The 64,092-nt window shown below is 43.9% G+C and overlaps 1 protein-coding gene across 1 annotated transcript; it reads left to right on the forward strand.

Annotated features, from left to right (window-relative positions):
- The first annotated feature begins 1,575 nt into the window (after nucleotides 1-1,575).
- On the forward strand, nucleotides 1,576-52,899 carry pals2b (protein associated with LIN7 2, MAGUK p55 family member b). Its single transcript, XM_079522245.1, has 13 exons — nucleotides 1,576-1,723; nucleotides 18,650-18,716; nucleotides 31,031-31,131; nucleotides 32,833-32,985; nucleotides 38,136-38,291; nucleotides 38,925-39,152; nucleotides 44,061-44,192; nucleotides 45,023-45,119; nucleotides 46,309-46,377; nucleotides 47,056-47,217; nucleotides 47,602-47,804; nucleotides 49,146-49,274; nucleotides 49,909-52,899. Exons 3-13 carry the CDS (start codon nucleotides 31,033-31,035, stop codon nucleotides 50,083-50,085), a joined length of 1,605 nt encoding a protein of 534 aa, XP_079378371.1. The 5' UTR covers nucleotides 1,576-1,723; nucleotides 18,650-18,716; nucleotides 31,031-31,032; the 3' UTR covers nucleotides 50,086-52,899.
- Nucleotides 52,900-64,092: the final 11,193 nt, after the last annotated feature.

The following is a 64,092-nucleotide window of genomic DNA, read 5'->3' on the forward strand; positions in this document are numbered from 1 at the left end:
ACTTTATTCCATAAGGGGTGAGCTCTAAAAGTGGCATTTGGCATGCCAATTTTAGAGCTCGCCCCTTACAATTCTATCAGTCGAACGGCCACGTTTTACAATTCTATCACATGTTTTACAATTCTATAAATCGAACGTTTTACAATTCCATCAATCGAACGGCCGCGTTTTACAATTCTATCAGTCGAACGGCCTAGTTTTACAATTCTATCAGTCGAACGGCCGCGTTTTACAATTCTATCAGTCGAACGGCCTAGTTTTACAATTCTATCAGTCGAACGGACGCGTTTTACAATTCTATCAGTCGAACGGCCTAGTTTTACAATTCTATCAGTCGAACGGACGCGTTTTACAATTCTATCAGTCGAACGGCCACAATTGTGATGTCAAGATGGTCTGCAAAAGGTCAATGGAAGAGCAGACACCCTCCAACCACTGCAGATAGTACATAGTATAGCCTGTAGGGCTGCACGATTATGAAATTATGAACGATATCCAATCTCCGATTATTTACAGGGTCATACTGTATCTGCCGATACCGATTCTGACCAATTCCGAATGTTTTCAAACATTAGAAAACAAAAGCGACAGAGCCATTGACAGTCACATTATTATTGCATCATCAATATCTGTGAAAATAATCTGGATTATTTTGAGACTGATCCGATATGGCATTTTTATGGCCGATATGGCCGATTTCGATATGCTACCGATTATATTGTGCGTCACTAATAGCCTGCTATATACCATTTGATTGATTGATAGAATACTTTGTTAACAGTTTGCAGAAAAAAGCACAGGAAAGTACAGTTAAATACAAGGTCTGCTAAAGAGGACTGAAAACCCAAGAAAGCCTATGGCTTGTTTCCATTGGGGTCCTTCATGCTTCATACTCAATTCATCTGAGATTGGTTAAAATTGCATTTTATTCAATTTTAGTGATTGCAGCATTAAATGTGAAACATTGAGTTGCAACTGCATTAACAAAAACGTGTGCACCCTCGATGGAGGAGGCTGTAGTGTACATTTCAAATATGCATCATCTTTTTACAAGGAACAGCAATGTCCTAACCTACCTATGTGACTATGTCCTAACCTATGTTTAGAGTACCAGTAGGGGCAAAAGTGGCGCTGTTGTGCCAGAAACAGAGAGATAGTGTTGCACTGTTGCCTGCTAATTACAGAGAGAGAGAGAGAGAGAGAGAGAGAGAGAGAGCCAGAGAGAGAGGCAGGGAGAGAGGGGAGTTGCACCACTCAGTTCACACGGGTGTGATTTTTTTTAATGGCTAGGCTATATACTGTACATGTGGTGTAGTATTATAATGTATCCACTACTAACACACACACACACACACACACACACACACACACACACACACACACACACACACACACGGGGGGGGGGGGGGGGGGGGGGGGATGGAGGACCTCGTCACTGCCATAAGTGCCATTGGTCTTTGGTGCCTGACGTCACGGAGCAGAGGCGGGGCATGCCGCATTGATTGGCACCGTGTTATATGCCGTGGTAGTTGTCCCACCGAGGCGACATACATACAGCTGAGAGAGGTGAGCGAGTGAAGTGAGAGAGGGCTGAGGAGGGGGCTTTGATTCCACATTTCGAATATTCAACCCGGGACAGTCTAGACTCTAGAGACAGTCAGTGTGGAGGAGTGGACCCACCGGGAAGAACTCAACGGACGCAGCACGGTAAACGTTTAACGGGGTAAGTAAGTCTGTCCATGTTTTTTTTTTTATTATAAATAAATACAATTACAAGGGCTCTCTCTCTCTCTCTCTCTCTCTCTGATCTCTACCACTCGCATTAGCTTGAGAGATTCAATTAGACAGACACTGCAACAGGAGATGCAGGGAGGGGAGCCCCGTTATTCCTCAATAATCGGGGGGGGAAATTAAATAAACAGCCGTAGATCAGCTCACAACCAACGCTGTGAGCTTGTAGATCGGCTATTTTCGGCGAGCGACGAACACATCGTGGTTTTACCACCAGCTTTATTTGTTTGAGAGCTACTTTTAGCGCAGCAGTCAGCCAGTCAGACACCAACCTGAACCAACTGGACGGACGGTGCTTCCCTCTTCCTTTTCCTGCTTTGTGGAGGAGGAGGAGGAGGGTACCGGTTTCTTTTTAATTTGGGTTTGTTGTAGCTACGCACGCACGCCCCCCCCCCCCCCCCCCCACACACACACACACACATACACACAATGGATGTGAATAATATGTAACAAAAATGGCCGCACGTGTGTGGTGAGATCTATATTGTGTTTAATTTATACAATTGCCTGGACTGGACAAATCGCCAGTTCTCTGACATAATATTATGCTCTACAATATATCTACCCGGGGAGGGGGAGGAGGAGGAGGAGGAGGATGAGCTTTGGTGGTGGACTTGGCTTTCCGCCGCTGCCAGGACGGTTCGGGACGGGACGGAGTGACAGCAGGGACAGCGCAGACTGTCCCAAAAATAAATGAATGCGACACGCCATGCAGGGACCAGGGTATAGACTTAAAAATATATATCTAGGATATGAAATTATTGATAGGCTACCTCCTCCTTTACATAGTAGGCCTACTACTATGGGGGAGGGAATTTGGGGGTTCTATCATATGTGTTTGTTTTCAGGCAGCAGCATGCACTAGCAGCAGCAGCAACAACAACAATAACAGCAAAGCATTGTTTGTAATATTGAACTGATGGAGAAGGGATCGGATAACCAGTTGCCTGGCACAGTCTGCCTTGACCAATGACCAGAGATGGGCTCTGCCAGACTATGATATTGATTTTGGCCCCCTTCCACACACTGCTTTTCACAACCCCCCCCCCCCCCCCCCCACACACACACACACACACACACACGCACGCGCGCGCGCGCGCCGCGCGCGTGCACGAGATGCATGAGTGCCCCGTGAAATGACAATGCACTTACACAATAGCAAAACCAATTTATAAAAGTACCCTAATCAGACTACACTTAGCGCAATAGACCGTCCAAGACCTTTTGGCCATTGATGGAACGCCTGTGGACTTGAATCAAGTTGAACGCATATAGAATGAAAGGTGCTTTTAGTGAGAAAGTACTTCAAACTGCTCCAGGTGATGGGAGGGGGGGGGAGCCCGTGCACTTACGTAACATCCTTGGGGGATCCTTTGAAAGGAGGGGGTAGCCTACGTTTCATAGGAGAGGCCACTATCCTGTTACCTGAGAAGGCTGTCCTAGATCCGTTCGCGATTAAACTGACGTTTATCGGTCTTCGTTTTACCATGATAATCGGATGCAATTAGAATTGAACAAACTAATGGGAGGAAGAAAATGAGACAGAGGCCATTACAGCAAACCAGCGGTTCTCGGACGGGAATATTGGTCAAGGTGCTGGCGTCACTCAGACGTGACAGACGCTAGCCCTCCTAATTATACACATGTTTAATGTTTGTCTTGACTCTTTAGTTCAAAGTTTAAAAAAAAATGTACGTCATAATGTGTCGTTTACGTCATATTGTCTCTTTATTGTTAATGGCGCTTAATGTTTGTGTTGGCACCGTTTGTTTTACATCACCATTACATCACCTAATCAACATGAGTTAGACTTTCATATATTAGCGCCCCTCACTTCACACGGGTGTGATTCTTTATGGAGGGATAGACAGTAGGCTGACAGGAAATGGGGAGAGAGATGGGGGGGGGGGTGACATGCAGTAAGGGCCGTCGGGATCGGGAGTCGAACCCGCGGTACACTGCCAGACTGGATTACCAGCCATGGTGCCTGGACCACTGAGCCACGGCCCAGGCCAGACGTGACTTCTATAGTGACCTTTGTTATTGTGCTTGTGTCGGTGGAATATTAGGTTCGAGGTCAGGTTACAGTGTGGCAAAAAAAAAGGTTGTATATGCGACGAAAAAGGTTCGCTTCAAATGTGTATCCTAAAGCTGATATCTGCAGTATATGCTGATATACTGCAGACATTATACTGCATGACATTCCTCAGGGGTCATAATATAGAATTGTTTATCTTATGGATAGGCAAGTGTTTTAAGGGTCATGCCATAATATGGTGTGAACCTTGTGAGTTGAGTTGAGTTGGACAGAGAGCCTTTTACAATAAGAGTGTTTCCACCCTCATGTGTGTGTAAGGTACTAAAGTACATAGGTGGGAGGAAATTAAAACTTGAACTACTAGTTTAGAAGGAGCTTACTCGTTGCTTCCACCCAGTATGGAACATTAGACATTAGAATGTCGTCTATTGTTCCAATGCGGTCAGACAGTGAGTCACTTCAGTGCAGGCCTAACGTGAAATGTCCTACAACGTGCATGTTCCTCCATTTTTAATAATGCGCACTACGCAGCTAGAATAATATTATGCGGATCGAATGATGACTCGATGGCAGGATGATAGAGAGAGAGAGACAGAGAGTGAGGGAATGAGAGAGAAGCCACACACATACGCAGAAAGACAATAAATACACACACGGTCTTGTGTGTGTGTGTGTGTGTGTGTCACACACACACACACACACACACACACACACTGGAGTGACTCAAAACATCCCGGTGATGAGCAGGAGACGTGTCATAGGGCAATGGTCATGTCTGCTGTTAACCACACACACACACACACACACACACACACACACACACACACACACACACACACACACACACACACACACACACACACACACACACACACACACACACACACCATAATCAACTCTCCACTCAGTCCCAACTAAGTCTGTTCCTTCGAGGGTTCTTGTTATGAAGAGTTAATGGTGCATTTAGTGTTAGTGTTGTTTTTGTCGACTAAAACTAAGACTAAAAATGTTTCGTCGACTTTTTTCACTGACGAAAACTAAATGGAAACTAACTGAAAACTAACTGAAAACTAAGCTATGATGACTAAAACTAAGACTAAAATAAAAACTAGACTAAAATGTTAGGATGGGACTAGTGGACAAGAGATCCAGTGGAAGTAATTTTACACTTGGTTGTATGCTGAAAATAGCCGATCTACAAGCTCACAACGTGTCGCAGCGCGTCGCGTTGTGAGCTTGTAGATCTGCTAATTTCAGCAAGTGTAAAAACAGTCATTACGGCGGCATCAAGGCCCGCCAAAATGCACGTTAGTCTACTAAATCAACTTTAGTCGACTAAAATCTTATGACATTTAGTCGACTAAAACTAGACTAACACTAAAATGTTCCAGGTAACTAAAATGTGACTTAAACTATTCAAGAGACTATGACTAAAACTAAAATCTAAATTTGCTGCCAAAAACAACACTGCTCATCGGGACCAGTGAGTTAGGGGTTCAGTGTCTTGCTCAAGGACACTTTGGCAGGAACTCAGCGGGAGCCTGGGATTGAACCTTGCGACTCCCAAGCGGCCGCTCTTCCTCCTGAGCCACTGCCTCCTGAGCCCATACCCTTGCTGTGCGGCCAGGAGAATGCACCAATGATTGATTCAGACCAGTGGTTCCCAAAGTGGGGTCCGGGGACCCCCAGGGGTACCTGAGGGAGTTCCAGGGGGTCCCCAGCTAAATGATAGTTTGGAACCAAATGGACCATTATGGGTCTTTAACTCAGAGTGTACACAAATGGAACCAAATGGACCCTAACGGGTCCATTTGGTTCCATTTGTACACTCTCAGAGTTAAAACAACATTGATTTTACAATAGAAATTGGGGTCCCAGAGATAGAAATGCCATTAAATGGGGGTTCGTAGACTAATGCATGTCAAGCTGGGGGTCCTTGAAATTAAACTGGTTGAGAATCACTGCAAGAGCCGTCCGCGGGGCTAATTAGTGTACATTTGGGGGTCCTTGACATGAAAACTGGGAACCACTGATTCAGACCATTCAGTATTCAAATGAGTGGTGTCATTATTATTCATAGCTTGTCAAGATCAATAATGTTTCTTATGCTATATTATTATTTGGCAGTTTGTTTTTGCCCCAGTCAGACCAGAGCTGATGTGTCATATTGTGTCTATCGCTGGGCAATTAAGTCCATAACCCATTTTGACCCGAGGCCGATTCTAAAACAAATGGCTTCTAAAATCAGTTTTCTGAAAAACCTGTTTCTATGTCAGTGGTGCTCAACCTTTTTCACGTCAGAAAATATGTAGTTCCAGGGACCCCCTCAGAAGCAAAGATTTGAGCTAAAATCGTTTGCTCTGAAAGAATATAAACTGTATATTCAAAGATATTTCATGATTTTTCAAAAATAACAGATCTGCAACAGATCTGCTATTTTTCAATAGCTAAAGTATAACATAATGCTTAAAACACCAAAAGGGGTTCCTGTCCTTAAATGAGACTGGATATAGGCAATACCGACGTGTGTTTACTATATACACAAGTTGTGTCTATAGTTGTGTCTATAGTTATTTGTCAATATGTGTTGTGTCACACAACACATATTGACAAATAACCTGAGCAGCTGCTTGACAGCAGCTCACAGAAACAAAAATGGCGTGTAGCTGGATTCTATGTGAGTATAGAGAAAATGCCCTATAACTGGAGGACATGGGTAATAGTCATATGACCATGTTGCTCGCTGAAAATGACTGGTTTGTGTGAACTAGGCCAGTGGTTCCCAAAGTGGGGTCCGGGGACCCCCAGGGGTCCTTGAGGGAGTTCCAGGGGGTCCTCAGCTAAATGATAGTTGGGAACCTTATGGGTCTGTAACTCTGAGAGTGTACACATGGAACCAAATTGGACCCTTATGGGTCTGTAACTCTGAGAGTGTACAAATGGAACCAAATTGGACCCTTATGGGTCTGTAACTCTGAGAGTGTACAAATGGAACCATGGTTCCATTTGTACACTCTCAGAGTTAAATTAACATTGATTTTACAATATAAATTGCGGTCCCAGAGATAGAAATGCCATTAAATGGGGGTCCGTAGAGTAATGCATGTCAAACTGCATGGGGCATCGTTGAAATTAAACGGGTTGAGAATCTCGGCTAGAGCAGTACAAATCTTCTCTTATGGGGTTCGCTGGCATTATCTTTTCAAATGGGGGGTCCACGGGCTAATTAGTGTCAATTTGGGGGTCCTCGACATGAAAAAGTTTGGGAACCACTGAACTAGGCCGTGCTGAAGTGTCCTCCATCTTGGCAGCAAAGAGGCATGCGAGAAGGTCTTGGAACATTTTGGTAATGATGCCCATGGCTTGCACTGGCTGCTGCTGACTGGCCTGGTTTCACCCTTCTGTTTCTTATGTAACACAGCAGGGGCTGTCTGTCTGTCTGGAGGACAGATAGATCTGCCTTTCACTTTCACTTCATTCACCCCTGGCCGTCCCCTCCAGCAGCATACTAATTTTTCATGTCCTTTTCACATTTTGTTAATATATATTTGTATAATCCTGCCTGTGTGTGTGTGTGTGTGTGTGTGTGTGTGTGTGTGTGTGTGTGTGTGTGTGTGTGTGTGTGTGTGTGTGTGTGTGTGTGTGTGTGTGTGTGTGTGTGTGTGTGTGTGTGTGTGTGTGTGTGTGTGTGTGTGTGTGTGTGTGTGTGTGTGTGTGTGTGTGTGTGTGTGTGTGTGTGTGTGGGGGGTGTGTTGGTGGGGGGTGTGTTTGGGTTGAAAAGTTCAAAAGTCACCGTCAAGGTCAAAATAGAGAACAGATGGGCTTTTTGATTAAAGCATAATTGATTAATTATGGCACTGATCAGTATACTATAGAAAAAAAGGTCAAGGTCACCATCAAGGTCACAAGAACGGAGAGATGTGGGAAAAGAGAGTTAGGACACCGTTATTATATATTTTAATATTAATAATAATTCATATTAAATTAATATAGTTAACTTAGGTTTGATCTTTTTTTCCCGATCTATGTGTTTGAGTTCTGCTATGTGCTCTGCTATTCTTGCTAGGTTATGTTAGCTTACATTATTTTACTGTTCCATTTAGTCATCCATAACAACAACTACTTCCCCTTGGATTCTATCTCCTGTCCTACCTCTATCTGTATGTCTTCATTAACACAGTGAGCAGTAACCGGGTCAGGGAGAAGCACGCGTACTGATGTGATGTAATGAGGTGTGTCTTCACATGCTCATTAGGATCGCTGTTCGTTAGGCGGCAGGCCTGCAGCTGATGGGCTGAGGACAGGCTTAGAATGCTGTCTTCCACAGCAGCTCACAGCATTACTGTACAAGAAATAGTATTGAGGCTGACTGGTGTTGACATAAGACCAATGGCACAATAGTTCACGACAGTGTGCCGCACCGAGAATAGGCAATTTGAAAGCTACGACGACGTGTGGGCAGCTTGTGGATCGGCCACTTTCGGCACCGCCATACAACAGAGTATAATGGCATGTAATATATATGGTAACCGTCGCCCATAATCCATCTTGCCGACCTCACACCGGCCCCTCGCTGTGGCGGTTCTTGTATTCTTTATTTTGTTTTTTACTGAGAATAAGGTTAGAAATAAGTTTAGGGTTAGGCGTAGTTTTACTGGGGTTAAGTTTAGGAATAGGGTTAGGTTTTGGCACAGTTTTACTGAGGTTAAGGTTAGGAATAAGGTTAGGTTTAACCGTTTAAGCATAATTTACTCAAGTTACTTAAGAGTAACTACCGGTAGTTTATACTTCAGGAATACCAGGCTGAACAGTTCCGCCGGCTGTACGCCCGGTACGAGTTGGTAAAAGGGCGACTCTGTTGGTATTCAAATATATGAATGATCAGATTAACATTGGTTAGAGACATGTGTGCTGCTAACTCTTGTTACAATGTATCTTATTATAATGGGTGGATTATATTATTGGGATATTTCAAACTAGTGTTCACAAAAGCCTGAGTAGACATTAAAAACGAACTCGCCGCCATCTTTTGACGTCTTTTTTCCAATGGCACTCAGCGCCAAGATCGTCTTTTGATGTGTTATTGATTCAGAATGGTCTCGCTGATATCCACTGTCTAGCAGCGTCCCATCGCTATAGGCAATGCCTGGCTGGGCTAGGTGCCTCGACCAAGATGGCCGCCGCCATAGACTCCTGTAATGACCGCCATCTTAAAACGATTTTTTTTCCTGAATCCTGAATCTTTCTGTTCATTTTGGGGTGATCTTTGGGGTCTTCAAAATGTAAGACTATCTGGCGGCAGATGAGTTGCAGCGCCGGAGTTAAAGATGTGGTGAAATGATTCATTTAGGCATTTTATTTTGAAGTTTCAGCCTCAAACGGCAGAATCTTAGTTTTTTAACCAATCAGAGCATCGCATCCCTAGAGGCTATGGGACGGAGTAGTTTGTAATCAAAAGCACCTGTGTTTGGCGGACGATGCAGCAATGGGAATCAAAACGGGTGACCCTTATTTTGATTGGCTTTTATTGATGTGTAGCTCTACACGCAGCACGTTTTTGTTTGAAGGAAGTAATTCACATTTTATTTTTGATATAAAAATACACAAAAGCTTTCCCATTGTTTTGGCATCCATTGTTAGGTATGCCCATATGATGACCACGGATGTGGTCTAAAAGTGTGAAAAATTATATATTTTTCATTTCACTACACATTTAATGGTGGCGGTCAATGAGTTTAAAATTAAATATCCCTTTAACTACCAGGTTACAGGCAAACAAATGCAATGATGACAGCATTAGCAAATTTATGATTATTACTAGTGTTGTTGTTCTTCTGCTAAGATGTCTATCTTGGCATTCAATCTCCCCATGCTACATAAAGAATGACCTGAATTCAGTGTGGTATGTCTAGAGGCAGCTAGGGGCTGATGGGTAGTTATCCACTCTACTTTAGACATATGTTCACATGTGCGTGCGTGCACACACACACACACACACACACACACACACACACACACACACACACACACACACACACACACACACACACACACACACACACACACACACACACACACACACACACACACACACACACAGCCTCCAGCAAGGGGTCACCACCAACAACGCGTCCTAATTGCCCTTCACTACCCCTGCAGGAGCCAGAGGACATCTTGGCAGCATGGCGGCTTTACAAGCCTCCATTGTGAATGATTTTAAAGTCATTGAGAGAAAGTCAGAGTGACGGCTATTACTCCGTGCTCGTGCACTTTTGATCCACGGGGGGGGGGGGGGGGGGGGGGGGAAGAGAGAGAGAGAGAGAGATGGGTCAAATGGAGAGACATAGAACAGGGTGACCGTCTCTCATTTTCCTGCTGTTGATGTTGTCCTTTGACTTTGCTTACATACGTGTAAATGGTTTTCGTTTCTACGAATGCCCTACATTTAAATACTATTTAATGTATATGTTACATTCGCCCACCAATAGCGGAGGCAACTATGCAAGGCACCACTCTGCTCATCGGGAGCAGTTAGGGGTTCAGTGTTGTGCTCAAGCACACTTTGACGCGAAGCCAGGAGAGGCCAGGGATCGAATGGGCCATAGATATTAAAAAATATATAGATGCCTCATTGGTCGCTGCACTTTCGTTGGAGAGACCCGTCTCCAACGGAAGCGGAATCTCGGAAGACGGAAGTGCTGCTGGGAAAGAGGGAGTCGCGCCTCTGATTGGCCTACCGAACGCCCCCTTCCGTTCTTCCGTTTTGCTTCCGCTATGCTTCGCAAGGATTCTCCGGAAAGCTTGCCAATGCAATCCGATCACGCATCGCCATCGTCTCCTGTTGCCTCCATGTTGCCTCCATGTTGCCTTCCATTGAGATACAGACGTCCCAGAGCCGGACGAGGCGTCTACCTTTATATGTCTATGCAATGGGCTCTATGCACACAAGAATAACTCTTCCTACTTCCTGGTCGAGGCGTCTACCTTTATATGTCTATGCAATGGGCTCTATGCACACAAGAATAACTCTTCCTACTTCCTGGCCACTTAAGGCTTAAGGCTCTGTTACGTTTAGTGTGCAGTTGTAGTCAAACTTTTTTTAATTTCAAGGACCTCCATAACTCTGAGAGTTTACAAATGGATCCAGGTCCATTTGTACACTCTCAGACTCGGAGTTACACACTCTCAGAGTTACAACACCAGTTGGAACCCTTTCAAGGACACTTTTAGAGTTAGACAGGTGTAGCAGAGTGTTTCCAGCGAGCCAACACGCACAATAGCAGCACCCTGACTCTGTTTGACCAGAATGGAACAACAGAGCCTTCATTAGTAGCATCAGTAACACCTGTGAAGGAAGTAGGGAAGTGGCCCAAGTTCTTTCCAAAATGGTACAAGTACATCCCATTGGTTCCAAGACAGCCACTCTACCTCCTGGGCCACTGTATGCATGCAATTCATTATGTGTCCCATGCATGTAATCCTGTTTCATGCCCCCCCTCCCCTAAGGGGATACAACAACGTGCCATTGCCACTATTCAACCATGGCTCTTTAGAGCTAAGAGCTCACAAAGGCTCCATCTTCTGATGGGTATAGCTGGAGAACATACAACATCATAATGTTGTATAAGCAGTGTTGATTTTGACTAATATGACAAAAAAATGTCACTGACAAACTGAATGGAAGCTAAATGAAAAACTAAGCTATGATGACTAAAACTAAATGTATTGACAATTTCGTCAAATAAAAACTAGACTAAAATGTGAAGGGACTAGTGGACAAGTGGATAAGTCAGTATAAGTCATTTTACACTTGGTTGCATGTTGAAAATAGCAGATCTACAAGCTCACAAGTGTAAAATCAGTCATTAAGACGGCATCAAGGCCCGCCAAAATACATTTTAGTCGACTAACTCAACTGTAGATTTAGTCGACTAATATGTTATGATAATTAGTCGACTACAACTAGACTAACACTAAAACATTCCAGGTGACTAAAATGTGACTAAAACTAAATAAACTATTCAAGAGACTATGACTAAAACTAAACAGAATTTGCTGTCAAAATCAACACTGGTTGTAAGTACAATTTACATGTCGCATGTACGCACGCAGTTTCTTTCCACACACACACACACACACACACACACACACACACACACACACACACACACACACACACACACACACACACACACACACACACACACACACACACACACACACACACACACACACACACACACACACACACCGGAAACACCCATTAACCGGGTGAAAACTGTGATCTGTTGCTACGTTTTACACAAAAACAGAGCCTCTGATCCGCTGTAATCCCTCTTTCATGAGCTGTCCGTCATGTGGCTGCCTGGCAACCGGAGGGGTAGTGGGAGGGCTTTGGTTGGTCCTGCTGACTGGCCAATGGCAGCCACGAGCAACCATTATCTGGTAATGGTCTTTGTGTGCCTGACGGTGGGGACAGATACAGTAGGTCAGTGGTTCCCAAACTTTTTCATGTCAGGGACCCCCGAATTGACACTAGTTAGCGGCGGACCCCTTTTTGAAAATATATGCCAGGGAAGATTTTTACGGCTCTAGCAGTGATTCTCAACCCGTTTAATTTCAAGGACCCCCAGTTTGACATAAATTAGTCTACGGACCCCCATTTAATGTAATTTCTATCTCTGGGACCCCCAATTTACATTGTAAACTCAATGTTAACTGTACAAATGGACCCCGTTAGGGTCCATTTGGTTCCATTTGTACACACTCTGAGTTACAGACCCATTAGAGTCCATTTGGTTACAAACTATCATTTAGCTGGGGACCCCCTGGAACTCCCTCAAGGACCCCTGGGGGTCCCCGGACCCCACTTTGGGAACCACTGCTGTAGGTACAACTACAAAGGGAGATGTCGAAAAATGTTCGTCGACTACCTTTTTTTCACTGAGGAAAACGAAATGGAAACTAAATTAAAACTAAGCTATGTTGACTAAAACTAAGACTAAATATATTGACAATTTCGTCAACAAATAAAAACCAGACTAAAATGTTAGGAAGGGACTAGTGGACAAGAGATCCAGTATAAGTAAAAGACACAAGTCATTTTACACTTGGTTGCATGCTGAAAATAGCCGATCTACAAGCTCGCAACGAGCTTGTGAGCTGAGCTTGTAGAACGGCTATCAGCAAGTGTAAATCAGCCATTACGACGGCATCAAGGCCCGGCAAAAATACATGATTTTTAATGATATTTAGTTGACTAAAACTAGACTAACACTAAAACATTCCAGGTGACTAAATTGTGACTAAAACTAAATGAAAACTATATTCAAGAGACTATGACTAAAACTAAAATCTGCTAAATTTGCTGTCAAAATCAACACTGGACTGTCACACTGATTACTACACATGCTCAGAGGCGTGTTGTACTATCCACATAATATGACTGACCATGACAATCTGTGGTGTAAAGTAACTAAGTACATTTACTTAAGTACTGTACTTAAGTACAATTTTGAGGTAGTTGTAGGCCTACTTTACTTGAGTATTTCCAATTTCCCAATACTTTTACTTCTACTCCACTACATCTCGAAAGGCAAATATTGTTCTTTCACTCCACTACATTTATTTGAAAACTTTAGTTACTAGTTACCTTGTAGATTTGAATTACTTTAACAAAACATTGACTACATTTCAACTTTTCAAATCTTTTTTCAAAGCTTATAGATCTGCTATTTTCAAAAGCTTGTTACATACATTTGAAAAGTTGAAATGGGACATTCTGCATAGTGACTACTTTCTACTTTTGGTACTTTAAGTACATTTTGATACAAACACTTTTGTACTTTTACTCAAGTAAAAATTTAATTCCGGACTTTTACTCGTAAAAGAGTATTTCTATATTGCAGTATTGATAGGCCTACTTGTACTTAAGTAAAATATTTGAGTAATATTTCCACCACTGCATTGAAAATATTCATTGTGGATGTGCACTCAGTTCCCAGATTTCTCTGTCCTTGAGATAACATTTCCTTGTGCGTGCGTGCGTGCGTGCGTGCGTGCGTGCGTGCATGCGTGTATACATGCACACACGGTGCATTGGGTTCATGACCACACAAGCAAGCAATGCATCCGTGCCGTTGTCCAACTGTCCACATTTGCTGTTCAAGGCTACATCACAGAAAGCATTCATCCCGAGCAGCAGAACAGACCTAGCCTAAGACGATCACTGCAGCAATTACAATGTCCTTGTACTGTAGTTCTGAAATGCACAACTTAGTGAGAAAGTTGTTCGCATTCAGGCGGCTGCTCTCACCCTTATCGGATATCTCTCAAGATGCACTCACCTATTCCCTTCCTTGCGGCTTTTCGTCATCCCATCCTTTCTATTTGAAGACGTTCCTTAACTAGAGTACTTTCCTTAACTGCTTCTGTTCTCTCTGTCTCCCCACGTGATTCCTAATGTGTAGTGTATCCTTCCCAAGTGTATCCTTGACCCTCTTTTTGGGAGACGTGGTGTTCAATAACACATTCTGGGCGAGAACCCCTTTTGTTGTTTTAAACATTGTTTATATACTTTAGCTATTGAAAAAGTAGCAGATCTACAAGCTCATACGAGCTTGTAGATCTGCTATTTATTTGAAAGAAATCGAGAAAATGTGGCACACATCTTTTAATATATATATGCTTTCAGGGTGAACATTTTTAACTAAAATCTTTGCTTCTGGGGGGTCCCTGGAACAACATATTTTCAGATGGGGGTCCGTGACCAAATACAGATAATTCTGGGGGTCCTTGACATGAAAAGGTTTGAGCACCACTGACATAAAAACATGAGTTTTTCAGAGAACTGGACAGAATTGTTCTCCGTCTAAATGAGTTAATACCACTTCAACGCATCCAATAAAATGTGCTCACTCTCTCTGTCAATGTCCCGTATACTCCTCCAGACTTATCCTGTTTTAATAGCCTCTATCTCCATCTCTCTTCTCCACTTCATTTCCACTCCAGTGTTGATTTTGACACCAAATTTAGATTTTAGTCTTAGTCATAGTCTCTTGAATAGTTTTCATTTAGTTTTAGTTCCATTTTAGTCACCTGGAATGTTTTAGTGTTAGTCTAGTTTTAGTCGACTCGACTTGACTAAATCTACAGTTGATTTAGGCGACTAAAATGTATTTGATGCCGTCGTAATGACTTTATGATTTTACACTACAACTTAATGATTTTACACTTGCCAATATAGTATTAGTCGACGAAATCAACCCAGCTCTACTCGTACCATGGCCCAGCTTGGCCCTGTGCTCTGTCGTGCAGATGATTCGATGAGGAGCGTAGTCGTCCTTTTTCCCCAGTTGCTTTTTTCCTCCATTAACATTCTTTGAGGGGATATCTATCACCTCCAATGAGTCTGCCCGATGCTGATTGTAATCTGTGTTGTGTAATGACCACAGCAATTCAAACCTAGTTTTTCCTCTTTCGCCTCAGTAATGAATCAATTAGCGCTAGCTACTAGCGTGTGCAGGTCAGCCAGCCTAGTGAGAGGAAGGAAGGGTCCGGTTAGTAGATGAGGAGGAGTATGAAAGCAACATGCGGTAGTGCCATAAGGTCAGGCTAACTTTTCACTCCAGCTCTCATTAGACCTCTTTGCTCTGATTGCACAGAACATTGCACATTTGTACTTTACTTCAGTATGTGTACAATCTTCTGTACTTTCACTACTACTCCACTACAAATGTTGTACTTTTACTCCACTACAATTATTTGACAACTTTAATTACTAGTTACTTTTTAGATTACTTTGTCATGCATTAACCACTTCAGCTCTATATGCACATTTCGGCCATTTGAAAATGGCTATGCGACGTAATTTGTGAGCTTGTAAATCTGCTATTTTCAAAAGATTAAAAAAATGGGACATTCTGCATAACGAGCACTTTCCACTTTTAGTATTTTGAGTACATTTTAAATGCCAATGCTTTTGTACTTTTACTTGAGTTAATTTTGAATGCGGGACTTCGGCCTCACTCACACCTTTCGATCTAGCATACAACATTGATGCATGCTAGATGTAAGCAAGATGTAAGTGTCATGGCCGCCCCAATGCATTTCCAATGGAAGTCACATGGTTTGATACAACATTTTGGACTACAAGCTGTTGTATGGCTTTCGGCTGTGTTTCGACTGCCCCCCTCCCCCTCATACAACACAAATGTTGTGTCAAACCATGTGACTCCCATTGGAAATGCATTGCGAGCTTGCATCAGCTATACATCTCATACAACAAGCATACATCAATCTGTTGCGACCATGTGAGTCGCCCCTTCTACTTCCACATTGCAGTATTGATACTTTTACCTAAGTACAACATTTGAGTACTTTTTCCACTGATAGCTCTAAATGTGACTCTTTTTGATACAGAGACAGTCATGACAGCAAGACTAAGGGGCGACTCACACGGTCGCAACAGATTGATGTATGCTTGTTGTATGAGATGTATAGCTGATGCAAGCTCGCAATGCATTTCCAATGGGAGTCACATGGTTTGACACAACATTTGTGTTGTATGAGGGGGAGGGGGGCAGTCGAAACACAGCCGAAAGCCATACAACAGCTTGTAGTCCAAAATGTTGTATCAAACCATGTGACTTCCATTGGAAATGCATTGGGGCGGCCATGACACTTACATCTTGCTTACATCTAGCATGCATCAATGTTGTATGCTAGATCGAAAGGTGTGAGTGAGGCCTAACTGTTCAGGAGAGGAGAAAAACTGATGTTTTTAATTTGTTTTTTTATCCAAAATGAGTTAATATCACAGGCAGACTCTTCACGTAGTAGAGCATGTCTGAAATAAATGTCAGAGCTGAAATCGACATGTAAATATAAAATAAATGCTTAAACATGTAGCTAGGTGTAATGTTAGAGACCACTAGAAGTGAACCTTTCAAGCCTGTTTTCTCAACTCACTGTTTCTCTGCAAGATATTACTCTATAAGTCATATCTCCAAACTGAACAACCAATATGTCAATTTGAAGCTATGATTCCCTGCTTTGTGCTTGACATGAAAAAAACGAAGATTATAACAATTTCAATGTCTTAGCCTCGGTCAGAAGCGGACACATTGCTTCATCATGGTATCGTCCACAGTAACAGTTTTTGTATTGACTCATGCTTTCGTTAGAAATGTACCCATTCTGCATACTGTGAAATAAAAAAGTTCAATCACTCAATCAATGTGACGTCTCAAGAGTAGCAGGAATCCGTGCAGAGCATGATGCATGCAGCGGGGGATCTGCTGTTCATGGGCCATCACGTTATTTGGTGGTGATAATCATGTACAGTCATTTCACTTTTTGCTGTCTTGCATTTTCTAATGTTCCATCTCCTAATGGCTTTTCAGAGGAGCACATGGGCAGAGCCAGACACTGCCAGAACTATGCAGCCTCATTAGAATAATTATGTTTCAAAACTATTTATTATCCGTACAGTATACCGCTGGGACGGAGGGGGTATATGGAAGCCCATTTTCGCCACTGAACACAAAAATCTGCAAAATTGTGAGCGGGTGTTTCTCTCTCGTACAATTGTGACTTCAAAATGTTTCAATTATGAAAGAAAATCTGATTTCTGAGATATTATTTGAGACATAATCTCGAAACTTTCAGGCTCATTTTTGTTTCATCCAGGGGTGTAAATTGGCTTCTACAGACAGGGGAGGGACACATGAGTGATGGAAAGAGGAAGGGGTGTGGAAGGGGTGTAACAGTGGAAACAAGCTAGAAAACATAACAAGTGTGTGCGCACGTTTGTGTGCGCACGTGCGTGTGTGTGTGCGTGCGTGTGTGCGTGCGTGCGTGCGTGCAATTGAGGTATATATAAGTTGTGGTTGTTGCCTACAGTTCATGTGCATGAGGCAGCAACCTGGAAAGCAGTCGAGGCTGCACAGTGAGTTCATTTAACTTTAAGAGGGTAAGATAACATTGACGCGTCTAATGAATGCAGTAGTAAGTAAACTGCTGTGTCATTGACCGTTTCAGTGGCCTGGTGCCAACTGATGATGCAAGCATCCTTGAAAAGCGGAGGACACAATGAATGCTCCTCCTCCGTCTCTCTGTGTGAAGCAACAACAGACTCTTTGACTGAGACCCCTAAGCGCTCCTAAAGCCTGGGGGACTAACGCACAGTGACTGTGAGGGATGACGTGTGTAACGGAATGTGTCAAGATGAGTCATTTATACTGTATATTTTCATTAGTCTCCTTGTTGTCTGCGCCAGGCTGAAGGCGTGGCAGAGACTAATGTGTTTCCAGCCAAACTGGATGCCAGAGCAGAACATCTGGCCCGAATTTGACCTGTGCTCCGACGAGGAGCACCTTTTTGCTATAGTTAATCGCTGTCATGCGAAGGTGGTGTCACTCGCCGACTAGCCTGGAACTCACCTATGCTTTTTTATGGCATAGGCAGCTCCCGGCAGGATCCGCCGGGAGAAACTATGCGCAGCTGCTAGACATGAGACTAATTAATTAGAGCGACAGAGAGAGAGAAGTGTGTGTGTGTATGTGTGCGTGTGTGTCAATTTAACAAAGGTGCAGACGATCAGAAATCAGCAGAGAGTGAGTGATGTTTGCGCTACTCTATGCCGAATTGAAGTGGACTCGGACCCAGACTTTTTTTTCCTCCCTGGAAATAAAAATGTCTGGGTTTCCGAGGCTACTCGCCGACTATTATAGCACATGTACATGCTATTTTCAAACAATTGAGTGTAAAGTAAATCAACCTAAAGTGATAAATCGTCTCTCTCTCTCTCTCTCTCTCCAGGCTTGACAGATGAGTCAGTAAGAGTACTCCAGTACGTGCGAGGGTTGGGCTACACCGACTGGCACAGGTGAGCATTTCTCCTCCTCTCTCTATAAGAACCCAGTCAGGACTCCATGACGATGCATTTCTCCTCCTCTCTCTATAAGAACCCAGTCAGGACTCCATGACGATGCATTTCTCCTCCTCTCTCTATAAGAACCCAGTCAGGACTCTATGACGATGCATTTCTCCTCCTCTCTCTATAAGAACCCAGTCAGGACTCCATGACGATGCATTTCTCCTCCTCTCTCTATAAGAACCCAGTCAGGACTCCATGACGATGCATTTCTCCTCCTCTCTCTATAAGAACCCAGTCAGGACTCCATGACGATGCATTTCTCCTCCTCTCTCTATAAGAACCCAGTCAGGACTCCATGACGATGCATTTCTCCTCCTCTCTCTATAAGAACCCAGTCAGGACTCCATGACGATGCATTTCTCCTCCTCTCTCTATAAGAACCCAGTCAGGACTCCATGACGATGCATTTCTCCTCCTCTCTCTATAAGAACCCAGTCAGGACTCCATGACGATGCATTTCTCCTCCTCTCTCTATAAGAACCCAGTCAGGACTCCATGACGATGCATTTCTCCTCCTCTCTCTCTATAAGAACCCAGTCAGGACTCCATGACGATGCATTTCTCCTCCTCTCTCTATAAGAACCCAGTCAGGACTCCATGACGATGCATTTCTCCTCCTCTCTCTCTATAATAAGAACCCAGTCAGGACTCCATGACGATGCATTTCTCCTCCTCTCTCTATAAGAACCCAGTCAGGACTCCATGACGATGCATTTCTCCTCCTCTCTCTATAAGAACCCAGTCAGGACTCCATGACGATGCATTTCTCCTCCTCTCTCTATAAGAACCCAGTCAGGACTCCATGACGATGCATTTCTCCTCCTCTCTCTATAAGAACCCAGTCAGGACTCCATGACGATGCATTTCTCCTCCTCTCTCTCTATAAGAACCCAGTCAGGACTCCATGACGATGCCACCCTACAAACCTCCACGCCTTGGATGTTGTACATGTTCTATATGCTATATTCATCCTTTAGTCCCTTTTTGACCTGAGAAACATGAATGGTCTCAGAAATGTCATAAAAGCAACCTTAATGCCTCAAATATTTGTCTTTCAGCTGAAGTGGGCCCTAAAACATCCTCATTACATTTTCAGTCTTGATATTTTATTTTTGCTTTATTATTCCATGGTTACTGAATGACACTTACAGTAGGCTATACGTCCACTCGACAGTGAGCTGTCAGTCGGTATGAGCATGATTTATCTTCGCTTTATTGTACCTGTAAGCTTCATTCACTGAAGCTTACATACTGTATTATGGTCACAAACTACAGTTCTATGGTCAATGACCTGATGTAGTCTATACCAGTGAGTGGTTCCCAAAGTGGGGTCCGGGGACTCCGAGGAGTCCTTGAGGGAGTTCCAGGGGGTCCCCAGCTAAATGACAGTTTGGAACCAAATGGACCCTTATGGATCTGTAACTCTGAGAGTGTACAAATGGACCCTAGCCTAGGCAGCATTCCATTTCGTTTTTATGATCCGGTCGGGAGCGGATGATATCGCTATCCTTCCTCCGAGGTGGAAAGCCTGGTGACGCGAGGAACCAAATGGACCCTAACGGGTCCATTTTGAATCACTGCTAGAGCCGTAAACATCTTCTCTTATGGTAGTCTCTGGCATATCTCTTCAAATGGGGGTCCGCAGGCTAGTTAGTGTCAATTTGGGGGTCCTTGACATGAAAAGGTTTGGGAACCCCTGGTCTATAGTAAAGGGTCAGCTAATACGCACAATGTAGGGTTTATGAGTGTGCAGTTGAATGGAGAACATGATTTTAACCCATTCAGGATGGGAACCCCTGTTATGTTGTACTTTATCTGTTGAAAAACAGCAGATCTACAAGCTCATAGCGCGGCACTGAGTGCCGCGCTCTCAGGTCTAAATGGGTTCAAATAGAACCTGCACACCAAATTAAACTTCCGTATTCATCTAACAACATTTCCATTCATGATGAGAGAGAGAGAGAGAGATTTCGTAATCCCGTGTTTTTCTGTCTGGATTAAAATCCCAACTATGGGTATGGGGGAGGGATGGTTTGCCTGTGGTGAGCGAGGGAGGGAGAGGTAGGGGTGGGGCGGGGCGGGGCGGGGAGGATTACACCCCTAGAGATCAGCTCACAACGCAGTCATGTCACCGTGGGAGGGGTTTATGTCACTGTGGGCGGGGCTTGACAGACCCAGAGAAAAAGGGTGGAGTCAGCGGCAGAGGGCTGTGATGGTCATGACTCCACTTATTTTGCATTGCCTATAGCCCTATGCAGGGGTTCTCAATGCTTTTGGCTGCAGGGGACCCCCCGGAAATGCTTTGGCCATGTCTCGCCTTAGTCTTAGTTTTAGTCATCATAGCTTAGTTTTAATTTGGTTTTCCATTTGGTTTTCGTCAGTGAAAAAAGGTAGTCGACGAACATTTTTCGTCATAGTGTTAGTCGACGAAATCAACACTGGAAGGACCAACCAAGTACAGAGCTCTGGTGGACTCCGGTCAACACAGTATACCGTTTAGGGTTTAGGTGGTTCATAATCTGAGTGCGGGAGTGTGCTTTTTTTGGGCACATGCTTCCTGCACCCCAAACATAAACAGTCCTGCTGGTACAGCAGGTGAGAATTGGAAAGAGAGAGAGGGGGGGGGGGGGGGGCTCAAAGTAAAGCAAAACAGGCCTCTATTAAACGGACACATGCCGGTCGGGGACTTGGCTGAGCTCTCTGGGGAGGAATTGAATCAAAACACCATCGGCACACGCTGGGATACTTTGTGCACTGTGCACTGGGCACAGCAGGGTGCCAGCTAGTAGGATAGTTAATTCCTCCACTGGGCACAGGGTGCCAGCTAGTAGGCCACTACATATCTGGCCGAGTGGCGGAGTAGTGTCGTGACTCGTCAGTGACCTCCCACTCTGTTCTCTAAAGAGGACAGCCGGGGGGAATGGAGCCGACGGAGCGGCGAGAGAGGAGGAGAGCTGGAAACGGGGTGTTTAAAAAGGAGTTTGTTTGAAGGGGAAGGGGGGTCTAGGGTCACAACGCTTCAGTAAGACTTACGTAAGATTACTTATGTAATGACAGTGACAGAGCAAACCGCTGTGTGTGTGTGTGTCCATCTGTCTAAACCAGTGGTTCTCAAACATGTTAGGTCAAAACCTAAAAGAGAAATTTGCTGTCTTCCCCGGGAACCAAACTAGTGAAAATATAGCTAATAGATCATTTGTAGTTTAGAAGAAGAAAAAAAATGTTGAAAACACACATTTTATAATTTTATATAATTTTTAATATATTTTTAATCTTTGAAATGGTCGTGACCCATGTTTGGGGAAACAGGAGTCTGTAGACAACATGGACGTGACTTTGGGTGGAGTGAGGGAGTCAAGAGCAGTGAAGTACATCAAAGCAGGAGCGTTGGTTCAAGCACTCGCTCGCCCAACAGGAGGAGATTGGGGGATTAGTGTGTGTGGCAGAGAGAGAGAGAGGGGGAGAGAGAGGGGGGGGAGAGAGAGGGGGTCGAGGGGTTGAGGGGGTATTAAAGCTAGCGTTGAGAGAGGGTCGGCGTGTCCACATCTGTGGATGCAACCAGTTATTTCTCCGTCTCTCTCTCTCTCTCTGCTGGTCTTTTTAAACTTTTTTTTATTGTATTACTTTTTTAACTCTCTAGTGGCTTGTGTCTTCTCTCTCTCTCTCTCTCTCTCTCTCTCTCTCTCTCTCTCTCTCTCTCTCTCTCTCTCTCTCTCTCTCTCTACAGTATCTCGTAATATCCCCCTGCTCGTAATCCCCTCTTCATTGTCACTCGCTTTGTGTGCTGCCTCTCTTGTTCTTGCAGCCCCCTGCCCTTATCCCCCTCTCTTATCCCCCTCTCGCGCGTGCGCCACCCCCCTCTCCCTCAGTGTATCTCTGGGTGGTTAGTGGGTTAGCGGTGGTGCCAGAGGACCCCTGATACAGAGCAGAGAGGAGCACAACATACAGACTTCATTTTCGGTCAGCAGCAGCAGCAGGAGGTTAACCGGCTATAGCGGGTTTTAGCGTGAGTTGTATATATATATATATATATATAGGAAGGGAGAAGCGGTGCTTTCTGTGATGATGGTGCTTGCCATGGAGGACGCCTGTACCAATGGGGTCGGGGGGGTCGGGGCGCATGAGCCGGACATGGAGCCCCTCACCGATGTGGCCGCCGCCGAGGCAGCGGAGGGACAGCCGGCGGCCGCCGGGCACATGAGGCCCCCCGGCGGAGGAGACGACCTGCCGCCCGGAGGAGGAGGTGAGAGAAGCGTAGCCGACCTTAGTTTGTTGTTTCTGAGAAGGAAGAGCGTGGGAGGAGAGGAGAGCCGAGAGGGAGGGATGGGGCATCGTTCATCGGACAGAGAGCAGGGTTGCCGTGTCCGCTTATTATAAGCACACTTCGGGGCTTGTGTTTATGTAAAGTTGCTTGTAAATATTTGTAGTTGCGTTTTGCGTTTTTTGGGGGGGGGGTTTCCAAATAAACCAGTGACACACATTTCCATGTCAAGGACCTCCAGATTAATGTATTTCATCTAAGGACCCTACATCTAAGAATATTTTGTGCCAGGAACCCCCCATACAAGATTTGTGTTGTTGTTCAAAGAATATTCCACATTGTCACATTTTTTTCAGCACGATTGTTTTGAAAATATCCGATCTATAGCCTATACTCGGGCTTCTTTTGGGCTTGTTTTCATGGACTTGGTTGCTTGTTTCTCTCACACAATCTGGCAACACTGACAGTACTGTAGTGTAGTGTAGAGGCGGGATTCATTAGTAGACCGGCTGGTCCTACTAGAATGGGCAGATTGATGTAAGATGTTTTCAAAAACATTGGAATGGGTAAATAGTTTGTAGGGAGATATATTTTATGAAAGGATTGAGTGCTTGATGGAATGTAAAAAAAACAAAAAAAGATGTACAATTCACATGCTGTGACTGGGAGGGTGTCTGTCTTGGTTAGATAATTGCCCTCTCCAGCCCATGTGAAAGCAGTTTTGATAAGTGCAGGAAAAAAGATTAAGTGGGAGTGGGAAGACTTAAATTCCTGAGGAGCATTGTGGTTGCCAGATTTATCTTACGTCTGTCATCTGGAGAGAAATATATTTGGTGGGGGGTTGATTGTGTGAGAGCATAGTGTGACCCTTAAAACGGCAGCAACGATAAAATGTAATTCTCTCTAAATCTAAATCTAAATCACGTCTGCCACAAAAATATGAACCGCCGGTCCTACTGCATGGCGATCCATTCTTGGGTACGGTCACACATCTGCGTCAGAAGTGTTGCAGCAGACGCATCAAGATGCCAGCAGGCAGCCAGCCGTCGAAGAAAACTCATTTCGGCCGCTTGTATTCGCGACAATCGACATTATCGTTTCGGTCATGACCCACACTTCATGACCATATACCTGTAGGTGAGAGTAGGAACAAAGATTGCTCGGTAGACAGAGAGCTTTGCCTTCTGGCTCAGCTCTCTTTTAGTCAACAACAGTGCGGTACAGCGACTGCAATATGGCCCCTGCTACTCCGATTCAACGATACTCCTTGAGTGGCTGTTGTTGATTTCGTCGACTAATGCTATGACAAAATATGTTCGTCGACTACCTTTTTTCCCTGACGAAAATGAAATGGAAACTAAATGAAAACTAAGCTATGATGACTATAACTAAGACTAAATATATTGTCAATTTCGTCAACAAATAAAAACGACACAAAAATGTTAGGAAGGGACTAGTGGACAAGGGATCCAGTATAGGTCATTTTACACTCTGTTGCAGCTTGTAGATCGGCTATTTTCAGCAAGTGCAAAATCAGCCATTACGACGGCATCAAGGCTTTTTGATTGATTGATTGATGAATTTATTAACAGATTGGAGATATCACCAAATAAGGGCCGATCCGATACTTTTCCGATACCGATACAGTATCGGGACATCTCTACTTCGGACACGTCGAAAGTGTTGCATCAAAGCAGTGCTCTGGCACTACTGTAGCGTACATAATTATGTATATGTATATGTACAGTATGTGTAACCGTGCCCTTATATCTACTCCAGACAGCTATGTATGTCGACTCTGTCGAGGGTTTGCCAGATCTTTGCTCGTGTGATATTTCTCACATTCCAAGAGAAATGGAGCTGCATGGGAGCTCCTAGGCAGGCCACAGTGGTGAGTCACTGCTTTGCCATTAGCATACCATTGGTTTGGGACAGTCTTCCCAAAGTGGGGTCCGGGGACCCCCAGGGGTCCTTGAGGGAAGGGCGTCCCAGGGGGTCCCCAGCTAAATGATAGTTCATGACCAAATGGATCAGTGGTTCTCAACCCATTTCATGTCAAGGACCCCAAAACTTATAATATAATTGTTGGGGTCCTTGACATGAAATAGTTGGAGCCACTATTACATAACCACATTATGTAATTGGCCGCCGACCCCCATCTGAAAATATGTTGTTCCAGGCACCCTCCAGAAGCAAAGATTTGAGTTAAAAACGTACGTTTGAAAGAATATATGTTGAAAGATTTGCGCCACATTTTCACGATTTAAAAAAAATAGCAGATCTACAAACTCGTAGCGCGGCACTCGGTGCCACGCTATGAGGATAACATAATGCTTAAAACACCAAAAGGGTGTTCCCGTACAGAATGGGTTAATGAATGCAGACTATTGTCATGCATCATGGTCTGTACAATTTTACTATTATTTTATTATTTCAAAACCTCAAATAATATCCTATGTATAAGATTTTCATAAAATTGCAAAAAAATAGCCGAGGTACAACTCCGCTGTTCCGGCTGTCGTACGTCCGCCGAACTCTATAGGACTTAAGTGTTTAGTAATACGTTCAGACTTGAGCTCGGCTCTGTCATATTCCACAGGATTATACCGGCTTTGTGCAGCGAGATTTAGTCCCCTCCCTCCCTCCCCTACGTTGCGTGCAATAGAAAAGCATCTCGTGGTGGTGGGATTGTGGTTAGGAGTATATGTACACATCAGTACACGTGTGTGTGTGTGTGTGTGTGTGTGTGTGTGTGTGTTTGTGTGCGCGTGTGTGTGTGGGGGGGGGGGGTCAGAGGAGCAAACATTCCTGTGGTTTGGGGACACAAGATCTGACTGGGAGGCCAAAGGTCAAGGTAGAGCACACGTGTGTGTGTGTGTGTGTGTGTGTGTGTGTGTGTGTGTGTGTGTGTGTGTGTGCGTGCATTGTGTCACATGACGTCATTATGTCTATAGGGTTCCTTCAAAGAACATGAGGACATTATGTCCATGGCAGCTGCATGTGAGACCCCCCCAGACACACACACACACACACACACACACACACACACACACACACACACACACACACACACACACAGAGACAAGATCCAGCAGGATATTGCACAGTGTCTACCAGAGGACACAGAGTTATATAGGAACTCCGTTGTGTGGATTGTGGGATTGAGACACACACACACACACACACACACACACACACACACACACACACACACACACACACACACACACACACACACACACACACACACACACACACACACACAGAGGGTGGGTCTCAGCATTGCAATTAAGTGGGGGTGGTGCAATGGCTGTTTTTGTGTTTGTACATGGTTTTGCGTGTGGATGCATACACAACACAGCTGTAAGACTTTAATATTTGACACAATATTTGCACAGTGTCCTGTGCGTTATCTACATAAAATGTGTTCTCTAGGAAATAATATTCCATCTCCAACCTACCTACAGTCTATAATATCTTACAGACAGAGAGATACATGGATGGATAGATACTGTAAAGTTAAACAGTGTTTTCATGCTCTAGACGCAGGGGTTCTCAACGTTTTTCATATCAAGGCCCATTATTTATTTGGTAGTTAAGCCACGGCCTCTCAGACCCCAAAACGGAAGAATATTTTGTTGTCATTGGATACGATTTTGTCCACAATTCCATGCTGTATTGAAGTTGGTACCATTAAGAGAGATAACAGGCAAAGGCAAACGTTGATCAACATAACAATTCTTCTACATTCTCTAATAGTGTAGATTTCTTGTAAATTAAGAAACGCAGATGTTTAACGACAATTTAACTCTTGAGAGCGTAAAAGGAAACCAAATGGACCCATTTGGTTTCATTTTACTCTCTCAAGAGATAAAGGATCTATAAGGGTCCATTTGGTTACAAGTTACAACAACTCTCCATCATTTAGCTGGGGACCACCTGGAACCCCCTCAAGGACCACTGTCGGTCCCCGGACCACAGGTTGAAAACCACCGCTCTAGAGTGGCTACTGGCTGTGTGTTCTTGCGTCGTCTAGTCGTTATAGGGTTAACGACGTACAGCCTTCTGGGCTGTTTAAACTCCCACCCTCGTCTTTACAGCAGCATATAAATATTTAAGGCTGGATGTTGAGTGCAGCTTTGCAGTGTATGCGTGCGTGCGTGCGTGCGTGTGCGTGTGTGTGTGTGCGTGTGTGTGCGTGCGTGCGTGCGCAACACTGTCAAAGCATATTGCTATAATTTCAAGATAGTTAAGCTGTGGCTGGTCCTAAATGTGCTGTGAGGTGATTTGTTCTCTCTTGTTCTCTCTCTCTCTCTCTCTAATTCAAAGTGTCCATGGGCTCCATGATGTCATAGACATAGGCTGACTTCCTTCCTGGACTACAATTCCCATAATGCTTTGGTGCACTGCTCCTCCTTGTGGATAGGGGGAGGGCTGTCTTACTGAGACAACATGTAGTCCAGGAAATAAGTGAGCCCAGTGTCCATGACATCATGGACACAAATACTGAAATATCTAAAAACACATAGGCTTCATAGTGTTTCTTGTCTCCCAAACATCATTAAAATAACATCTGGTTGAAAAAGGGGTGAAGTGGCCCTTTAATCTAAATTGACATGCCCTAAATAGAGACAGGTTTAATGTGGTTAAAATTGTATGGCCACCAGTATTTTGACAGCAAATTTAGATTTTAGTTTTAGTCGTAGTCTGTTGAATAGTTTTCATTTCATTTAACCAATTTTGGACTGAGGCCGATTCTAAAAACACCTTCTAAATCCTGACCTAGGTTTTCTGAAAAACATTAATTTTTTTACATTTTTGAATACTGTACATATATACTGTACAGAAGAACCCCAAAAGGGGTTCCCGTCCAGAAGTCACATTTTAGTCACCTGGAATGTTTTAATCTACAGTTGATTTAGTCGACTAAAATGTTGTGAGCTTGTAGATCTTCTATTTTCAGTGTAAATTGACTTGACTTTTACTTACTGGATACTGGATCTGTTGTCCACTAGTCCAATTCCTAACATTTTAGTCTAGTTTTTATTCATTATCAATATATTTAGTTTTAGTCATCATAGCTTAGTTTTCATTTACTTTCCATTTAGTTTTCGTCAGTGAAAAAAGGTAAATTTTTCAACATAGACAAAGTCGACAAAATCAACAGTGATAATGTTACCACCAGTGTTCCATGTTGTGCTTACGTCACAGCAGGAGTCAACATGGCAGGGGACGTACGTGTCCCTGATGGAAGGGGACGTACGTGTCCCTGATGGCAGGGGACGCACGTGTCCCTGATGGCAGGGGACGCACGTGTCCCTCATGGCAGGGGACGTACGTGTCCCTGATGGCAGGGGACGTACGTGTCCCTGATGGCAGGGGACGTACGTGTCCCTGATGGCAGGGGACGTACGTGTCCCTGATGGCAGGGGACGTACGTGTCCCTCATGGCAGGGGACGGACGTGTCCCTCATGGCAGGGGACGGACGTGTCCCTCATGGCAGGGGACGGACGTGTCCCTGATGGCAGGGGACGGACGTGTCCCTCATGGCAGGGGACGTACGTGGGACGTACGTGTCCCTCATGGCAGGGGACGGACGTGTCCCTCATGGCAGGGGACGGACATGTCCCTCATGGCAGGGGACGTACGTGTCCCTCATGGCAGGGGACGGACGTGTCCCTGATGGCAGGGGACGGACGTGTCCCTCATGGCAGGGGACGCACGTGTCCCTGATGGCAGGGGGCGTACGTGTACCTGATGGCAGGGGGCGTACGTGTACCTGATGGCAGGGGACGGACGTGTCCCTGATGGCAGGGGACGGACGTGTCCCTGATGGCAGGGGACGGACGTGTCCCTGATGGCAGGGGACGGACGTGTCCCTCATTTTTCAAAACAGGCCGACCTGATTTAACTCATCCACAGCTAAATGGAAGTAGCAATAGTTCAGCACAGGCCACCATAGATTTGTTCTGCTTTTTTCAGAACTAGAGTTGTAAGATTTGTCTTAAGTCATGATTATAATGTTATCAATTTAAGCCCCTTTAAAAATAAGTTAAAAACGTCTTTGGCCCGGAGGCACTTTGTGAAAAAGAAGTCCAATCAGTACTTGGTACTTCAATTTAAGAAAAGTCTTCTCGAGCATACTTGTTGGTTTCAGCTGGAACATGAGTCAAAGTCCCAACCAAGTCTAGTCGCAGGCGAGCAAAATGCAAAACATCTTCACAACAAGAGAGACCGACAGACAGAAAAGTAGACATCACCTGGTGGTGGTTTAGTCATTAGTTACTGCTGACAGGACACGTCTACCAGCCACATAACAAGCACTAGAGCAGTGGTTCCCAAACTCTGTAGCCTGTGACCCAAAACACAAATTAGATGTTTGCCCGTGGTCCGATCTACGAGCACCCAACAGTTTTGTGAGCTTGTAGATCGGCTATTTTCCTTGTGGTGATGAGGTGCTCGAAGTTAAAACTAGTTCATAGTGAAGAGTGGATCCCATCGGGACGGGCTTTACTTCAAGCACACTCTTAGTAAAGGATAGATTAAAAAGCCTTTATCAACTAGACAGGGCTCTCACATATTGAAACAATAAAAAGACACCAAAACAAATTTAAATGTAGGAAAAATAAATGGTAGCTTTACTCAAGTCGTGACCCAGTGTTTTGGAAACAGTGCACTAGACTAGACTATATACTAGAGCACACACATGCGATCTGTAGGCTTTAAGGGTCTTACATAGGCTTAGTAGGCAAAGTAGGGTTTGAGACCCTGGCATTAAGGGGTTAACTGATACCTGCCGAGTCAACTCCACACCTCTCTCTTCCTCTGTAAGCAGCACAGCTAGGGCACTTTGTGAAAATGAGAAGATTGAAGCAGAGTTAATTTGTTGATTAAACTGTGTTGTTGAGACTTGAGAGAGCCTGCTTGTATGAACTGGCTTGGTTGAATCGACAGAATTCGCTTCGCTTGTCAATAGCTTTACACTTGAACTTGACTTATTTGTCCCAGAAGCCGTGTGAAAGATCAATATAGGCTTGTGGCTATTGACCAACTCTGGCCAAAGGACTTTCATCTGGTGCCAAGCTAAAGACGGTACATCACTGGTCTTGTTTTCACGCTATGCGTGGACTAAATTGTGCTAAAGAAATTTGATCAATTACAGAGGACACAGAGGAAGACGCTACCTGACTGATCAAGGTCCCAACTCCCAAGAAAACGTTTCTGTTTGAGGAAAGGGAGTTTGAGCATTCTTTAACTTGTTCCCAGCCGACCTTTAATGTCACAAAAAGCCGCAGCCTGCTCAATGACGGGTCTAAAGGATTTAGAACAGCAGTTGTAATAGACATTAGTTAGCAGCAGTACTTGCACGCTCTGCTTGCGCACAAGTAGGTCATGTATGGCCTACTTGTGTGCAAGGCGCAAGTTGGCACCTCGACAGAGTGCATTTCTAGTTTGAACTGTGCCTCGTTGTATTACATACACCAATGGTTCCCAAACTTTTTCATGTCAAGGACCCCCAAAATGATACTCATTAGCCTGCGGACCCCCCATTTGAAAATACATGCCAAGGACCCCCATGAGAGAAGATATTTACGGCTCTAGGGCCCCCGGTTTGACCTGAATTTAAAAAAAAATGTAAATGTTAAATGAAACTTAATTTAACTCTGAGATGATTCCATTTGTACATTCTCTGAGTTACAGACCCATAAAAGGTCAATTTTGATCCTAACTATCATTTAACTGGGCCCTGGAACTCCCTCTTGGGAACCACTGACATACCACTGACCTACTGTCTACTGACATACACGGTTGTCTCTCTTTCTCTCTCCCTCTCACTCCATCCATCCATCCATCCATCCATCCATCCATCCATCCATCCCTCCATCCATCCACCCACCCATCCCTCCCTCCCTCCATCCATCCATCCATCCATCCCTCCCTCCCTCCCTCCCTCCCTCCCTCCCTCCATCCCTCCATCCATCCATCCATCCATCCACACAGCCATGCAGCAGGTGTTGGATAACCTGGAGGAGCTGCCCGTCTGTACGGGAGCCAACGACATTGACCTGCTGTTCCTGCGTGGCATCATGGAGAGTCCCATGGTGCGTTCACCCTCCAAGGTAGCACACACACTTTAGGAGAGAGAGAGGTAGGTAGCACACACACTTTAGGAGAGAGAGAGAGCAGAGCAGAGGCCTAATTTATACTTTGTCGGAAAACTAAAAAACCATGACGAAAAAATGATCGTCGACTACCTTTTTTTCCACCGACGAAAACTAAGTGGAAACCCAAAAAAAAGTAAAAAAGATGCGTTGTGAGCTTGTAGATCGGCTATTTTCAGCAAGTGTAAAATCAGCCATTACGGCGGCATCAAGGCCCGCCAAAATACATGTTAAGTCGACTATATCAACTGTAGATTTAGTCGACTAAAATCTTATATTTAGTCGACTAAAATGTGACTAAAACTAAATGGAAAACTATTGAAAAGACTATGACGAAAACACAAATTTGGTGTCAAAATGTCAACACTGTTTCCGTCGCTTGAAAATCTATTTGTGTCGGAGAGTGACACCATCATCACAGCACAAAGTATAAATTAGGCCACACAGCTATCCGGATTCCAGCTGCTTGCTACATATATCCCAGGCGCCAAGGTACAGTAACGCTTTGACTAACACACACGGTCCAGGTCACAGTGTAGCGCCATACATACAAATGTGTTTCTCTCTCTCCTGTGCAAACAGTAAACACCCACAGTAAAGCATTTAACACACACACACACACACACACACAACCTGAATTTAAATTCAATTTGTACACATTTCATTTCACTGACGTGCCTAGTAGTAATTCATATTCATTGAGAGACCAGTGGGAAGGTAGGGAGGCAGACAGGCTGAGCTGAGCAGCAAGTGGGCGAGATCCATAGTCATATATAAACTAGAGGGAGGACTGCCCCACCCCCCGCTATTCATTTCAATGGAAGTTGCTCAGTGGCGTTTTGAAGTACCCGGAAGACTGCCAGAAGTAGTAGTAGTGGGGGGGGGGGGGGGGCCTGGCGAGATCTCATGAAATTGTCTTTTACGTGCTTGTCTCACGAACAAGACAACAGCCGAGGAACTTTTTTCTACGCAGGACAACAATGCATTGACACAGCTGAAGCACCACTCAGTCATCAGTGCATGGCTAAACACAGAACTATCTAATGGCTACGCAACTCTTCTAGCTTACTAACTGATCTAATTGAAGTTACAGCCTGTAACTAACAGGGGGCTCACAAGAATTAACAACACTTATGATATTCTTCACAATCTATGCACACAGAATAACTCGTCCTACTTCCGGGCTGCTTCCCACCTTTCATCACAGGTGTTACCGATGATACTAATTAAGGCTCTGTTCCATTTAGCGTGCAGTGGTTCTCAAACCTTTTCATTTCAAGGACCCCCATAACTCTTGAGAGTGTACAAATACACCCGCAGGGGTCCGTTTGGTTCCATTTGTACACTCTCAGAGTTACACACCCACTCAAGGACACTTTGAGACCCACTGGTGTGTAGCGTGTAAGAGTGCTTCCAGTGAGCCAACATGCACAATAACAGCACCCTGACTCTTGTTTGACGAGAATGTAACAGAGCCTTTAGTATCAGTGGTAACACCTGTGAAGGAAGTATAGGGAAGGGGGGCCTTATCAAAATGCCGTGTGTGCGTTCGGTGATTAGAGCACCATGTGCCTCCTTCTCATCTGTGAGAGGGAGGGTTCTAACCTTTGGCCCCCTGGGTCTGTCCGTCCGGTCCGCTAGGCCCATGAGAAGCTGGAGGAGGTGAAGCTGGAGGCGGTGCAGGACAACAACGTGGAGCTGGTGACGGAGATCCTCGGGGACATCGACGGCCTCCATGTGAAGGACGACAGTGCACAGGAGCTCTGCAAGATCCTGCAGGAGCCACACTTCCAGGTCAGACACATACATACGCATGCACGCACGCACGTGCAGTGGTGTAACGTAACTATGCGTTCATTCACTTAAAGATGGATTTTTCTCCCCAGTTTTTCATGTGTTTATGAGGTGACAGTATACTGTACTTCATTAGACCCGTTGGCGACGCGTTTTGAGCTTGTATATCGGCTATTTTTGCCACAACAGTAATATGCACTGTGGCCCTCTGGAGGGAGTGTGGAAATATATTGGCCTTCGCCATCGTCAAAGTTGCCCACCCCTGGTTTAGGGGACAGTCAAACGTGCCAATGAAAGAAACAGTGATATAGTGACATCTTCCCCTACCCTAACCCATCCCCCTTTATCATACAACAACAGCTGTGGGTGCATCTTTCTTTCATCTTTAAGTACTGTGCTTGAGTACAATTTTGAGGTGTTTGTACTTCACTACTTGAGTACGGTATTTCCAATTTCCAATACTTTTACTTCTACTCCACTACATCTCAGTGAGGCAAATATTGTACTTTTACTCCACTACATTTATTTGAAAACTATAGTTACTTAAAACATACATTAACCACTTCAGCCCTTGTACATTTGAAAATAGCCGATCTACAAGCGTCACAATTGAAATGGGACATTCTGCATAATGAGTACTTTCTACTTTGGGTACTTAATGTACATTTTGATGCCAATACTTTTGAATTCTGGACTTTTACTTAAGTAAAACAATTGAGTACTTTTTCCATCACTGGACACGTGCAGGGAACACACACACACACACGCGCACGCACGCACGCACAGGAGACTCTTGTCTCCTAGTGAAAAGTGGGTAAGTGTAGTGGTCTACATCTGACAGAGTCTCTGCCCCAGATTTTCAAGCACACATTTGGCTGTTGTTTTACCTTAAGTGGGCCAGGTAGGCAGGTAGGTAGGCAGGCAGCATGCAGTACACATACCATGGACTTCAGAACACCTTGATGTGCAACATGTTGTTTGGGGCTCTAGACTAGACCGTATAACTAATGTGGTACTATCTCTTATCATTATTTAACCTCAATGTTTCTCTGCATACCTATAATTAAAAACCCCATTTGTGAACAGATCATATAGACCATTTTATAAACTTGTATTCTATAAATATAAACTTGTCAGAGTCATTCACTTCCTCCTCAGTGACACCACTTCCTCCTCAGTGACATCACTTCCTCCCCACCAGTGACTAGTCCCTTTTTCCAGTGTTTAATTTTTTTATTTATTTTCGCTGTAATCCGACCATATGCGAGAAGTTGTTTCTGTGCTCTCGTCAACATAGAAATGGGGTCTGACAAACCCAGAATAATTAGTACAGGATCGGGGTCAATATGAATATTCAAAATATCAGAGAATGTCTCAAATATCTAAATTGAAAGGGACTTTAAAGATCGTACATTTTACAAAGACAAAATAATGGCCGTGAATTGCCTGTAATTTACAGTAGGCCTAGTGGACAACCCTCCCTACACCATACCACCAGTGTTGATTTCATCGACTAAAACTATGACGAAAAATGTTCGTCGACTAAATTCTTTCACTGCAGAAAACTAGACTAGACTAGTGGACAAGAGAGTATAAGTCATTTTACACTTGGTTGCATGCTGAAAATAGCAGATCTACAAGCTCACAACGCGTCGCAGCGCGGCACATTGTGAGCTGGTAGACCTGCTATTTTCAGCAAGTGTAAAAACAGTCATTACGACGGCATCAAGGCCCCAATACATTTCAGTCGACTAAATCAACTGTAGATATAGTCGACTAAAACTCGACCAAGACTAAAACATTCCAGGTGACTAAAATGTGCCTAAAAATGTTTTCTGTCAGAATCAACACTGCACCATAATACTAGCAGGTGGTGGGATCGAGGAGAATTTACTGTACACAGCCACGGCGACCAATACCGGTTAGAGATAGTTGAGCCAGGCAAAGCCCCTCCACCAATCAGAGCCGCCCATGCTGTTAAGCTGAAGGATAAGACCCCGTTGACCTACAGAGAGACACACGAATGGATGGGGGAAACGATTCATTACATCATGTGGTTAACAGGTTAACTTACCTCTTATACCTAAACGTCTTTGCCATTTTTGAGGGGCGCTAGCCCCTCCTATGTCCAGCTTTGAGGGTTTGTGTAAACACAAACATTGTCCTCACCGTCGAGTTTATCGTGCACCTTAAATTAAATGCCATTGACAATGAATGCCCAGTTGTGAGTGTTTGTGTAATCACAAACATTGCTTAAACACAAACATTGATGACAAAAGTGAGGACGCAAATTGTAATGGGCCGGAATGAGATGATGTTTGATGAGTGCCCCTCACTTCACATGGGTGTGATTTTTTTTTACTATTTTGAAACAGCATTTTAACAACATTTTCTACAAGCTCACAACGTGTCGATGAGTGTAGATCGGCTAGTTGAACTATTTAAAAATGTTTTTAAAAATAGTACACTAAAAAAAAGGCAAAGTAGTTTAGGGATAAGGGGTTTAGCATGGACGGAAATAGGGCCCCTAGTCTTGGCGACCGTCTGCATTTCATTGATTGATTGATTGAATACTTTATTGGCAGAAATATAATCAGTACAGGGTACAGTCAAACACACGTCCAATGGGATCACCGAAAAAAGTCCTTGCGGTCTTGTTTCCATTCAGGTCCTGGGTATTCAATTCATAATCATGACATGAAAAATAACAGCAGTTTACGCTCATCTAGGTAGCTGCTGATTTGTTCGTGAATTAATCTCTCTGTAACCTTTGAGGTGGAACAAAGGATGGAAACGGGACGGTAGTTACCAGGTTCTAGTTTGTTTCCTTTTTTGTACAGAGGTATTACTCGCGCCACTTTGAAATCCTGTGTTACGTGACACTGACTGATGGATAAAATATGTAATGTGGGCTACTGTTGGAGCAATAGAGGCTGCCGCATCTCTGAGGAATCTGGTAGGGACGTTGTCATGATGGCCGGTGGCTTTGTTTGGCTGAAGGGCGATGAGTTTTTTTTTAGTACATCATCAGTTTTCACAGGTTTAAATGAGAATGCATCTTCAGGGATTAATGAACATACCAGGTTTTACATAATTAAAGCCCTCGACAGTCAACGACCTGCTAGAATAGAATAACAGTATTTAGCGTAGTGGTCTAGGATCCTGGGACCTGTTGACTGTGTTGGACTTGTTTATCATGGGCCCTGCGGAGGAGGTAGTTCTGTTTATCATGGGCCCTGCGCAGGAGGTAGTTCTGTTTATCATGGGCCCTGTGCAGGAGGTAGTTCTGTTTATCATGGGCCCTGCGCAGGAGGTAGTTCTGTTTATCATGGGCCCTGCGCAGGAGGTAGTTCTGTTTATCATGGGCCCTGTGCAGGAGGTAGTTCTGTTTATCATGGGCCCTGTGCAGGAGGTAGTTCTGTTTATCATGGGCCCTGTGCAGGAGGTAGTTCTGTTTATCATGGGCCCTGTGCAGGAGGTAGTTCTGTTTATCATGGGCCCTGTGCAGGAGGTAGTTCTGTTTATCATGGGCCCTGTGCAGGAGGTAGTTCTGTTTATCATGGGCCCTGTGCAGGAGGTAGTTCTGTTTATCATGGGCCCTGTGCAGGAGGTAGTTCTGTTTATCATGGGCCCTGTGCAGGAGGTAGTTCTGTTTATCATGGGCCCTGTGCAGGAGGTAGTTCTGTTTATCATGGGCCCTGCACAGGAGGTAGTTCTGTTTATCATGGGCCCTGTGCAGGAGGTAGTTCTGTTTATCATGGGCCCTGCAGAGGAGGTAGTTCTGTTTATCATGGGCCCTGCAGAGGAGGTAGTTCTGTTTATCATGGGCCCTGCAGAGGAGGTAGTTCTGTTTATCATGGGCCCTGCAGAGGAGGTAGTTCTGTTTATCATGGGCCCTGCGCAGGAGGTAGTTCTGTTTATCATGGGCCCTGCAGAGGAGGTAGTTCTGTTTATCATGGGCCCTGCAGAGGAGGTAGTTCTGTTTATCATGGGCCCTGCAGAGGAGGTAGTTCTGTTTATCATGGGCCCTGCAGAGGAGGTAGTTCTGTTTATCATGGGCCCTGCAGAGGAGGTAGTTCTGTTTATCATGGGCCCTGCAGAGGAGGTAGTTCTGTTTATCATGGGCCCTGCAGAGGAGGTAGTTCTGTTTATCATGGGCCCTGCAGAGGAGGTAGTTCTGTTTATCATGGGCCCTGCAGAGGAGGTAGTTCTGTTTATCATGGGCCCTGCAGAGGAGGTAGTTCTGTTTATCATGGGCCCTGCAGAGGAGGTAGTTCTGTTTATCATGGGCCCTGCAGAGGAGGTAGTTCTGTTTATCATGGGCCCTGCAGAGGAGGTAGTTCTGTTTATCATGGGCCCTGTGCAGGAGGTAGTTCTGGGAACTAGAGATGCACAATATCATCGGTGGCGTATCGGAATCGGCCATAAAAATGCCATATCGGTTATCGGATTGGTCTCAAAAGAATCCTGATTATTTTCACCGTCAATGGCTTTGTACTCATTCAGTAGTGAAAACAGACACTTGGAAAAAGAGTATAGGCTATTTATTGATTGATTGAATATTTTGTAACAGGCTTTGAGCCAAGCCCCCTATAGGGCCTATAGGCTTGTTTCCATTGTGGTCCTCCACAAATAATCGGAGATCGACTATCGGTCATAATTTCATCATCATGCAACCCTACTGGGAACCCATGGGAGGAGCTATTGGTGCTGTAGTTATAGGATTGGTCAAGCTGGAAGCAGACGGTAGAACAACCCAACACTTTGTGGTCTCGGGACAAAACCTTTTTGTGAGTTCTTCCCGATGTGTGTTCAGTGGTGGTTCCATGTGTGGTCCGTGGTGCTTCTCTGTAATAGAATCATAAAGTTCTAGTTTTAGTCGACTAAAATGTATTTTGGCGTTGCCTTGATGGCATCTTAAATTCGTAATGCCTGATTTTACACTTGGTTGCAATGACTGTGAATGGGTGAATGTATAATGCACAATCTATGTACAGGTGTGTGTGTGTGTGTGTGTGTGTGTGTGTGCGTGTGTGCGCGCGCGCGTGCGTGCGTGTGCACGTGCGTGAATGTAATGCACAATCTATGTAAAGCGCCTTGGATAAAAGCTGTGTCTTCATTGTCTCTGTTTGTCTCTCTCTCTCTCTCAGTCCCTTCTGGAGGCGCACGACATCGTGGCCTCCAAGTGTTACGAGGCCCCGCCCACCCCGGCTGAGACGACCAATGACGCGGCCGTGAACAACGCCCTGATGCAGGCCGACGCCGTGCGCATGATTGGCATCCGCAAGAAGGCCGGAGAGCCTCTGGTGAGGAGCAGGAAAATAGTGTGTGTGTGTGTGCGTGTGTGTGTGTGTGTGTGTGTGCGTGTGTGCGTGCGTGCGTGCCTGCAAAATGCTATGGGGCCGTTGGTTTTTATAGCCGTTCATCAATTACGGCTCAAATTGAGCTGGATTGAACAATGCACCGATATTAGCGGCTCAATACTAAATCCCGGTTAGAGCACGTTTAAAATATTAATGCTTCTAAATAGCGATGCACGATATAATCGGTGGCATATCGAAATCGGCCATATCGGTGTCGGATCGGTCTCAAAATAATCCAGATTATTTTTCACAGATATTGATGACGCAATAATAATGTGACCGTCAATGGCTCTGTCGCTTTTAATTTGTGTATTTCTAATGCTTGAAGGCGGCGTAATCCGTAATAGGGTCAGAATCGGTATCGGCAGATATGACCCTGTAAATAATCGGTGATCGGTCATATTTTCATAATCGTGCACCCCTACTTCTAAAGACTCTTAAATAGACAGCTAGCGAACGATCGCTAGCTGTTTTTCAGGGACCGGAAACGGCCGAGTATTCCAAGCGAAATAGAACGAGAGTCTGTGGTGGTGCCAACAGCGCCCGGGGCTCATTTTGGTCTGTTCCTCCTCTCAGGGCGTGACGTTCCGCGTGGAGAAGGAGGACCTGGTCATCGCCAGGATCCTCCACGGCGGGATGATCGACCGGCAGGGCCTGCTGCACGTGGGCGACATCATCAAGGAGGTGAACGGGAAGGACGTGGGGAACAACCCCAGCGAGCTGCAGGACATGCTCAAGGACTGCAGCGGAGGAATCACCCTGAAGATCCTGCCCAGCTACCGAGACGCGCCCGCCGCACCCCAGGTACACAAACACCAGTGTTGGAAAAAAAGTACTCAAATGTTGTACTTAAAGGTACATTCAGTGATTTCACTTAATTCAACTATCACTTATTTTTTCTTATTTTTTGGATAATCCTCCCTACTATAAAGTGTGCTGACCATATAAGGAGTTCCTCCCTGTCCCCAGTGAGCCCCTGGGGTCAAAAAACCCTAGTTTCGGTTTGGGCTTTGGGTGGCAAAGCTTTCATCCAATCAGGATGAGAGGTGCCTTCCTCCAATCATGATCGAGTGTGGCTGGCATTGGTGCGCGTGCTGTTGGTCTGTTGTACTTCCCCCACTGTAGAGCGTGTGCATGTGCACATCTTGTTACCGGGTGGACCGGGTTTATTTCCAAATCACCCAAATCACTGAATGCTCCTTTAAAGCAATAAGGCAGCTATAAACAATGTTTTTTTTCAGTATTTCTCAAAATACTGAAAAAATAATATTAAAATATGAATTTCTCATTTTATTTTCTTGGTATTCAGACAGCCAGCATTGGGTAAAACGCTCCCAAAAATAATTAGTCTCTGTGACACATCTATGGGCCGCAATCTGCATTCAAAGATTTTCCTAGAAGCTTTGTCATTGGTCGGTTTTCCTGTCTACTTCCTGATTGGTTAGTCATTTCAGGGTTTTTTTCGACCAATGACAAAGCTTCTAGCAAAATCTTCACAGAATGCAGATTGTGGCTCCTAGTTGTGTCACAAAAAAAGAATGTTGGGAGCATAAGTTGGGGTCATTAAGTAAATGTATATATTTTCAGCAAGTGTAAAATAAGTCATTACGACGGCATCAAGGCCCGCCAAAATACATTTTAGTTGAGTAAATCAACTTTAGATTTAATCGACTAAAATGTGACTAAAACTAAATGAATTGAAGAGACTATGACTAAAACTAAAATCAAAATCAAAAAGAGGTTGCAAATGCAATCTGCACCCATCATTAACGGCGGTAGCTGTCACAACGGAGCAGTTTAACGTCATGCCCAGGAGACACACTTTATAGTCACACCTTAGTTCCCACACATATCGGTATTGCCATAGCTGTTACCTACCCTGTACCCTACTAGCTGCCAGTGAGGAGCCCCCACCGAGAGGACATAGCACGTCCGTCCTACTACTATGCCCTACTTACTAGTACTTGCCAATGCATATTGCCTTCTCTCACAGCCAGCCCAGCTGTGTTCATTGCGCTCGTCTCCATAGTGGAGAAACCAAACAATCGTACATACGTATTCGTACGTATTCTACGTCCGCTGGAGAAACCAAACAAACCATACAAATGACAATCCATGCCATTCTCGAGATATCTCGAGAAAAGCTATCATGACCATTTTGGCCATTCACAAGAAAACAAGATTTGATGAAAGTATATATAAACAATATTTTGACCTCATTTTCGCTTCCACGACTGGACCCCATAGGACTCCCATGGTGGAAACAGCCTACATCCCAATACTCGGTGCACACACGTGCACGCGGTCATTAGTGTTTAAAGTGCTCAGAATGGGATAAAGTACGATGATGGGAGCTTAGTAGCCTAAAACATGGAGAAAACCTAATGGAGGACAATCACTTCCGGGTCGGCCGGATAACGCTTCTTCTGCTTATGTCACGCATTTCACTGGCCTCAAGTTACCGCCTATAGTAACAGGAGGGAATGTGTTAAGGACATTTTCTTCACTCTACAATAGTGCGTGCACGCACGCACGCACGCACGCACGCACGCACGCACACACACACACACACACACAGAGGGAAGGCACACCCACTGGTGTAATTTGCCTGTGGCTTGGCCCACATCCCAGTATCTGCACATAATCTTACAGCTCTAATTAATCACAAACTGTACCGTTCATAGATATGCGTTCTGTCACAGTAAAAAACACAACTGGCATCTGCTTGAGCAGAACAATGTTTGTTTTTTCCATTTCCCCCCTATGCATTCTTATTCCTATCTTGGATAGGAATGACTCACATACCGAATACCAGTCGCATAATGTGATTTGTGCAAAGTTGTCATTAAACCTCAGAACTATCATGTGACTCCACCTTCGTGCCACTCCTGTTCTCTGAGCTCGCACACCTGCGTGCATATGAGTATTTAATAAAGTATAGGAAGGAACAAAGCACACAAACCCGTCAAGCACCTCAAAGTGTGCTACGAACAATGTACATACTTTGTCCTTGTTGCCATTCTTTATGTCTTTGCTACCCAAAAACCCAAACAATTTGACTCTTTTGTACTTAATAATAAAATATTGAAACGTTGAATCACCTTCAACAGAGAGGATTCTAAAACCGCAATACGCACACACGCACGCACACGCGCACACACACACACACACACACACACACACACACACACACGCACACGTGTGTGTTCATTGAACTGTGGGAGCGTACAGATGTGGTTGTACACTCTCCGAGTTTCATATGGATGAATTAACGATGAGTATATATGTATTCATTATATATATCTTTTACTCTACATAAAGATAGTCACTGGCATGGGAACCAATGGGGCGTTCACGCATGCGAGAACTGAGGGCGCTTTATGTAACAGCTGCACACGCTGGTTATAGTGGCGTACACAGGACGGGTGCTTTCTTTGTCCCGTAAGGCAGTGGCGTGGATAAAGTACTCACAGTAGAAGTATCAATACCCCAATGTAGAGCTACTCCGTTACAAGTAGTTAACGTGCAGAATAAAAAGAAAGTACTCACTGTGCAGAATGTCCCATTTCAAGTTGTCAAATGTATACAAATCCTTTGAAAATAGAAGATCTACACACAATGCGAGCATTGTGAGCTTGTAGATCGGCTATTTTCAAATGGTTGAAATGTATATAGGGCCAAGGTTGTGTGTTTAGTAATAATAATCAAAATCTACAAAGTAACGAGTAATTTTTCAAATCGGAGTAAAAGTCCAATATTTGCCTCTTGAGAAATTGGAAACACTCGAGTAAAATACAAATACCTCAAAATTGTACTTATAGCACAGCACTTGAGTAAATGTACTTGGTTACTTTTCCCCCACTGCGTACAGTACAGTAAAGTACGGTACGGTACAGTACAGTAAAGTACAGTAAAGTACAGTAAAGTACGGCACAGTACAGTACAGTACAGTACGGGTGCTTTGTCCCGTATATAGGCAGCCCCCGATCACCAGCACATCAACCCTGAGAGCTCCCTGTTAATAACACCCCAGCAGCTATCTAGGTCAAACTCTCTGGATTTACTCTCTTTCACACTGTATGTACACTCCAGCCTTAATGCGCACGCACGCACGCACGCACGCACGCACGCACGCACGCACGCACGCACGCACGTCATTCAGTGTTGATTTTAGTCGCCGAAATCTACAGTTGATTTAGTCGACTAAAATGTATTTTGGCAGGCCTTGATGCCGTCGTAATAGCTGATTTTACACTTGCTGAAAATAGCAGATCTACAAGCTCACAACGCGTCGCGTTGTGAGCTTGTAGGTCGGCTATTTTCAGCATGCAACCAAATGTAAAATGACATCTTGTCCACTTGTCCACTAGTCGACGGAATCAGAACTGCTGTACACGTTATTTCTGTCACCTGAGAGATCACTCAAAAAGGAAAAAAAAGAGTGTCCATTGAACTCTGAAAGGTTTGGCCCTTGCCTTTAGTTGGGTTTTTAAATCTCTGTGTCATTATTCATGTAGTGACTGTTTTGCAAGTTTCACTGCTTTTTGCTTTTTCTTTATTGCTATATAAAGCACTTTGCACTGCATTTTATGCCATGCAAGGTGCTATATAAATAAAGTATATTATTATTATTATTACAGTACAGTAGCTAACATCTTAATGAATGTGTGAAATAATATCTGACTTAGTGAGGAACAGGAATTCGAATGAGCCGCCCTTTAACTTACTGTAACCGCAGAAGAGAAACTGAATGGAACGCGACGTCAAATCCCTGCCTGTGTTCTGGCTCGGGGCGTGTTACGCAAGTCGGCTTTTTACTGCCGTGTTTTATTGCTTCCTCCCTCGCCACTCGTTTTAGCGAACGCATTGGGCCAAAAACTACTTAGCCAGCTTGGCTTGAATGTCTGCTTGTTGGCATAGTGCAAACAGCTGTGTCAGGACACTCAATATAATGGGTGTGAAAACTGTGAATGTGTCACCGTAACTGCATGTCTGAATGACTGAGTGAGTGACCTTCACCCCTCCTTGCATATCGCAGTCATGTGCATGGGTGTGTGTGTGTGTTTTTATTCTTTCTTTTCGTACACTCTCCAGAGTTTGTATCCAAACTCCACCAAAGCCACCCATCGACTTCTCTAAACCTTCCCTGTGTTTCTTCACTAGTCCGAGAAGAACACAGTTTGCCGGCCACTGCTACAGAGCTGATCAAGTCGGGCGTGGCATTGTGAAATCCATGATCTCGACTGCGATCGAAAAATGACCAGCATTCCGGGTCTGGGTCGGCCTGTGTGAACACAAACATTGGCTTGTGATTGGCTGATCACCCCATAGCGATGATTTCATTGCCTGAGCAAGTAGTAGGCCTACATATTAAAGATAAAAGTGAGGGCAGAAAAGTGAAGACGCCAAAAGTGATTGGCCGGAATGACTTTTGTGATGGTTTGATTGGCTGAGCACGGAATGCGATGTATGACCTCACTTCACACAGACACGGGTGTCCCTAAAAGCCTACAAAACATTTTCAGATCGGGGGTCGGCGGCCCGAATACATATAATCTTGGGGTTCTGTTGACATGAAAAGGTTTGAGCACCGCTGACATAGAAGCACAAGTTTGTTTTCAGAAAACTGTAATTTTTTTGGAATCTGGTCTTAGGTCTTATTTATTCTAAAAGCAGTGCTTAGTCTCTTCTTGGCGTGTCTTCCTGTGACAGGTCTATGTGCGACCACACTTTGACTACGAGCCGGCCCACGACAACCTGATCCCGTGTCGAGAGGCGGGGATGGCGTTCAAGAGAGGCGAGGTCCTTCAGATTGTCAACAGAGAGGACCCAAACTGGTGGCAGGTGAGACAACACACAAACTGCTAGGCTGTCGGAGGTGGAGGAAAAAGTACTCGTATGTTTTACTTTTTTTTAACCCATTTAGACCTGTGGCCACATCGGTGTCACCTCCTAGCTTTTAACCACTTTAACCATTATTTTAAACTTTAGCTGTTGAGAAATAGCACCGAGTGCCGCGCTACGAGCTTGTAGATCTGCCATTTTTGAAAAATCGTACCCTGGCTAGGGTACGCTAGGGGGTACAACCTAAGTATGTAGTATGTACATATTCATACCCCCTGTATACTCCATATATGAAAGCGGGACCTGACGGTCCCGCTTTCATTTCATTTCATTTACCTTTTAGCATTGCTCCGGTTGCTATGGAGAGCCTCCGTCCCCACCAGCTATGGGATTTTTAAATCCAGCTCCAGTGAGCCTCCATTATGACTTTCAAAGCCTTGTATCTCTAAAGCTTCGAGTGCTGTCCATGGTGAGCTGTCGCGCATCCCGACGATCGTAAATCATTTGTGACTTTGTCTCGCATCGCTCCGGACATGTAACTGTTTCTGACGAGTCCTCACAACAACAGCCCCCACCTCACTGATAACCTGGAAATGAAACAAGGATCGTAGAGTGAGAGCGGGCGGCTGGCACAGGTTGCTTATGCTACCACCTAGTGGGCATCCAAAGAATTAAGTACGGTACTCGAGTAACTTTTACACCGCCGCAAACTGGTATAGGATGTGTTTTCACTGACATTTTAAGTGGCGCAGGCCATACAGACTCAGACAGTTATCATGACAGGGAGTGGAATGATTTGATCTGAGGTGTGGCCTTCTGTCCCGCGCCAGGCATGCCAAGTGGTGGGCGGTGCCACGGGGCTAGTACCCAGCCAGTTCCTGGAGGAGAAGCGGAAAGCCTTCGTCCCTAGAGATTTTGAATCATCAGGTACCTCATCACACACACACACACACACACACACACACACACACACACACACACACACACACACACACACACACACACACACACATATATCCCTATTCTGGGACCTCAGTGACCTTTTTGTGTCTTTAGACTCTTCTAGTCGAGGCAAACATTTTCCAAAAGTAGACGATCTACAAGCGAGTACAGTGTATAGGAGTTAAGTGGTTATACAGGGCATTAAGAGTCAGTCGCTCCGTCCTCCACCACGACGAGACTACTAACAAATTACAACAAAATAAGACGGAACACGTCAGTCTTGCACACTGCATTGGCCCCTTGTGGCATAGAATCAATATTAAAGTCCTCCTACGCATTTACTGCTTGGCCTAGCATACATTACTGACTCCCTACTGCCTTGTTCCTTTTCCTCGTGGGCTCTGAGGTCCTAGTTTGCATCTACTAACATATTATGCAAAACCATGGCAGAAAGAAAATGTCGGAGTATCAAACTAGTTACTGAAATCTTTTAAAAGCAGCTAAAGTTAGTGTTATTAAACCCCTGCATTATTTATTATTATAAATCTTTATTTTGTATTATTATCATTATAGCAGCTTTCACTTTGCTGTGTCTGTACAGTGAAGGATTCACTGAGAGGAGCCTGACTAGACGTTTAAGAGTCACTGTCTGACCCCTTCTGGCCAACTGGTGTAATGACAGATATTTTTTTTTCACTGACGAGAAAACTAAATGGAAACTAAGCTGTGATGACTAAAACTAAGACTAAATGTATTGACAATTTCATCAACAAATAAAAACTAGATTAAAATGTTAGATAGGGACTAGTGGACATTTTACTAGTGGTCATTTTACACTTGGTTGCATGCTGAAAATACCAGATCTACAAACTCACAATACGTTGTGAGCTTGTAGGTCGGCTATAATATAAAGCGAGTGTAATATCTGCCATTACGACGGCATCAAGGCCCGCCAAAATACATTTTAGTTGACTAAATCAACTGTAGATTTAGTCGACTAAAATCTTATGATATTTCGTGTGTCAATATGCTGTCAAAATCAACACTGATTTAGTTTGCGTTAGTCTCTCTCTCGAAAGTCGAGAGAGAGACCGTTGAAAAGAAAAGAGGGCGCTGTTTTTCCTTTATTGTTTAGCCGATGGGTTCTCAGATTGGGTTTGTTGTGTCATCGTAGGGATCCTGTGCGGAACAATAACTGGAAAGAAGAAGAAAAAGATGATGTACCTCACGGCCAAGAATGCAGGTAAGCGTTCCAATCTCGGCACTGCCCTCTCATTGGTTGACGGCGTCTTCGTGATCTGCGCGAAACGATTGGCTGACGGCTCTTTCGTTTCGCCTGTGATTGGCGGTGCTGTAAAGTAACTAAGTACATTTGCTTACGTACTTATGAACAATTTTGACGTATTTCCAATTTCCAGTAACTTTACTTCTACATTTTATTTATTTGGAAACTTTAGTTACTTTGTAGATTTGAATATTATTACTTACCACTTAAGCCCTATTGCACTATGACAAAAAACTAAACTAAATGGAAACTAAATGAAAACTAAGCTATGATGACTAAAACTAAGACTAAATATATTGACAATTTCGACAACAAATTAAAACTAGACTAAAATGTTAAATGAAGGGACTAGTGGAGAAGAGATCCAGTATAAGTCATTTTACACTTGGCTGCATGCTGAAAATAGCAAATCTACAAGCTCACAATGCATCGCAGCACGACGCATTGTGAGCTTGTAGATTTGCTATTTTCAGCAAGTGTAAAATCAGCCATTACGATGCCATCAAGGCCCGTCGAAAGACATTTTAGTTGACTAAAACATTCCAGGTGACTAAAATGTGACTGAAACTAAATGAAAACTATTCAAGAGACTATGATGACTACAACTAAAATAACACTAAATCACCCCTGGTGTAGAGTTCGACAGACACGAGCTGCAGATCTACGAGGAGGTGGCCAAGATGCCGCCGTTCCAGAGGAAGAGCCTGGTTCTGATTGGTGCACAGGGAGTGGGCCGCCGGAGCCTCAAGAACCGATTGGTGGTCCTCCACCCCACACGCTTTGGCACCACCATCCCATGTGAGTGCAACACTCTTCCCACCTATGGCATTGGTTTTCAACCCTTTTCATATCAAGGTCCATTATTTATTCATTTGTAGAAACTGCAGGCCTTCTATTCCTGAAAAGTTGCAATGCGAAAATGGAAGCCATCGTTCTCACGATAATAACAATCTAAATATTGTTTAAAAAAAATCTGAATCTGAACTGCAAACAGCCCTCCTATGAGACACGGACTGAGTAGAAAAACATTGTGCTATTTTATCATGATTAGTGAGGACCAATTATACGAAGATAAGTTGAAAAGTTGTGAAGTGGTCCTTTAAATGAAAATTAAATGGTTTAACTAAATGATTTTAGAAAAAATCTTAAAACGAACATGTCCTTCCCGCTCACCAACAACAGTCACGTCGCGGCGTCCCCGCGACGACGAGCTGGACGGCAACACGTACCACTTCACGTCGCGCGGCGAGATGGAGACGGACGTGAAGGCAGGCCGCTTCCTGGAGCACGGAGAGTACGACGGAAACCTCTACGGCACCAAGATTCACTCCATCCACCAGGTGGTGGAGGCCGGGAGGACCTGCATCCTCGACGTCAACCCACAGGTAGGTTAAAAAAACCCATTTAAGACGGGAACCCCCTTTTGGTGTTTTAAGCATTATGTTAAACTTTAGCTATTGGAAAATAGCAGATCTACAAGCTCACCGAGTGCCGCACTACGAACTTGTGGGTCTGCTATTTTTAAAAACTCTTGAAAATATAATTTTAGTTTGAGAACCACTGACATAGAAACATAGGTTTTTTAGTAGCCACTAGTGTTTTTTGTGCAAAACTAATGCTTGGAATGGATTCAGAATCATGAAAACCTAGTTTGACATGATGCCACATGCTACATAAAGCAAAATACAATTTGAAAATCTTGTCTCATATAGGATGTTGCCTTATATAGTGTAATGATAAAAAGGGCAACCATCTCTAAGGCATCTAGAAGTCTCCATATAATCCCTTTGGGTGGTGGGTGAAGATCCATTGTGAGTCAGACACATGTCACTGTGTGTCTGACATGTCATGTCAGACACACAGTGATATGTTAGCCATGCATTCTGAAGTTTATTACACACACACAGAGTAATCTATACAGTAGGACAGTAGATCTATGACGTCCCTAGTAGATTATGGAAACCATGATAAGAACAGAATGAGCAGGAATACGCTTGCATCTCATATCGTACGTACAGTCAGTCCCTCTGATACAGTAGTAGACATGATTATCAATATGCTTATGCAACTATGTGTGTCATCTGAGTCAGGCAGCTGAGGCCGGAAACCATTACATATAGGATGTTAAAAATGTGCTCAATACCGACAGCCGGTCAGCAAGTGGCTTCATGAATGTATGTATTTGGACAATATTTTAGGCCAATAAAAAAAAGACTATACACCAAATTTCCCACTCCACAACCCCGGCTGCCAGACTATGACAACAACACTTAGATTTTAGTTTTAAGCCATAGTCTCTTGAATAGTTTATTTAGTTGTAGTCACATTTTAGTCACCCGGAATGTTGTGGTGTTAATCTAGTTTTAGTCGACTAAATCTACAGTCGATTTAGTCGACTAAAATGAGTTAAAAAATATATATCAAAAACCTCAACAATGAAGTTAGGCGGTTTCCTCCCGACAGTAACAATATGGTGTGTTCAGAATAGCTGAAAAAAATGCTCAACAAATAATTGATTGCACCCAATAAGCTGCAATAAATATGCTTTGTGTGTATTGGATTGATGGTTTTACTGTCCACCAGCACTAGGATGTATTAGGGGTGTGTGTGTGTGTGTGTGTGTGTGTGTGTGTGTGTGTGTGTTTATACACAGTTTGTGTAGACAACACCACCATGTCTGAGATTGCGTGCCTTGGCTCTGATGTGTCTTGCGATGTCTCTCCCAGGCTCTGAAGGTGCTGAAGACGGCAGAGTTCATGCCCTATGTGGTGTTCATTGCAGCACCAGAGTTCGACACTCTCAAGGCCATGCACAAAGCCGTGGTGGATGCGGGCATTACCACCAAACAGCTCACGGTCAGTCCACACTGTCGTTTTGCACGCAATACTTAAAGGACCACTTCACCACTTTTCAACTTCTCTTCCTATAATTGGTCCTAACTAATGTTCATGATAAAATACCACCATTTTTTCCTACTCAGTCTGTGTCTCATAGGAAGGCTGTGGGCAGTTCAGAAACCCGTCCACCAGTGACATCATCGATGGTGAATCCAAGCTAATAGAAACGGCAGGCTTTCTTTTCCTGAAAAGTTGCAATGCAAAAGTTGAAGTTTAAGTCGAAGATTTAAAACAAAAATGTGCCTAATGATGATGTCACTGGTGGACGGGTATCCGAACTGCCCAAAATCCTCCTATGAGACACAGACTGAGTAGGAAAAAATCTCTGAAACAACATATCTTCAGATGGGGTCAGCAGCCAATTACATTTTGGGGGCTCGAAATAGTTTGAGAACCACGGATATAGAAACATAGGTTTTTCCAGAAAACTGTCATGATTTAGAAGACATTTTGTAGAATCTGGTCCCAGGTTTCAATGGATTAATACGTTTGTCTGATTTTGAAAATCAGGCAAACCAATTTGTCATGTAACACACACACACACACACACACACACACACTAACATGTCCTGCCGTGCGTGTGCCCGCTTAGGATGTGGACCTGAGGAAGACCGTGGACGAGAGCGCACGCATCCAGCGGGCGTACAGCCACTACTTCGACCTGACCATTGTCAACGACAACCTCGACAAGGCCTTCGAGACGTTACAGGCCGCCGTGGACAGACTGATCTCGGAGCCCCAGTGGGTCCCGGTCAACTGGGTGTACTGACCAGCAGTGAGCACCACCAGCACTAGGAAAGGCCTATTCATAGTTGAAAACAGTGGTCCAGCCTAGGCTGGACCACCGTTTTTGGTGGTCACCTCATAGGCTGACCACCGTTTGTGGTCGTCACCTCATCACCTACACTTGGACATATGAATAGGCCTTAATCCACACCGCTCACTCTGACCAGGTCGCGCTGACCACCTGCGTGTGTGTGTGTGTGTGACTGTGAGGTCCCGGTGGAAAGGAGAAGAGAAGAGGGAAGAGGCTTTTTCCAAGGGAGATACTTCTGCCAAAAACGAAAAGAAAAGAAGTACTTCTCTCTTGTTGCTCTTTTTCCTGCCATCAGGCTTTTGCATACCACGCAACCTTTTTTCTACTCAAAACTGAAAAGGGAAAGAGTGCTTATTTATTTTAGTGTTTGTAACTTTTTATGGAAGATCTTTTTATTCGCACCAATGCGCAAATTCTGACAAAAAAAAGAAGGAAAAAAAAGCATCTGGCCCCAATAATTGAGGCCATATTTTGTAATTAATTTATTGCTGTTTATTGTTTGATTCTGTAGTCGTCTTCTTCATCCTTGAGACCAAATGCTTAATGCAAATGTCATGTTCCCCCTTTACCAAAAACCTTGATAGTTAATTTATAGCTCATGTCTCCATCGCAGCCCATAGCGGAGTCGAGCAGAAACGACTGATTACATAACTTTGAGCAGTACAGCCAAAGACCACCTACCGTATTAGCATCCCACATATAATATAATAGCCTCAAGAGCAGTGTTGATTTCGTCAACTAATATCATGACGAAAAATGTTCGTCGACTACCTTTTTTTCACTGACAAACTAAGAAAGGAAATATAAAATAAACGATGACTAAGACTAAATATACTGACAATTTCGTCAGCAAATAAAAACTAGACTAAAATGTTAGGGAAGGGACTAGTGGACAAGAGATCCAGTATGAGTAAAAGACAAGTCATTTTACACTTGGTTGCATGCTGAAAATAGCAGATCTAAAAGCTCACACGCGTTGTGAGCTTGTAGATCTGCTATTTTCAGCAAGTGTAACGGCATCAAGGCCCCCCCAAAAAAAACATTTTCAACTGTAGATTTAGTCGACTAAAACTAGACTAACGCTAGGTGACTAAAATGTGACTAAAACTAAATGAAAACTATTCAAAAGACTGACTAAAACCAAAATTTGCTGTCAAAATCAACACTGCTCAAGAGCTGGTTTATAATAATAATAAACTTAATTTATAAAGCGCTTTTCAAAACAAGCTTACAAAGTGCTTTACAATAGCATTACATATTTTTTCCACCATATAAATGAAATGTGTTGAAGTATCTGACCCCATATTATTTAATCCTGGATGTGCACTGGATTATAACCACTTGAATCCTAGGGTCCCCATTCTGGGAATTATAGGCAAATGTTTGGCAAATTATCCCCCAAAATGTCCCTGTACTGGGTCTACAAATTATATAGAATTTTCAGTGGTTAGACATTTCTCGTTGAGTTATGTAATGAACCGCTATTGGGATCAAATCACTTTAACCTTTCATTTTGACTAGGTTTTAATTTGTACACTAGTCTTTCATCTGTGTGGTAAAGATCTGTCGTATTGTCATAGCGTTGTCAACCAATGATCCTTTGTTTTGAGTTAACGTACCCTGTTGTCTCTCCTAGTCCATCTAAAAAAGAAAAAAACGGGGCAATCCCAGAATCCTATTGCTTCATTTATACTGTCCAACAGTACTTTGTGAGTTGATGCAACGCGTGAGCTTGTAGATCGTGAGCTTGTAGATCGGCGGTTTTGCATTTGTTTCAGTTATTTCAATATTTTCCCCCTTTTTTCCTCCCATTAAAACCAGGAAAGCCATTTTAGATTTTAGCGTCGGCTTATTCACCCAATAAAATGTAATTTCTCTGTGGGATAACAAAGGTGTACAGGCGCTAAATAGTCTATGGAAAGTACACTCACGTTTATATTTATTTTGTATAATAAAAATCACACCCGTGTGAAGTGAGGGGTTCAGGGGAGTGAGGGGAAGTTGTCATCATACATCATGACGTAAAATAGACACTATGCCGATTTGCTCAGACACTACGACGTAAAATTCTCCATTCATTGTCAATGGTTTGTGTAGGATGGAAATCTACGGTGAAATGTGAATAAATATGAAAACTGCGCCGCATCAAGGATTTTATTGGGTAGGCCCTGATATTATGATCACAGGGAATTATTTGGGGTTTTCCATCACTGCCCATTGACCAACCAGTAGCAATCAGTAATGCAGCAACCAGTCTCCTTCCCTCGACGAGCAGGGGCCAGGGCCAACGAACGCCCAGACGCACTGGACCAGGGGTGGATAACTTGGACCATGGAGGGCCACTACATTTCCACACTCACTCCAGAGGGCCACATTGCATATTACTGTCGTAGCAAAAAAATAGCCGGTCTACAAGTTCAAAACGCATCGCAATGTGACGCGTTTTGAGCTTATTTTTTTTCAATTAAACAACCTATTTTTGTTGAATTGAAATTTGTTTTCCATTTTTGTTCCCATTCATTCATGCACACAGTATGCCAAAGCCCTACTTGTATTCCTCTTGATAGTTTGAATTTCATCGTTTAATATTGATCGAATGTGATTGTTTTATTTATAATTTAATAGGCGAGGAAGTTGGATTATAGTCAGCATTTCAAAAAACCTTATAACCTGACTTTTATACTGTTTTCACATCAGCCATGTCAACAGATTGTGTCATTACATTTCATTCAGAAAATATTAGTGAATAAAGTTAATCAGTCTTAGAAACAAGTCCCTTTTGTGATCAGTGTGTAACATTCAGGACGGGAAACCCTTTGAGTTTGAAGCATTATGTTATACTTTGGCTATTGGAAAATAGCAGATCTACAAGCTCATAGCGCGGCACTCGATCTGCTATTTTTGAAAAATCACGAGTGTGTATATTCTTTCAGAGCGAACGTTTAACTCAAATCTTTGCTTCTGGGGGGGGAGGTCCCTGGAACAACATTATTTTCAGATGGGGGTGGGCGGCCAATTACATATAATTGTTGGGGTCCTTGACATGAAAAAGTTTAAGAACCACTGACATGGAAACATTTCAGAAAACCTTTAGGTCTTTCAGGTCTAAATGGAGATAATTCATTCATGGTAATGCCAGCATGAAAATCAGTTCAACCTGTTATACAGCAATTAACTTACATTAGCATATCAGTATTCTGATCCATGGGTCAGCGGTTCGAATCCCGGCTCCTCCTGTCCACATGTCGAAGTGTCCTTGGACAAATTGCTCCCGATATGCTGGTTGGTACCCTGCATGGCTTCCGCCGCAATCGGTGTATGAATGGGTGAATGTAATGCACAGCGCCTTGGATAAAGGCACTATATAAATACACCATTTACCATGCCAGTATCCTATCCTCCATGCCATCTTTGACTTGCCTCAAGCTGTATTGATCATTTTACTTTTTATTGTAAATTCGATCACTATAATATCAACCGCACAAACTCACTCAGGTCGGCCTCATCATTCAGATTTCTCATATTCCATTCCAATTGTTAATAAGGATCCTTCCGATGTTCTGCGGGCCCTGGGTAGGCAACCGGGGGCCTGCACTCACTTTTCTACTTTACTTCTACGTTTAAAAATATATTCTAACCCAACAAATGACAAATGAAAGAGAACAAATCACAGGTAAATGGAGAACTTTACATGTTTATTCAACGCATCTTACAGTCAAGCCAAAGAGTGAACTACATTAAGTGATACGTATTCACATTATTTCCTAACAGGGTTTACAGCATATCTCGTGTTTGTAAGCATAATTGTTAAAACAAAAAACTAAGGAAAAAAAAGGGAAATGTAAAATAGAAACCAAAGCTTACACATACTTTACAACAAATGTGAACAAGGACAAGGAGCATAGCAGTGGATCTGTACTTAGTCTCTTTAAACTTATACTTTGTTGCACGCCATGTCGCACAACAAAAATGATCCGTTTAACGGAAAAAGCGTTAAATAGTTTTTGCTTTTTGTTTTCAATCGTGTTGAGCGACTCCGGTGTGACGGAAGTACAAATTTGTCATTAAAACCAGAGACATTAAAAGACTCACCATAAAAAGGAATGACGGCAAATTCAGTTTTGGCATGGTGTGTGTTATAAAAATGAATTACACAGATTTAAGGGGGAGGTTTGAAGTTTACAGGACTGTGCAGCGCTGCCTTTGCCAAGAGAGACTTTGGTCACTTCAACTTCTCCATCATGGCTTACAATGACAAAGATAACAAAAAAAAAATATGACTGATGAGCAAAATAAACAGTCAACTGGAGTGTCCTGGAAACTGTTTGCTTGAACAAAACAAAAAAAGGAAAATTGTTTGCATTCATCAAACGTAGGAAAATGTAAAGAACCTAGGGATGATTGTCTGTCTTTCTTAAATGAATAAGCAGGAAATAAAAAATAAAAAAACAATAAAATAGCGTTTTTAAAGTTGACCAAGTTCCAGGACCACCCCTACATTCATAGGAGGTAGATAATGATGACACATGACATGAAAAATATGATGTCTCATGGGAGAAAATGTGGATTTCTAGTGCATACATTTTGTGGAACATTTAAGGCCAAAAATGCTAAGACGACAAAACAGTACCTCACGTGTTGGTTCAAAAGCTATTTTAAGACAAAGGCGTGTGTGTGCGCGTGGACCAGGGGTCACCAACATGTCCGTACACGGACAAATGTGTCCATGGCAGACTTGTCCTTGTCAAATATTAGTTTCTGTTTTACACACCATTATAATGTTCTTATTTTTATCATAAGACCCAATTACTGAATGTAGGTCTTCTTAAAAAAAAAATATGACACTATGACACATTAAGAGTGCACTAATTAAGTAGGCTACTTAGTGGTGCTCAAATGTTTCATTTGCAAGGACCCCCTTAATAACTGAGCTGAACTGGGCTGAGGGAGGAACCAGGTGACAACTGGCGTGGACACAGGGGCTGAGGGAGGAACCAGGTGGCGTGGACACAGGGGCTGAGGGAGGAACCAGGTGGCGTGGACACAGGGGCTGAGGGAGGAACCAGGTGGCGTGGACACAGGGGCTGAGGGAGGAACCAGGTGGCGTGGACACAGGGGCTGAGGGAGGAACCAGGTGGCGTGGACACAGGGGCTGAGGGAGGAACCAGGTGACGTGGACACAGGGGCTGAGGGAGGAACCAGGTGGCGTGGACACAGGGGCTGAGGGAGGAACCAGGTGACGTGGACACGGGCTAAGGGAGGAACCAGGTGGCGTGGACACAGGGGCTGAGGGAGGAACCAGGTGGCGTGGACACGGGGGCTGAGGGAGGAAGCAGGTGGCGTGGACACAGGGGCTGAGGGAGGAACCAGGTGACGTGGACACAGGGGCTGAGGGAGGAACCAGGTGGCGTGGACACAGGGGCTGAGGGAGGAACCAGGTGACGTGGACACGGGCTAAGGGAGGAACCAGGTGGCGTGGACACAGGGGCTGAGGGAGGAACCAGGTGGCGTGGACACGGGGGCTGAGGGAGGAAGCAGGTGGCGTGGACACGGGGGCTGAGGGAGGAAGCAGGTGGCGTGGACACAGGGGCTGAGGGAGGAACCAGGTGGCGTGGGGCTCAGGGGCTGAGGGAGGAACCAGGTGACGTGGACACAGGGGCTGAGGGAGGAACCAGGTGGCGTGGGGCTCAGGGGCTGAGGGAGGAACCAGGTGGCGTGGACACAGGGGCTGAGGGAGGAACCAGGTGGCATGGGGCTCAGGGGCTGAGGGAGGAACCAGGTGACGTGGACACAGGGGCTGAGGGAGGAACCAGGTGACGTGGACACAGGGGCTGAGGGAGGAACCAGGTGGCGTGGACACAGGGGCTGAGGGAGGAACCAGGTGGCGTGGACACAGGGGCTGAGGGAGGAACCAGGTGGCGTGGACACAGGGGCTGAGGGAGGAACCAGGTGGCGTGGACACAGGGGCTGAGGGAGGAACCAGGTGGCGTGGACACAGGGGCTGAGGGAGGAACCAGGTGGCGTGGACACAGGGGCTGAGGGAGGAACCAGGTGGCGTGGACACAGGGGCTGAGGGAGGAACCAGGTGGCGTGGACACAGGGGCTGAGGGAGGAACCTGGTGGAGTGGGGCTCAGGGGGGAACCAGATGACCCCTGGCATGGGGCTGAGGGAGGAACCAGATGACCCCTGGCATGGGGCTGAGGGAGGAACCAGATGACCCCTGGCATGGGGCTGAGGGAGGAACCAGATGACCCCTGGCGTGGGGCTCAGGGGGGAACCAGGTGAGCCCTGGCGTGGGGCTCAGGGGGGAACCAGATGACCCCTGGCGTGGGGCTCAGGGGGGGTACCAGGTGAGCCCTGGCGTGGGGCTCAGGGGGGAACCAGATGACCCCTGGCGTGGGGCTCAGGGGGGTACCAGGTGAGCCCTGGCGTGGGGCTCAGGGGGGAACCAGATGACCCCTGGCGTGGGGCTCAGGGAGGAACCAGATGAGCCCTGGCGTGGGGCTCAGGGGGGGAACCAGGTGAGCCCTGGCGTGGGGCTCAGGGGGGGAAGCAGATATAGCCCTTTTGTGGCAATACCTGAGTCAACAAACAGTCACATTGGAACAAGTAATGTCACTGGATGGTTGGTTGGTGCACGGAAACACCCTCAAACCCAACCTTTTTGTTTTTGGCTCCACAATAAATGTATGCAAGATAAAAAATAAAATTTAAAAAAAAGTATAAATTATGTGGCTGCGACTGAGATTAGATAATAATTACGTTTGACAATTGCATAAATGGCATGTAATCATTTGGCCACAAGATATAACATACTCCGTTGAATCTGATAATGGTGTTAAAACGACTTGAACAACATTGAGAAGTCATGGCAAAATGGCACAGCCTGTAGGGACATTCAAACCTCCATGTTAGGGGGGGGGGGGGGGGGGATTAACTGATTGGACTATAATGAAGTACACTAGAGAAAGAATAAATGAAAAAGTCAATGCAGCATATACCAGGCTTATGAGGTACTTCATGAATATATATAGATATATATCTTTACCTTTTTAGAAAAGCTTTTCAAAATCATATCATTCCTTATAATTCCTACCGATAGCATAAAATACCTCGTCTTTATTTTCTTTCCGTCTTTTCTTTTTTTCTTTTTTTACTTTGCCCGACCTCAATTGGGCTATTTCTTTTAGACTGCTTTTGAAAAGTGCAAAAACACAAATACTGATCCTTCTTATGCAGAATCTACACTCAAGGTTGCGTGAGAATTAAAGTAAATTCTTTGTATGTGGCGCTACGGTTGACCAATCACATATACATACATACATACATACATATATATACACACATATACATATATATAGACTGACAACCAAAACATGTCGGGGGGAGCTGGAAGAGAGCCAAAGAAAAGGCACACATAAAGATGACATACTTAAGATGTTTTCAACTCAAAACAAGCCAAGAATTTTAAGTTAATTGCCACACAACCTCGTTATGTACCTTTCATTCCGTGTAGCCCACAGCGTTTGACATTACAAAGTATGTCCAAATTTGTATATTCCCTTTTTACATTATAGCTTGCAAAAACACAACTCAACCTCATAATCGTTATTGGATCTGATTAAATCATAGTTGGATTACTTTCAGGGTAAAGTAAAAAAAAAAAAAAAGAGAAACAAAATTTGCAGTAAAGGGTAACATGGCAGAGCTTTGTAGGCATTTGATCACTTGCAGTAGCTGTATCTGGTAATAAACACAAAATATTTGATGATTACTAATGCTAGAACAAAGAAAAGCTAGTTCCCAAAGTCTACAATAGGAAAACAAAAGACAAATGAAAGACCTCTTGGAAAAGACTGATCTAAAGCCAGCACTGCAATCGGATCCAAAGCCTAAATTAGGTTTAATTTAGCCATCTGCAAACTCGTCCTTTAGACGTCAAGTTCAATGGCGTTGCCTCAACCCGTCCTGACGACAGACCAGTGTAATTACTGCCAGTCAGCGAACCAATCACAACGCTATTGCTGCACCAACATTCCACCTGAACCGGTCTCCATGGGCTATATGCACACAGAATAACCAGGGTGTTACCAATGATACTAATTAAGGCACCGTTCCATTTAGTGTGCAGTGGTTCTCAAACTTCTTAATTTCAAGGACCCCCATACCTCCGAGTGTGTACAAATGGATTGGTAACCTTACATTTGTACACTCGTCGAGTTATAAACGTGTACAGGGTCATTTGGAACATACTCAAGGACCCCCATACCTCTGAGTGTGTACAAATGGATTAGTAACCTTACATTTGTACACTCTCGTCGAGTTATAAACGTGTACAGGGTCATTTGGAACATACTCAAGGACACGTTGAGACCCACATGGTGTAGTAAAGTATTTTCGTGTGAGCCAACGTGCACAACAGCAGCACCCTGACTCTGTTTGACCAGAATGGAACAGAGCCTTCATTGGCATCAGCGGTAACACCTGTGAAGGAAGCCGGGAAGTGGCCCAAGTTCTTTCCAAAATGGCGTGTGTGCATATAGCCCATTCCTTTACCTCGACATCCCACTTACACCACACAACAGGACAGGGCTCCAGAACAATATATATTAAATATAAAATGAATCGTACACATGCAATATATTGAATCGTTTTCACAATATGAGGCAGTTCTTTGGCGATATTATTAGCTGCTTTGAATTTAACTTATCAGTCCAGGATGTATGGCCAGGGAAATGGATTGTAATGGGTGTGTTTTTTTTCCCCCAGACAATGATGCACTTTTACTTTAGGAGGTGAAAGTCAAACTGCGACCACTACTTTAAAACCAGATGTCATCACCTGGAACCCAATCACAAAAACACAGAAAATGCAATCATTATGGAAAAATCGCAGATTCAATGCATTTATCAATATATCCAATCGAGCCTATAAATATATACAATCCAGTTGAGACTTATAGTTTATGTAGCTACATAGAATTCTGGTGAGTATCATTGCATTTTCGACATTTACTGTATTTTGAAAAACCTTTGAGACATAAGCTCCCAACTACAAAATTTGGTCCCCTAAAATGTTACAAACTAAATAAAACGCCAACAGGTTTTTGAATGTTTTCCACTGAAGTGGCTTAAAAAGGAAGAATAAAAATGCTTACACAGTATTGTATCATTTGGTCGCTACAATTGAGCTTTATCCCCATCATAAAGAGGGCCAATACAACTGCAAACGCACAAGACCTTCCTGAGGTAGTTTTTCCCAAGTTGGTAAATAAAACAACCAAGCGCTTTCAGTACGTTTCAAAATGCCCTTGCCTTGTGTGACTGTATACATACATCAGCTGTGTATGGCATTGGTTTGTTGAGGTTAATAGTGAGTTCATCTTTTCTGTCTTGAACATCGATTACTGCAGACTAGCAGTGTTGATTTCGCTGACTAAAACTATGACAAAAATGTTCGTCGACTACATTTTTTCACTGATGAAAACTAAATGAAAATTAAGCTATGATGACAAAAAAATAAGACTACATATAGTGACAATTTCGTCTACAAATAAAAACTAGACTAAACTGTTAGGGACTAGTGGACAAGAGATCCAGTACAAGTCATTTTACACTGTTGCATGCTGAAAATAGCTGATCTAGAGCTCAAAAAGCTATATCAGCTATTTTCAGCAAGTGTAGCCATTACGACGGCATCAAGGACCAAAAAAAAACAAAAAACATTTTAGTCGACTAAATCAACTGTACATTTAGTCGACTAAAACTAGACTAACACTACAACATTCCAGGTGACTAAAACTAAATGAAAACTAAAATGTACTGTCAAAATCAACACTGCTCGAGGAAACCCCTAGTCTTGATGGTTTTCGATCTGACCAGAAACGTTAAGCTAGGATTGTGGTGCTGTAGCCGGAGAAGAGACTCTGGAAGTGCTTTGAGTTGGACCCAGTTCGGAAGAAGGCCAAGGTCCAAAAAAATGATAATTGCCAAATCTACCAGCAATGCCAGTCTATCAGATAATGATCAAGATCAAGTTGAGGTTCAAGGAGTTATTTCTTATGCGCACAATTTAAAAACGAATTGTGTGTAATACGAATTGTAGTGAAGCATTCCTGATATGCTGGACCGGTACAAAAGTTTAGTATTTCCGATTGTTTTATGGCTTAAATGCACATACATATAAGGCACCAACCTGCTCTCAATGAGTAGGTTGGTGCCTTCCATGTTTTTTTCTGCTTTCGGTGAGTTAGTGTAGCGAGACACAATGTAAGTCAGCTTTAGTTGGAAAACCAACATTACCGTTACAAGGCTATAATAAGAAAGGGAAATTTGCAACAACAAAAAAAGAAGCTGAATAAGACAACACAATCAAATAAAATATGCCAGATGGTGTTGGAAATACGAGGATAGTTATTACCAGGGAATCATAAGTCAGGGTAGCAGGGCCTGTTAAAGCCAACAGTGTTGTGTGGGCACTAGTGAACAAACGCACCCAAAGCACAAATGGTGTGTTCCCCAAAGAGGTGTTGTCTTGAGTTGTGGAATTTCATGACTTTTCTGAAGGTCTACATTAAAGCCTGAATTAACCACTTAAGCCCTAGTCAGTCAATCTTGAAGAATATCCCTCTACAAGTTTGTAGTATATGCCATTTTCACCTATGATAAAATGCCTAAAATAGGGCCGTCAGGTTGAAAGTGGTTAATTTACAAGGTCAAAGAAAAGCTGGCAGGGGGGGGGGGAACCAAGACCAACCAAGATCAAACTACACAGCAACCATCATATATACATACAGCTCTTATATTACAGCTTGTCGCACGAGTTGACTAAAGAGAAAATGAGACTATTCTTTGCACCAGTGTGAAAACTTTGTGTCTCCTAAAGTGTAGTATGCAGAGAACCATCTAAAACAATGTAGATTAAAATATCGGATCTCAAATAATATCTAACGAAATGACAATGCACTGGTGTGCTCCATTTAGCCAAATGTGTTGGCTAGAAGAAAACAAAACTGAAATAGAAAACTAAAGATGGCCAAAAGGTAGTAAAGTCCCAGGGATATTATCTTGGGTACAGGATTTTAAACACAGGCTTCACATACATGTATATCTAAGAAAATATGCTCAGAGTTCTCCTTTTTTTTTAATGTGTAGGCTTTCAGGGAGATTGGAAAAGTAATAAAAAACAATAGAGAGAAATACACATCAGATTCATAATGCTCTGGACGTAAATTGTTCCATTTGAAGATTTGACTTACGTTCTCATTTCATAAGAGTAATGCCGTGAACAGGCTGTGAGCAAAAGATCCACACCAAGGAAGAACGTTTGCTCTGGCCAGAATGCGTTTATGCCATTGCTGCAAAATAAAACCTTTAGTCCAATCTGTCTGCTTGGTTTGCCAAACCAGCCACCTCCACACTGGATCATTTCACGAAATAAGGGACGAGAGACTAACTGAGATGAAATTTACGCAGACACACACACACACACACAAGAGCTCATAGTGGGAATAGAATCACACGGTTACAATAAAATACGTTTTTTCTTTTTTAAATGACCTGAAATGCATGGGGTAACACTCTCAATGTGAAGCAATGACACATTCATCCATGCTGGTGTATACATTTACAGCTCCCTGCGGCAACAATACACTTAGCCACAGACATTCTCCATTTAGCTCACAATAAGGACATATTTAGAGCACAGACTTAAGGGAAAAGCTTCTACTAAATCTGATATGTAGCTAGTTTTCACCCGACACGTGATCCTGACGCTCGTTCAAATGTACAACATTGCAGTCTTTGAGCAATGAAATAGCACCTCTCTCCTGTTCTTACACACTTACTTTGGCATCGTATCTAAAACCAAGCAGTGGGATAAACAGAAATATGAACGTCCACAACTACTCACTCCTGCACAATACCCGTCAGTTTTGTTTGTTTTTGCATAAAGCACCATTATGAACTCATGGCCATACTAAGAAAACAGCGCCAACAACCACCTACTGGAAATGTAACTGCATTAAAAAACAAAACGTTAAAGGCATTAGGCTAGGTCTTACTGCAAGTCGTCTGGCAGGGTAGAATCCCTCTCCATTAAACACGTGATCCCTTGTAGCAGATCTTATCGATCGCCTATTTTCAGTGAAGAAATATGGGTGTAGAGGGAAAGGGAGGTGACGAGTACAGACTCCTCGGTGAGCACCGGTAAATTAAAGAATATGGAGTTAAGTGGTTAATGTGTGTGGCAGATGCTACTGGCTGTGCCGGTGATGGAATCTCAGAAACCTTTCTAGCCAAGCATTCTCATCCCATTCCTTCTTGTTCCTTTGTAACACAAAAAAAAAGGATGCCGTTATCTACAATCTGGTGATCACTAGACTCGCAATTCGGCACAAAAGTTATTTTCATTTTAGTGCAAAAAATAAAAAGCAATGCCATTCATGTCTGGTATTGTAAGGTGCTGGTATAGGTAAACCACAAGGACTACCGATAAATGAGAGCAAAACCACTACCAAACCATCTATTACAGGAAAACCACTACCAAACCATCTATTACAGGGGGGGGGGGGGGGGTTAAGCTAGTCTAGTTTGGTCTCAATGAGGAACATGAAGGAGACGAGCCATATCGAGGAAATTGACAAAATGTAGTGTTTTTTTTCTGCTTCTAAAGCCTGATTTATACTCCCTCATTGTATGAGGGACGGGAACCCCTTTTGGTGTTTTAAGCATTGTTATACTTTGGCTATTGAAAAATGGCAGATCTACAAGCTCATAGCGCGGCACCGTGTGCCGTGCTACTAGCTTGTAGAACTGATATTTTTGAAAAATCGTGAAATGTGGCGCAAATCTTTGAATATATTCTTTCAGAGGGAACATTTTAACTCAAATCTTTGCTTCTGGGGGGTCCCTGCCATGGAACATCATATTTTGAGATTGGGGTTCGCTGCCAATTACACAATTCTGAAATAGTTTGAGAACCAGCGATACAGAAACATAGGTTTTTCTGAAAACTCATGATTTAGAAGACATTTGTAGAATCAGTTCTCAGGTCTAAATGGGTTAAGGACTGGTGTCCCACAGGTTTCAAGGTGGACAGGACAGCAACTACCAGCCTCCCACTGTGGTTACTAGAGGACAGTGGTTCTCAAAGTGGGGTCCAGGGACCCCCAGGTGTCCTTGAGGGAGTTCCAAGGGGTCCCCAGCTAAATGATAGTTAGGAACCAAATTTGTACCATTTATACACTCAAGTTAAATTAACATTGATTTTACAATAGGGGGTCTCAGAGATAGAAATGCCATTACATGGGGGCCCGTAGACTAATGCAGGTCAAACTGGGGGTCCTTGAAATTAAACGGGTTGAGAATCACTGCTAGAGCCGCAGGCTAATTTGTGTCAATTTGGGGGTCCTTGACATGAAAACCTTTGGGAACCACCCCTGAGGACCGACACGTACGATCGCAAGTAGAACCTATGTACGCCAAGAGAGCCTTCGTCCACATTCACGGTGCAATACCATCGTACGATAAAGAGTATAAATGACGCATGACATTCCACCCTGAAGAACCACTACATGGAACAATGCACATGCAACAATGCACACAAGTTAAATAATGGAAGCGTGAAGATTATGGAAACCGCATGGCAGCACTCAATAGGCCAGCATTCACACAAGAGCAGATGACTGGGCCTCAACTAAGATCACCACAAAACAGCATTAACAACTCCCTGTCAGTTCAATCAAACTAGTTGCGGGGGGGTTAAAAATGAAAATAGAATATCGTGTCATATGAAAACAACCTATTACATAGCAAAACAATTCTTATCAGTTTGAGTTTATTTGACTTGGTTTTTAAACAGCCCATCTGGTAGCATAAGTCATGTTCCATCACCATCTCGTCTGTCCGAGTATGCAATAATGCCACACTAACTACAATGATTCACACTTGAAGCAGACG

The sequence above is a fragment of the Electrona antarctica genome (assembly GCF_951216825.1).
Source record: "Electrona antarctica genome assembly, chromosome: 15".
Lineage (NCBI taxonomy): Eukaryota > Metazoa > Chordata > Actinopteri > Myctophiformes > Myctophidae > Electrona > Electrona antarctica.

Coding starts and splice junctions, on each gene's coding strand:
- pals2b (XM_079522245.1), top strand. CDS start 31,033: ATGCAGCAGGTGTTGGATAACCTGGAGGAGCTGCCCGTCTGTACGGGA. Junction 32,986..38,135: donor TGCAGGAGCCACACTTCCAG/GTCAGACACATA, acceptor TCTCTCTCTCAG/TCCCTTCTGGAGGCGCACGA. Junction 46,378..47,055: donor CCTCACGGCCAAGAATGCAG/GTAAGCGTTCCA, acceptor CCCCTGGTGTAG/AGTTCGACAGACACGAGCTG.